At 33.5% G+C, this 61,088-nt stretch overlaps 10 protein-coding genes across 13 annotated transcripts in view; 9 read left to right on the top strand and 1 right to left on the bottom strand.

The window, feature by feature from the left end:
* Positions 1–8,153: 8,153 nt before the first annotated feature.
* On the top strand, positions 8,154–8,871 carry LOC115709206 (histone H2A.1-like). Its single transcript, XM_030637265.2, has one exon. The coding sequence runs from the start codon at positions 8,272–8,274 to the stop codon at positions 8,722–8,724; it is 453 nt and encodes a 150-aa protein (XP_030493125.1). The 5' UTR covers positions 8,154–8,271; the 3' UTR covers positions 8,725–8,871.
* Positions 8,872–10,284: 1,413 nt separating this feature from the next.
* Positions 10,285–11,036, top strand: LOC115709207 (histone H2A.1). Its single transcript, XM_030637266.2, has one exon. The coding sequence runs from the start codon at positions 10,386–10,388 to the stop codon at positions 10,836–10,838; it is 453 nt and encodes a 150-aa protein (XP_030493126.2). The 5' UTR covers positions 10,285–10,385; the 3' UTR covers positions 10,839–11,036.
* Positions 11,037–11,619: 583 nt separating this feature from the next.
* LOC133036077 (putative F-box/FBD/LRR-repeat protein At3g49040) lies at positions 11,620–12,948 on the top strand. The gene is made up of 3 exons (XM_061112546.1): positions 11,620–11,912; positions 12,443–12,806; positions 12,925–12,948. The coding sequence occupies exons 1-3, from the start codon at positions 11,716–11,718 to the stop codon at positions 12,946–12,948; spliced, it is 585 nt and encodes a 194-aa protein (XP_060968529.1). The 5' UTR covers positions 11,620–11,715.
* Positions 12,949–20,252: 7,304 nt separating this feature from the next.
* LOC115709193 (FBD-associated F-box protein At3g52670) lies at positions 20,253–22,379 on the top strand. The gene is made up of 3 exons (XM_030637246.2): positions 20,253–20,488; positions 20,577–21,857; positions 21,947–22,379. Exons 2-3 carry the CDS (start codon positions 20,607–20,609, stop codon positions 22,118–22,120), a joined length of 1,425 nt encoding a protein of 474 aa, XP_030493106.2. The 5' UTR covers positions 20,253–20,488; positions 20,577–20,606; the 3' UTR covers positions 22,121–22,379.
* Positions 22,380–26,890: 4,511 nt separating this feature from the next.
* On the top strand, positions 26,891–29,071 carry LOC115709587 (putative F-box/LRR-repeat protein At4g15060). The gene is made up of 3 exons (XM_061111109.1): positions 26,891–27,093; positions 27,244–28,551; positions 28,654–29,071. Exons 2-3 carry the CDS (start codon positions 27,262–27,264, stop codon positions 28,849–28,851), a joined length of 1,488 nt encoding a protein of 495 aa, XP_060967092.1. The 5' UTR covers positions 26,891–27,093; positions 27,244–27,261; the 3' UTR covers positions 28,852–29,071.
* A 3,330-nt stretch (positions 29,072–32,401) lies between these two features.
* On the top strand, positions 32,402–34,624 carry LOC115709588 (F-box/LRR-repeat protein At1g55660-like). Of its 2 annotated transcripts, XM_061111110.1 has the most exons (3): positions 32,402–32,673; positions 32,809–34,126; positions 34,221–34,624. In XM_061111110.1, exons 2-3 carry the CDS (start codon positions 32,840–32,842, stop codon positions 34,407–34,409), a joined length of 1,476 nt encoding a protein of 491 aa, XP_060967093.1. In that variant the 5' UTR covers positions 32,402–32,673; positions 32,809–32,839; the 3' UTR covers positions 34,410–34,624. The 2 variants fall into 2 exon arrangements, with proteins under 2 accessions (XP_060967093.1, XP_030493580.2); XM_030637720.2 differs by having other exon boundaries at positions 32,457–34,126.
* A 2,124-nt stretch (positions 34,625–36,748) lies between these two features.
* Positions 36,749–38,699, top strand: LOC115709186 (F-box/LRR-repeat protein At3g26922). Of its 3 annotated transcripts, none has more exons than XM_030637233.2 (3): positions 36,749–36,858; positions 36,936–38,253; positions 38,355–38,699. In XM_030637233.2, exons 2-3 carry the CDS (start codon positions 36,946–36,948, stop codon positions 38,550–38,552), a joined length of 1,506 nt encoding a protein of 501 aa, XP_030493093.2. In that variant the 5' UTR covers positions 36,749–36,858; positions 36,936–36,945; the 3' UTR covers positions 38,553–38,699. The 3 variants fall into 3 exon arrangements, with proteins under 3 accessions (XP_030493093.2, XP_060967091.1, XP_030493094.2); XM_030637234.2 differs by having other exon boundaries at positions 36,794–36,858; positions 36,975–38,253; XM_061111108.1 differs by having other exon boundaries at positions 36,778–38,253; positions 38,403–38,699.
* Positions 38,700–39,859: 1,160 nt separating this feature from the next.
* LOC133036078 (putative F-box/LRR-repeat protein At4g15060) lies at positions 39,860–40,297 on the top strand. The gene has a single exon (XM_061112547.1). The coding sequence runs from the start codon at positions 39,860–39,862 to the stop codon at positions 40,295–40,297; it is 438 nt and encodes a 145-aa protein (XP_060968530.1).
* A 16,068-nt stretch (positions 40,298–56,365) lies between these two features.
* LOC115709198 (probable FBD-associated F-box protein At1g32375) lies at positions 56,366–58,515 on the top strand. The gene is made up of 3 exons (XM_030637256.2): positions 56,366–56,482; positions 56,907–58,131; positions 58,216–58,515. The coding sequence occupies exons 2-3, from the start codon at positions 56,914–56,916 to the stop codon at positions 58,402–58,404; spliced, it is 1,407 nt and encodes a 468-aa protein (XP_030493116.2). The 5' UTR covers positions 56,366–56,482; positions 56,907–56,913; the 3' UTR covers positions 58,405–58,515.
* Positions 58,516–60,258: 1,743 nt separating this feature from the next.
* Positions 60,259–61,088, bottom strand: part of LOC115709187 (F-box/FBD/LRR-repeat protein At1g78750-like) — a 2,231-nt gene continuing 1,401 nt past the window's right edge. The window contains exons 2-3 of the mRNA XM_030637235.2: positions 61,025–61,088; positions 60,259–60,910 (exon numbers count right to left, since the gene is read on the bottom strand). The exon at positions 61,025–61,088 is cut by the window's right edge and continues 1,214 nt beyond it. Coding sequence (XP_030493095.2) covers positions 60,713–60,910; positions 61,025–61,088 — 262 coding nt within the window. The 3' untranslated portion in view covers positions 60,259–60,712. The remainder of the gene's footprint in view (positions 60,911–61,024) is intronic.

The raw sequence follows: 61,088 nt of genomic DNA on the forward strand, positions 1-61,088 counted from the left end.
TTCTTTCTGGAGCTTAATTTAAATTTTTCATTAAATATTCCTATTTAAGTTGATATTTAGTTATCTACAACTAACCAACTTAAATCTGAATATCTTTTGAATTTCAAATTTCAAAATTAAGTTGAGGAATTTTAGGCATTGGTTATTAAGATTCTTTAGATATTTTTTTAAGTTAATATCTTTTTAAATATTAACTTAAAATGGAATATTTTCAAATTAAGTGGTTATAACTTAATTTTGATATTTAATTAAATTTAAATTTGAAAAATATTTAAATTCTAGATTTTTTCTAATACAACTTAAATTAGATATTTTTTCAAATTTTGTGGAAAAGATACTTAGTCAAATAAGATATTTTCTAGATAGTTATTTCTAGACTACTTATTATTTCTAATATTAAATGGGAAAATACTATACATTGTGAAATTAATTATTTTAAATAATTAATTTTGGTACAATTTATTTTTTCCCAGTATTAAACTAGAGATTAATAATTAAGCCTTCTCTACACTTAATTATTTATTTCTTGAATTTAATACATTTAATTAATTTGAAAATTAAATATCTAAGTTGATTTTTATCATCATACTTAAATATTTCTTTTTCATGACATTTAATTAAATAGAAAATTATTTTTAGTTGAAATTTAATTTTTCAACTAAATTTAAATAATTTTCAAAATATATTTTTTCTTTATTTTATTAATCAATTTTCGAAATTGCATTTCTTAAATGCTAGAATTTCGAATTTTATCTTGAAAAATAGATTAAGTTGTAAATTAATTATTTTAATTAATTCTTGGATCAACTTAAATCAATGATTTTTTCATTTATTGATTAATTTGAAATAAATTGAATTAAAGTATATTATTAGAAATTGAATTAATTAGTCAAAGGAAAATCTAGATAGGTGATATTTTTGCTTGAAGTATTTTTTCTAGTGTATTTAATTAAATAGAAAATTAATATTTAAGTTGATTTTATCATCATACTTAAATATTTGAAATTTTTCTTATATATTTAATTAAATAGGAAAATTATATTTTTTGTTGTAAATTAATTTTATTAATTAATTTTGGGCCAACATTAAATTAGAATAATTTTTCCAGGATTTATTTTTTATTTTAATATGCATTTTTCGAAAATTGTATTCTTATATACTTTAATTTTTCGAAATGCAATATATATTTATAGAAAATAAATTTGAGTTGTAAATTAATTTAAATTAATTTTGTAACAACTTAAATTGAATATTTTTCTAAATATTTATTGGAAATTATTACTAAGATGGAAATAATTCATTTTATTTTCATATCCATCTAAGTAAAATTTATAAATATTAAATTAAAATTTATATTTAGAATTTTTCATTCTAAATTGGAAATTTTAAATAAATATATATTTAAAATAGTAAATTAAATAAAGAGAATCAAAGAAAATACAACTCACTTCAAATAATGAGCTTGATTATTATTAAGATATTCGATCTCCATTGTTGGTCTTACAAAAGTTAAATGTTTTCAATATAACCTCGAGACGCTAGACTTCGTCCCCCTATGGATGGTTATTCGTTGAACGCATTTAACACCGTAAGATTTCATTTGATAAGTGTTTTGTAAGTTTTCGTCTCTATTAGACTCTCCCCTACGGTGACTACTTAGAGATAAACTTATGAAACATGAAACAATGGTAGAGGCTCATGAAATGAGAATAACCTTGACTCTCGCCTACCGGGACAACGTTGGATTCTTATTTTGATCGAATAAAAGGTTGCTAGAATGGTTTCTATTTTAGATGGGCTGACAACTCTATTCAATAAATGATGCTTTGACTCTCGCCTACCGGGACAACCGTATCGCCTTTATTGAAAACCTTGGAAATTATTTAGGATTGTATGTTTTAGTATTTTCACTAGTCATTCCTACTTGCTATATGTTTATAATTTCTGAATTGTGTATGAATTTATATTGAACCATGTTAATTTCTGTTATTAAGTTGTAGTTTAATTTCGAATCTTCATTGTTGGTCTAACATGTTTGTTTTTCTAATGAGATAAATCCCTAGTGGATTTTCACCATTAGACATACATAATAGTGTAAGATCTCGAAAGATAAATTTGTATATGCGACATCTAGCTGTTCATCAATTGATGACACCTTAGACTAGTATTTTACGATATGAAACAAGAAGATTATATAAATAAGATTACTTTGACTTTCGCTAATCGAAGCATCGTTGGATTCTTATTTATAAACGAAATTATCCTAATTCCTCTTAGCTTATTCATTTCGAATTAGCTTCAAAACATATCATTGGATGAATGGTTTATAAATCATTTCATGTCATTGTATTTTCTCTTAAGAAATTAAATGATGTATATGATTATAATCCCGAAATTCTATTCCCAATTGATATAAATCCTCAATCCTAGAAATCTCCTACTTGTATGGGCAAATCTGACTTAGAGTTTGTATTAGTAGTGGTGGTCCAAGAAAGAATTACTCATTATATTTGGTTGAATTTAAGTCTTTGACTTTAATTTTAGAATCCAAACAGAAATTTTCTTATATTTCTAATTCCAGATACAATACGATTACACTTTCTCAAGTGTTTAATATCCATCTTTTATTAATGGATTCAAACTGTATGGAATATGAGTTAGGTATTCTGTGACCAGGATCCACTTGCACTATTCTAAGAACTCTTTGATGTAACTAAACCTATGTCATCAAAAGACACTACCACATTTTTTTTAATCTATGGCATTTGTATCTTGTTCATAGTGAATTTGACATGATCAATCTCTGCAAAGAGATAATATGCCTATATCCACTGAAAGTAGTTCATCTCATTCGCAGATGGATGTACATTCAGGGGTGGATATGAGTTTTTCGTTGTATTCTTAAGACGATAACTCTAGATTATACCTTTTAGCAAAGAAATTTGAAATGTTTGAAAAATTTCATTAATTTCTAGCAATGGTTAAAACCATTAAGGTAAGTGGTTAAAGATCTTGCGAACTGATAGGGGTGGAGAAATAGTTAGTAGATATGCAGTTCAAAGATCATTAAATTGATTTTTGAATTATATCCAAACTTACCTCCCGTAAATTTCGAGTTGCATATTGATGATTAGTTACTAGTCGTTGCCTAAATCCTTCTATGGTAATACAATTTCAGAATGATGTAATGGTTGTATACTTAATGTAAATCATTACTAGATTCATGGATGACCTAATCAAAATCTTAAGAAAAGCTAGAACTGTTAACCATGGTTTCTTAGCTATTCTAAGTGATTAGGGGTGGACCATCCCATTGTCAATAGATAAGAAAGTGTTTGTTCAAACAAATACTACTTTTCTAAGAAAATGACTAAGTCTGGAAAACAAGTAGCAAATAAAGGAGATATTTAATTCTTGATTCCAAAAGTGTTCTATCATCTTATATGACATATGATGATCCCACTGCCTCTGTTGTCTTGTCACAACCAAAGAGGTTAATACCATTTAGTTTTCTTCGACATAATTCGCGGTACCTTGTCGTAGTGGGAGAGTTTCTAGGAACTCACCTTCTTATGACTTGGGAGACACTAGTGATTAAAATCCATTGTGAGTTTAAACAAGTAATGGATTGTCAAGATAAGAAACTAAGAAGAAAGCCAATAGAACTATGGTTTAATCCATTCACATGGAATGACCTAAAGTTTTCTATTACAAGGACATAAAAGGAAATTTTCGTTAATAAGTCTATTCTATGGACTTAACAAAACTTCCTGTTCCTAGTATTATAGGTTTGAGTTTATCTAAACCTATGGCTTGTGGTATACCTGGTAATTACTTACTCTAATGCAAGCAACTTACTTTAGTAAGATGTCAAGCATTTTCTTTCTAATGGCAATCTATAGAAGCTTCACAACTTCTTAGGTATAGATTTTATTTATCTAAGGAAAAGTCTTAACTATTCCGGAAAAGATAAAGCCATGAAAGAATTTCTTATATCAACGGTGAGAGGTCTTAGATATGCTTTTGTATGCCTTAGACCAGACATCTGTTGTTGAGTGGGAGTAATGAGTAGGTATCAGATTAATCCAGGAGAAGAACATTGGAAGACAATCAAGTAAATCTTAAGATAAAGAAGAGGAACTATATGTTAGTCTATAAGGGTGTGTTTAAAACTCTTAGACTACACCATATCAGATTTCGAAATTTGCCTTTGTGCTAGTAAATCTTTCTGATAAGATGGTGGTTACTCTGGGGGTGGAATAGTGATTTTGGAGAAGTGTAAAAACCTATCTGAAGTCTCTAGGTCTACCAGAGAGAGACTGAATGTTAAAGGGCTTGCGGGAAAGTTACTTATTCGGTCTAAGGATAGTTGTATACATCTTTGGCACCATTCCAAATTGCCTTAAACTACTAGTGTTAATTTCTTGATTAACCAAAAGTAGTTGCCAAAGGTATAGAATCCAGTATCCCAAGAGAGTAGACATATAGAGAGGAATTTCACATTATCAATGATTTTGTGATTAAAGGAAGAGTAATAGTGGAGAAAAGGTTGTGGTTAATTCAACCTTTCAGATCCTATTACGAGGAGTTTACTACTACTACACTTGATTTGCATATCAAGGTGTTGAGATTATTTGAAACGCACTTTTTGTTTTATATTAGTGCAAGTGGGAGTTTGTTGGGTTTTATGCCCTAAATAAAACTCATTTCAATATAATCGATTTGTTTATTAATATAGATCGAAATAACATTTAATGTTGCATGGTTCACATGATTTATTTCATGATTATATGTACATAATGTATAAATTCATCCGAAACCCTTTTCACATACTTCGATCCTTTTTATTGTGCCGTCAACACATTGGAAAGTAAACATGACTATGTGAATAAAGTTTCCTAGATTTATCAGACACAGGGTTTTACTGATATGATAATCTACAACAAGAGTTTACTTGCATTTGGAGAAGTGCTATGTTCTTTCCAGAACATTGGTTAAAGTAAAGCTCAGGTTGGATGCATGGAGTATGCATCGGAAGGGACCGATATTGAACTTTGACTTAGATTTATTAAACTTACCGTAATATCTATTCAAGTCGATATCGCCTAGTTGATCCTAGATCAAATGATCTTAATCCTGATATGTTTAGGCTCAATCTCGAGAGGCTATTCGTGTTCTTTGATTTGTTAGTTAAGCCTACTTTTAGGTCAGGGTGATACGTACATTTTGGGAACACGGTAGTGCAATTGAGTGGGAGCGCTATCATAAACATGGAATCTATAGCTTCTATCTGGCGAATAGTAAGCAAAGGATGATCTCCTTCGAGCTTGACCAAACGAACATAAATGGTGGAGTACTCATTTCACATAAGCTGAAATATCATTTATACGGGGTCAAGTGTTTTAAGGAATAAATACATTGTAGGGTGTAACGGTAATTTAATCCCTTTACAGTGTAGATCATTCATATAGAGGATCATTGATCACATTAGGATTATAACAATGGATAACTAATGATGTGTCTATATGGTGGAACATATAGAGCATTCTATATACTGAGAGTGCAATTCTAAGTTCTATGCGTGGATTCAACGAAGAATTAATAAGTTAGTGAATTTTAGTGCTAAATTCTTGATCTACTTATTGGAAGCTCGGTTATATAGACCCATGGTCCCCCCACTAGTTGAGATAATATTGCTTGTAAGACTCATGTAATTGGTTTTGATTAATCAATTATAATTCTCAAATTAGACTATGTCTATTTGTGAATTTTTCACTAAGTAAGGGCAAAATTGTAAAGAAAGAGTTTTAGGGGCATATTTGTTAATTATGATACTTTGTATGGTTCAATTAATAAATATGAATAAATGACAATATTATTTAATAATTATTTATAGTTATTAAATAGTTAGAATTGGCATTTAAATGGTTGAATTAGAAAATTGGCGTTTTTGAGAAAATCAGATGCAAAAAAAGGTAAAACTGCAAAATTGCAAAAAGTGAGGCCCAAATCCACTAGTATAGGGCCTGCCACTTTTGTAGGAAATTTAAACTGATATTTTCATTATTTTAATGCCAAATAATTCAAACCTAACCCTAGTGGAATGCTATAAATAGATAGTGAAGGCTTCAGGAAAATTACACTAAAATTTCTACACTTTTTCTGACACTTTCTGAATCAGAAAAACCTGAGCCTCCACTCTCTTCTCTAGCCGCCACTCTCTCTCTCTTTTCTTCCTCAATATTTCGAACCTCTCTTAGTGATTAGAGTAGTGCCCACACACATCAAGTGATACCTCAATCATAGTGAGGAAGATCGTGAAGAAAGATCATCAGCAAAGGAGATTCAGCATCAAAGATTCAGAGAAAGAGATCCAGGTTCAGATATTGATAATGCTCTGCTACAGAAAGGAATCAAGGGCTAGATATCTGAACGGAAGGAGTCATATTATTCCGCTGCACCCAATGTAAGGTTTCTTAAACTTTATATGTGTTTATTTCATCGTTTTAGAAAGTTCATATTTAGGATGTTAATAAACATACTTGTGAGTAGATCTAAGATCCTGGTAAAAATAAATTTCCAACAGTTAAAATATTTGATCATTGGATCCATCCAAGTGGGTTCTTGATGGGTGACTTTAACCTATACGTGAGCAGTGATGTTAGGCTCGTGAAGGTAGTCGATTGAGACTACACCTAATTCTTATTTTCCTTTATCTGAGGCAACTAAACAATCTTCTTGGGCATTTTTCTCTCTTAGGACTTAGCTGATCTTATACTCCTTGGATCCCTAAAGTTGTTATTCAGATTGCAGAGATGTAAGATTCCATGTGTTCCCCTTGGTCTAATATTCTCATAAGACTTGGTTGACAACTAATTGTGAATCGTTGAATACCTCAATGTGGGATGCTCCCATTGCCATGGACAATCGAAGTTTGACAAGTAAAGCTTCATATTTTGCCTCATTGTTGGAGGCGTTGAACTTAAAACTTAGGGCACTTTGAAGTCTAATTCCTTCAGGAGACACCAATACGATAATAAAATCAAAGAATCCATCATTCTTTGAACATATATTTCCTTGCAAAGATAATGGGATTGGACCAAGCTCTTTTAAGCAAACATTTGAAACGATGGATGATTGAGAATAAGAAAAGGAAACTGATGAAGTCCAAGTAGAGTCAAGGCGAAGTAAAAGGGCAAGGATAGAAAATTCTTTTAGGCCAAATTTTTAATTTATATGATAGAGGCAAAACCCCAACATTTATATTAGGTTGGTTAAAATACACTATAATCCAATCAAACCGACTGATATACACTTATTAATAGCAATAACAATAGGAATGTTTTTCAGATATATTTACTTAAACGAAATGAGAATCAATAGTATGATATTGATTCATATACAATTATTTAATAAATTTTAGAAAAGAAAATGGTAGTATAGCCCACACAAATTAAGAATAAAATAAATTATTATTAAACCGATTTATTTCTCTGATTAATTATTCGGTAAATACTATTTTGGACCCGTGTTTTGCAAAAGTTACAGGTTAGACTATTTATTTTGTTAAATGGTAAAATAGACCATATATTTTCTAAAATAGTTAAAATAAGACCTGAGCTTAATTATTTTCGACAACTATTTTTTTTTTAAGATAACTAACTTGAAGATAATTCTTAACAATATAGAAAATATAAATAGTTTTCTCATAATACATTTATATCAAATTTTTATTAAATTTTATTTTGTTAGAAATTAATTTAGGGTTCTATTTATACTATTTTAGAAAATACAAAATTTATTTTATCATCTAACAAAATAAAAAGTTTAATTAATTTTTTTTATAAAACAGATAGTACAAAATAATAATTAGATTTGATTACCCTAACAGATAATAAATTATTTTTTTTTCTTTGATAATGGCAATACTCTTCATTAAACCCCACAATCACGTACCTTTAATCCCATTCGTCCAAATGAAACTTTGCAGATTGCCAGCGTGGCAGACCATTTTTTTAGCTAGAGTGTCTGAAAGTCACGTGCCATCCATTATTTCAATTACATACCCTTTCAATCCATAATCTCTCTCATCGGATTGGTCCAAAAGAAACCTCGCGGATTGCCAGCGTGGCAGTCCCTTTATCCCACCTATATAAACTCACACCCACCGTACCCACCAAAATCAACGCAGAACAAAATCATATTCCCTCCAACTCCGATCATTTTCAGAACCTAAATTTCAGAGAAAAGCTTCCAACTTTCGTTTCAGCAATGGACACCGCCAAAGCAACCAAGGGAGGAGCCAAGGGAGCCGGAGGAAGGAAAGGCGGAGACAGAAAGAAGTCGGTGACCAAGTCCGTCAAGGCTGGACTTCAATTCCCCGTGGGTCGTATCGCTCGATTCCTCAAGAAAGGAAGATACGCTCAACGTACTGGAACCGGTGCTCCCGTCTACCTAGCTGCCGTTCTTGAATACCTCGCCGCTGAGGTTTTGGAATTGGCCGGAAATGCTGCACGTGACAACAAGAAAACAAGAATTAACCCTAGACACGTTCAATTGGCTGTGAGGAACGATGAGGAATTGGGGAAATTGCTCCACGGTGTTACAATCGCCAGCGGTGGTGTTCTTCCCAACATTAACCCAGTTTTGCTGCCAAAGAAGACTAAGTCTGCTGAATCTGAGAAAACTGCAACTAAATCGCCCAAATCTCCTAAGAAGGCCTAAACGCGTTAATGGAAAATAATAGGAAAAACTAGGTCTGGTTATGTAATTAGGTCTTGTATTTCCCCTTTTCGTGTTGTTTTGGTTCTTGTAGAAATATGTAGTTCGATATATTTTTAATTTAATGGAAATTCACTCTTTTTCTGTTAATTTCTTGCATTTATGTTGCTTATTTTCGTATGAATTCTCCGTAAAATGATTGAAAAATAAGCTCAACACCGATTATCAATGTTTAATATACATTATTTGTTTTTAATAAGAAATAATAATTCTATTAATTAAACTGAACCAAATTCAACAATTTGGCAAAAGCCCCAACAAATCTTCTTACAAATTGGATCTATACATTTTTTCTCAAATATACTCAAATTTTGATTTCATATATGATACCCGCTAAAACAGCGTAAAAACATCAAATATAATGAGATTATTTTGGATTTAATTCTCTAGTACATTTACAACATTTTTGGTGCTTGCTAAGTTTGTAAAAAGTTTTGCTTTAAATCTGAATAAATTTTATGATGTGATTACTAAAGGGAATAGAGTATATTGGGATATAGTTACCAATACTCTCTATGCTTGTGTTGCTAAAATTATGCTTTTTTGGAGATGCCCTTAGTATTACATTTTTTCTAATTTTTCTTTTTATTCCTAAATGTTAGAGATTCCCAAATTATTAATGTGTGGAAATATTAGAATATATATAAGATCTATGGACTACTCTTTTTATTGCTAATACTAGATTACTGTTCTGAATTGTAATTAAATGTGCTGGTTTGTTAATTAGTTTGTGGATTTTGTGTTGTGTGATTTGATTAGTTTAGCTCAATTAATTGGAAATATGGTGAGAACTGAGGCATATAAGTCAGTGCTGGTTTCAAGATGTGTTGTTGTGTTATTTTTCTTGTTCTAAAAATTCAGGTTGGTTAAAAGTTAGAGGATATAATTCGACCGACCTGAATACAGTCTTATTTTTAATTATTTGCTTGTGAATTATTGGATAGGTTACTGTATTGATTTATTTATTTACTCTTCTATGTTCTGTTATGTACTCTTCTACGTTCAATAGCAAAAATGAAGTAAAGTTGTACTGATATCTCATTTCATCAATTTGAAGAAGTAATTTCCCTTTTGCTTCTATCCATTATATCCTAAACAAGGTATATATTTGCATGTGTGATTAGATTACATATAAGGCCTGTTTTACTGTAAATTGATGCTTATTTTCCATTTATTTTATATATTTTTCAGTCATTTTTTACATCTTTAATCTGTATAAACAGGAATTAATCTCTCAAATTAAGTATGAGATATTCAAAGACTTGGCAAACTTAACTCTTCAATAATTCACGTGCGAGACACGTGCCATTACGATTGTCTAAAACCCCACAATCACATAACTTTAATCCCATTCGTCAAAATTAAACCTTGCGGATTGCCAGCGTGGCCCTAAATATTAGATTTTACAAATTACCAACTTTATGTTTAGATTGGTGCAAATGAAACCTTGCGGATTGCCAGCGTGGCATACCCTTCCACACTATATAAACGTACCTAACATGAATTTCATTACAATCAAAAGAGAATTAACTGTTTTCCCTCCATTTCTAATTTTTTCAAGAACTCAAATCTCTTCAGAGAAAATCTTCTAAGAAGTTTCAGCAATGGAAACTACAAAAGCAACCAAGGGAGGAGCCAAAGGAGCCGGAGGAAGGAAAGGCGGAGACAGGAAGAAGTCGGTGACCAAGTCCGTCAAGGCTGGACTTCAGTTCCCCGTGGGTCGTATCGCTCGATTCCTCAAGAAGGGAAGGTACGCTCAACGTACTGGTACCGGTGCTCCCGTCTACCTTGCTGCTGTTCTTGAATACCTCGCCGCCGAGGTTTTGGAGTTGGCCGGAAATGCTGCTCGTGACAACAAGAAGAACAGAATCAACCCTAGACATGTTCAACTGGCTGTGAGGAACGATGAGGAATTAGGGAAATTGCTTCACGGTGTTACAATCGCAAGCGGTGGTGTTCTTCCCAACATTAACCCAGTTTTGCTACCGAAGAAGACTAAGTCTGCTGAATCTGAAAAAACTGCATCCAAATCACCCAAATCTCCCAAAAAGGCCTAAATACATTAATGGAAAAGCTAGTTGATATGTAATTGAAATTAGGTCTTGATTTGGTTCTTGTAGAGGTTACTGCTTTTCGTTTGTTTTCTTTGCAATCGCTTTAAAGATTGCATTTTTAGTATTAGGTTGTACCCTTTGCAAATCTTTTTGGTTTGGTTCTTGGCGAAATATGCAATGGAAATTTACCTTTATTTATCATTACAATGACCCATTATTAATTTTTGGGTCGTATCCATTGAAAATGTGTTCAGAACTGAGTTGCATACAGTATAGATTTGTCTTTTTGAATAAAATTTCAAGTTTCATTAACCATGGACCCCAAAATTGGAGAGCTTATTTAGATACTGTGTATTTGTTTTTCAAATTTAATGCAAATTAACCTCTTGTATATGATATGATCAAAAATCAACAATAACCGAAATCGAAGACAGCAACTCAAAACAAGAATTAAATGATTTTCATCATCAGAACCGCTATAACAATGTTTGATGTTTTATTACTCAAATGGGATTACAGAGTTTAGAAGATTACGAAAAATTCGAGCCCCTAGACTAGCCTAAACTATATTACATACAGATCAAACCTCTCATGAATGAAGTCACCTCTAGGATGAACAATCCCCTTAAGTGACAACCCTCTGTTAATATTGTTAATTCGGTTAGTTAATTAGGTGAGGTATCAAAGTCTTGAAGTGACTTTAATTATAGCAGTGTGAATATTAAAATTTAATGCATTGTTAAATTTGTATAGGATTGTAGTTCAAAACCATCATCTCCTCTGATCATAATCGTCTCCTTTCAAATAAGTTAGGGTTTATGATTATTAGGGTTTGTTTTCTTTGCTGTTAAAGTCCACATTCAAATTTTTATGGCTAAAAATGGCGTCGAAGAAAAGAGTCCGTCCGGTGCAGAAGAAAAGGCTGAAAACGACATCATCATCATCATCATCATCATCATCTGCTGAGGACAGAATTTCGAGAATACCTGATGCACTCATTCTACACATACTCTCGTTTCTTCCCACTGTGGATGCCGTTTCCACAAGCTTTCTTTCAAATCGTTGGAAACGCATGTGGTATTTAGTCCCCAACCTCTCTTTCTCCATTACTGCTTCTCGTTATAAATCATCACAGGACCAGGAAAAGTTGTGCAATTATGTAGATAGTTGTTTGGAACACCGAAAGAAAGCTATGTTTTATAATTGCAATTCAGTCTTAACTAGTTTTAACTTTTAAGCTTCATATGGATTGCTATGAAAGAAGCAAGGATCACCACTTAGATAAATGGTTAGCTTTTGCGGTTGAGAAAAATGTTAAGGAGTTAAATCTTTGCTTGAGGGTAGAGAAACAGGAAGGTGTGTACTTTGACTTGATGATTCTCTACTCCTTACCTAAAACCTTAGCAGTCAACGCAAGATATTTGACTATTTTTGAGTTGAATAGGGTGGAGTTGAACTCTGATTACTCATATAGTTTTCCATCATTAAAAACATTGTCATTGACTTATGTCAACTTTGTAAGTACATCTGTGGTAGATATGATCTTGTTGGGTTCTCCTTTCCTTTAAAAATTACTGATAAATTATTGTTTTTTTTTATACTATTAGTTCAAATCTGCTCCAAATACGTAGTTCAAGCCTGAAGTTCTTGGAAATTAGACTCGTTGAAATTCATTGGATTTTAAAGCAAATTGAAGCCATAAATCTTGAGTCATTGGAACTAAATGGTGTTTGCTTTGGCTCATTAAATCTCTCTGTAGGCAAGGCAATTACAAATCTCTCATTGAGTTGTGATTGGCGTATGAAAGAGTCTTCTTCATTGTTGGAGTATTTCATTTCAAACCTTCCTCTGCTTGAGAATTTGACTTTGGGAAATAGTGGAATAGGGAGCTTAAAGCACATAAAACTCTCGAATCAACACTTGAAAAGTTTCAATGTGAATAATCCTTATGATGATGAAATGACTGTTATTGTAAGAGTTGAAGCAGAGAGAGAGAGAAAGAAACAGAGAAAGAAAAATGAGAGGAAAAGCTCAATCTCTGATGTGAGCTGATATTGTATTTATAGATGTACTGTTACATTGGTTACAGAGGGCAAAAGAAACATGTGACTGAAATGTGTAACTAACTAACTGTAACAGAAGGAATAACAAGTAACTAAACCATAACTAACTCTAACACCCCCCCTCAAGTTATACTCGGCTCTTTGAGAGTTAACTTGTCTCTGAACTTGGCAAAGGGAAGTTGAGGAAGTGGTTTAGTCAATATATCAGCTGTTTGGTGATCAGCTGAGATGTGCCGAATGTCAAGTGTGTGATCAAGGACTTTGTCTCTGATAAAGTGAAGGTCCACTTCTATGTGCTTGGTTCGTTGATGAAAAACAGGATTGGAGGCAAGAGAGGTGGCACCTAAGTTGTCACACCAAAGGACGGGGCAGGAGTGAAGTTGAATTCGGAGTTCACTGAAAAGAGACTGAATCCATACAAGTTCGGTAGTGGCAAGTGCAATGGCGCGGTACTCCGATTCAGTACTTGAGCGTGCTACCACTGTTTGTTTTCGTGAACTCCACATGATAAGGTTGCCACCGAGGTAAACACAATAGCCAGAGGTGGATCGCCGGTCGTCTATAGAACTTGCCCAATCAGCGTCTGTATAGGCAGTGAGTTGAAGGGTGGCAGCTGGTCTGAAGTGAAGGCCATAGTCTATGGTGCCTACCAAATATCGAAGAAGCCGTTTCGAAGCAAGCCAGTGATCGTTTGTGGGATTCTTGAGATATTGGGACAATTTATTAACGGCAAAGGAGATATCTGGCCGTGTGAGAGTCAGATATTGAAGGGCACCAATAACACTTCGATAAAGGGTTGGGTTGTCCATTGGAGTGCCTTGGGTGGCACTTAGCTTTGTGTTTGGACACATGGGAGTAGGGGTTGGGGCTGCTGCATCCATGTTGGTGCGAGCAAGTAAGTCAGATGCATATTTAGCTTGAGTGAGATAGATGCCAGACTGATTTCTTGTGACTTCAAAACCCAAAAAATACCTCACTGGACCGAGATTCTTTAAGGCAAATTGCTGATGTAATTGAGAAATAAGTTGATTAATGAACTGAACATCTTCTCCTGTTAATAAGATATCATCAACATAGATTAAGAGGAGAGTAAATTTGCCATTCTTTCGTAGAAAAAAGAGAGAATTATCGGCCTTTGAATTATAGAATCCCCATTGTTGAAGTGAGTGTTTGAGCTTGTCAAACCAAGCTCGGGGGGCCTGTTTTAAGCCATAGATGGCTTTGTGGAGTTTGCAAACATGAGTGGGATGATTTGGATCTTTGAATCCGGCCGGTTGAGCCATATAAACACACTCTTGAAGATTCCCATTTAAGAAAGCATTGTTAATATCGATGTGTTGGATGGGCCAGTTGTGAGTGGCTGCTAGAGAGAAGATTATTCGTATAGTACATGGCTTGATGACGGGACTAAAGGTCTCAAAGTAATCAAGACCAGGGGTTTGTTGGAATCCTTTGGCAACTAGCCTAGATTTGTATCTGTTGATGGTGTTGTCCGGGTTATATTTAATCCGATGAACCCACTTGTTGTCAAGAACTGTCATCCCATCTTGAAAAGGAACAAGTGTCCAAGTCTTGTTCTTGACAAGAGCAAATATTTCAGATTGCATAGCACCAAACCATAAAGGGTCTTGAAGGGCAGCTTTGAGTGTCTTCGGTTCAAGACTGATATTGGAGGATGCTGTAAAAGTTTTGGGCTTGTGTATACCGGCTTTGGCTCTTGTGACCATGGGGTGGTTATTGACAGGTTGAGAGATAATAGAGGGCTGAGTGTGTAGGGTGTTACTTGCTTGAATGATTGGTTCGGGTTCATGGTCATTTGGTGATGGTGATATTGGGACAGAAACAGGTGCAAGGGGTAATAGGGGTAATAGGGTGTTATTCGTAGGCATGGGAGTGTGAGATTGAGTATTTGCATTTGATGTTGGGGTAATAGGAGTTGGTACAGGGGCTGGTGGTATAGGTAAATGGAAGGCATGAGACTGATTTTGTGATGGTATTAAAGGAGCAGCAGGTGGTTTAGGAAAGAGGGTATGATAAGGGAAGGTGTGCTCATCAAACTTGACCGTTCTAGCTATGTAGACACGGCCCGAGGGATGCATACACTTGTATCCTTTGTGGCTTGGACTATAACCAAGAAATAAGCAATGAGCAGTGCGAAAAGCAAGTTTGTGTTGCTGGTATGGCCGAAGAAGAGGGTAACAAGAGCATCCAAAGGTTTTGAGAAAGGCATAGTCGGGTTTCTGTTTAAACAACACCTCAAATGGAGTTCGAAATTGTAAAACCGGAGTGGGGAGTCGATTTATTGTGTAAGCAGCTGTAGTGAAAGCATCCCACCAATGTGTTAAGGGCATTTGAGCTTGAGCCAAGTAGGAGAGGCCCATATCGACAACATGTCGATGTTTCCTTTCAGCCCGTCCTTGCTGCTGGTGCGTATGAGGACACGGGTGTCTAAATGTGATGCCCAAGGGCGCAAGTATAGATTGCAAAGGCCTGTATTCACCACCCCAATCCGACTGTATAGCTTTGATGTGTGTAGTAAATTGCAACTCAACATAAGACTTAAATTGCCGAAAAATCAGTGGTACTTCAGATTTATTTCTCATTGGATAAATCCAAGTAAATTTGGAAAAGTCATCAATAAAGCTAACATAATATCGAAATCCTTCCATTGAACTGTAAAAAGATGGTCCCCATACATCGGTATGCACAAGTTGAAAACAGGCTGTAGTTTTTGGAATGGAACTACTGAAATGCATACTATGTAATTTGCCATATTGACATGCTTGACAAAATGGGAGAGAGTTACATTTAGTGGATGAATGTAGACTGTTGAGAACATTTTTAACTATTCTTGAGGAGGCATGACCCAGCCGATGATGCCACACTTGAGCTTCTGTAAAAGTTGCAGAGGTATTTTCTTGAGTGCAACTGTATGCAGCAGGAAGAGGAAGAAGTCCTTTGCTGAATTTTGTAGATGTAGCACTCGACTGAGAAAGATCAAGATGATAAAGGCCATGTTTAAGATGGCCCCGCAGAAGTGCTTGGCCCGAAATCTTGTCCTTGATAATACATGCATTAGAATCAAAGAGAAAGATTATATTATTATCTGTGGTGAGTTTGGAAATACTTAATAAATTCTTTGTGATATTGGGGGCAAGCAACACATCATTGAGTAGTAATTTTTTGGTATGAGAAAGAGTGGAAAATTCAGTTTTTCCTATTTGAGAAATTGAGAGTTTAGAGCCATTACCAACAGTGATTTTGGCTTTGCCTTTGTAATCCTGTGTGGTATTGAGAGTTTGAGCATCGGGAGTCATGTGGTGGGTGGCTCCACTATCCACATACCAGCCATTGTCTTCAGCTGGACAATTTGAGTCTGAAATAAGAGCTTGTGGGTTGTGACCTTGAGATTGAGATGAAGGAGTACTGGTCTGTGGTTCATTGTCGTAACGATGATAGCATTTGTAGGCAAGATGACCAATCTTGCCACAAATTTGACAAACAGGGCGTGAACCACGGCCACGGCCATTCGAAGCACCACGATTGTTGGAGTTTGAGCCTCTACTGGGCATATTACTTCGTCCCTGTGATTGACCCCTGCCAGGATTGTTGCTGCGATTGAGTCCAGGGGTATTTTTGTTAGATTGGGCATAATTTGCTTGCACAGTATCAAGATTCGTCGAATGGAGTTGTTCAATGCGCATTTCTTGGTTCTGCAGCATGTATTGAACTTCTTGTAAGGTAAGAGCATCGGCCCTAGCAGTCATTAACACCACCACAGTTTCATACTCGGGACCAACTCCTCCAAGAATATACATAGCCAATTCTTGATCCGAGAGTTTGTGACCAGCTGCAGCAAGAGAATCAGCAAGATTCTTCATTTTCAAAATGTACTCATCGATGCTCATGGATCCTTTCTTTGTGGTCTGTATAGAGAGACGAAGTTGCAGTTGTCTTGCTTTGGATTGAGTGGCAAAAAGACTCTCGAAAACATTCCAAATCTCAGCAGCGGATTCACAATGAAGAACATGCCCCAACATCGCCTCAGAAAGGGAATTCATTAGCCAACTCATTAGAAGGGCATCACAACGAATCCAATGATCAAGAACAGGGTTGATTGTGTTTGTACCTGGAATTTGGGGTTCTGGTCGAGGGGTTGTGCCACGAAGAATGCCTTCAAGGCCATGAGCACGAACAGATGGAATGATGAGCGATCTCCAGTAGGAGTAGTTGTGTCGATCCAATCGGATATTCAACGGTAGCAGGGTATTTGGGACTTGAAATTGCAGAGCGGCAGCCTGAGCTTCGATCGGAGCTTGCGGTGGACGAGGGGGAGCGATATTGCGTGGATCGTCAGGATCAGCCATAGGTATGATACCATGTAAGAGTTGAAGCAGAGAGAGAGAGAAAGAAACAGAGAAAGAAAAATGAGAGGAAAAGCTCAATCTCTGATGTGAGCTGATATTGTATTTATAGATGTACTGTTACATTGGTTACAGAGGGCAAAAGAAACATGTGACTGAAATGTGTAACTAACTAACTGTAACAGAAGGAATAACAAGTAACTAAACCATAACTAACTCTAACAGTTATGATTGAACATGCTCCACAATTAGCATCATTTTGTTATACAGGTAATATCAATTTTAGTATTTCAATGGACTCATCCAATTCTTTGAATGGAACATTTGTAATTCTTGGGTGTTGAGGTTTGAACACTTAAAATCTGTGTTACTGTCAGTTTTGACAGTTGGTAAAACTGTCCAACTAACTTAACTGTTTTACAGTTAAGTTAGTTAGTTAACACCTATATATATAATGCTGGGAGTTCTCTATGAGGGATGATGAGTTGAAGACAGAAAATTCAGAGGGTTGAGAGAAAACAGAAAGAGAGAGTTGTGAGTTTTGTATCTCGATTGTGAATCTGTAAGGAGCAAGACTCCATTGTTGCTTCAGGGTTTTTGATCCCTGTTTTGTACCTCTGTTCAGAGTAATAAAATTCATCATCTCAGCCATGTTTAAGGCTTCTTTCTCCCGTGGATTAAGCTCATGATCACCTTGATTATGTAGCCCAACCACGTAAGTTCTTTGTGTTCATTTAGTGTTTTCTGCAAGTTGTTTACTGGTTTAATTCCTGGTTTATGTTGCTGGTTTAGTGTTGTTTGTATTCCTGATCTTTGTATGTTTAATTTGGTGTTGTGTTGGTTCTTGTTGGGAGTTAAAGCCTCCACATTGGGCAGCATGAGAACTATGATGGAGACTGGTTTATCAACATGATGAATTTTCTTATGAATCTCAATTGTTCCTGGAATATGGTAACACTACAAGTTGACACAGCTGAGGTACGTTTACTAGTATTGTTTTGATTTGTGGTGTTATTTCAATTTATTGTGTATCTTATATCTTATTCGATTTCCTTTACTCTGTACATGAATGAAGGCTCTCATCTTTCCGAAAAACTTGAAGAGAATGTTTGGAAACTTGAAGATTGTTTCTCCTTTTCCGTTGGTTAATTGGGATCATCTTAGAGTTTTTACTAAATGTAAACCAGAGAAAGAATCAGAATTGAGAGATGTTTTGCTGTGGATTTTCCCATCTTTGAAGACATTATCTATAGCAAAAGGTCTTCTTAAACAATGATTTTGGGTAGGGATAACTCTATTCTATGGCTGCTGAGATTACTGTAATGATTTCTATCATTTGAAATATTTTGGTTGCTGGCTAAGTTTGCAATATGTTTAAATCCAGTAAACTAGTGGTCACAGAAAACTCATTAGTATAATTATGATACATTTATGATGTGATTACTATAAAATATTTAGTTTGCCTTGTGTGAAGTGTGTATTGTCCTCCTTGCACTTCTGCTATTCAATTGAACTGAAAGTAAAACCAATAACAAAGAACAGTCATAATTTACTATAAAATGTTTTTGACTTTTGTAAGTTTCAGTTTGTTGCTAAAAAAAAAGAGTAAAAACAACAACAAACTAATCAAATTGTTAATCCAAACAATAAGTGGCTGTTCGGTTACAAAGTTCCAGTCTTCTAGATTATTACTAAAATTAAAATTTGTAGAAAAACAATTAATTAGGCTTCTGTGTGAATAATAAGGAAGGATTCTGTTGAGAGGCAAAATATTTTGGTGAAGTGTGATGGATTTTGTAGAATATGATTTCTCATTTGAGTAATTTTTTTTTTTTATTATAATAAGAAAAGAATGTCAACTATAGTAATTATGAAAGTAATTAAATTTTTGAATCAATGCTATTAAATAGGTAATTGACTAAGAGCATTTTAAGGAAACAAAGAAATTGTCTTGAATGTTAATGGAGTCTAAAAAAAGTAGTTAAATGAGTTGTCACACTTAGATTGATTTAATTTAATATATTATGGGATACTAATTTTTAACAATTGATCTTAATTCAATTTTTGTGACCAAGAAAATAAGTAAGGTGATTCAATTTAAGAATATTAATACATAAATTGATCATATTTATAATAAGACATATATGGACTCATCAATGATAGTGCTCTGGTGCTAATGATTTGCCTGTCTTAGGGTGGGGAATGGTTGTTGAAGCTGTTTTATAATGTTTGTTGTTTGTTTGATTTGGTTTTTTTAGTGTCGCGCATCTTATGTGTATAGGTTTTTTTTTTGGGAGTTTGTATCTTTTTATGCTCATGTGTGAGTCTTGAGTTTATTGCTCCTTTTGTATCAGTGTGATTGGTCGATAGTTATCATCTCTTAGTGAGATTACTGTCTTTTCATTAGACTTGTAGGACTCTTACCTTGAATTAATGGCACGTTTACTATACAGTAATCAGAATCAGAATAAATTAACGGAGAAATGTAACGGAATAAATGAAAAATAATCGGAATCAATATTTGTAATATGTTGTTTATTAAATTTTTTTAGAAATGGAATAGTTGTGATTTATCTTGTTTACTTTATTAGGAAACGTAATCGGAATGCTTAAATTGACTAAATTGCCCTTTTGAGTTAAACTATATTATATGGTAGTTATTTTACAAGACATATTTTAAAGGACAAAATTGTCATTATATATTTAATATTAAAAAATAAAATAAAAATAAAAAAATCCATTACCTTAATGGCATTCCTTACAAAATTGGTGGGAGAAGTTCTCCCTTTCTATTCTCCCTTATTTAATCAACTTCTCCCTTTCCTAATATTAATAATGCAAGTAACAAATGTAAATGAATAATTACCTTACTATTGATTCCCATTAATATCACTTGTGAAAAATTAGTGCCATATTACATGTTAAACCAATCCAAATGTGTCAACTCAACTAACTATTAACGTGTTATATTTACATTAGTTAAGATCTTTATTCAAAACGGCAACCACCCACACCACCTTAATGCCCATAACTTAAAATCTCAACCATCACCATTCACCACTAACCCCAAATCTTCTTACGAGTAAATAACCTGAGAGTTACAGTAAAAACCTAGCACCTGCTTACGAGGAGAAACTAAAGGAAATGAATTCTTCTTCTTCTTCTCTGCTCTGATTCTCAATCTCTCATCATAATCGTTTCTCTCCAAAGAAAACCAACAATACAAGTAAGCATAAATTAATTTCTCTACTCAATTTTCATTATTATTACATAAATCAATTGATTGTTAGGGTTTGTATTCATTGCTGTTACAGTCCTCAATCAATCCACAGTTTTCAACTCACATGGCTGAAAATGGCAACAGTCTTCTTCCGGCGGAGAAGAAGAGACTGAAAATGACATCATCATCATCACCATCTGCTGAGGACAGAATTTCTAAACTACCTGATGCTCTCATTCTACACATACTCTCGTTTCTTCCCACTGTGGATATTGTTTCCACAAGCCTTCTTTCAAATCGTTGGAAACTCATGTGGTATTTAGTCCCCAACCTCTCTTTCTCCATTACTCCTTCTGAGTATAAAACTTCAGTGGACAAGGTAAAGTTGTGCAATTTTATTGGCTGTTTCTTGGAACACCGTAAGAAAGCTATGTTTTATATCAGGGAATCTGTCGTAACTAGTTTTAACATTAAGATTACTAGCTATGATTCAACCATGGACCACCGCCTAGATAAATGGTTAGCTTTTGCAGCTGAGAAGAAAGTTAAGGAAGTAAATCTTTGGTTGGGAATAGAGAGCTCTTATTCCTTACCTATACCACTAGTCAACGCAACATATTTGACTGTTTTGGAGTTGAAGTCAGTTAGGTTGGATTGTCGTTACTCTTTTAGCTTTCCCTCATTAAAATCATTATCATTGACTAATTCTGTGTTTAAAGATAAATATGTGCTAGAACAGCTCTTGTTGGGTTCCCCTTCTCTTGAAAAATTGTGCATAAATGATTGTGGTTTTTACGGCCATTCTCGTCCGTATGTGGTGCGTAGTTCAACCCTGAAGTTCTTGGTGATTAAGTTCTATCGGACTTACTCGGGGGTAATGCAAATTGAAGCCATAAACCTTGAGTCATTGGAACTACATGGTGTTTCCTTTGACAAATTAGATTTCTCTGTATGCAAGGCAATTACAAATCTCTCATTTACTTGTGTTTGGAATATGAATGAGTCTTCTTCCTTAGAAAATCTCATTCCAAACCTTCCTCTCCTTGAGAATTTGACTTTGGGAAACATGAGAGGGGGAAATTTGAAGGACATTAAAATCTTGAGTCAGAACATGAAAAGTTTCAATGTGAATAATCGTTATGATGGCGAAATGACTGTTGTTATTGAATGGGCTCCAAAGTTGGCGTCATTTAGTTATACAGGTAATATCAACTTTTGTATAACAATGGAGTCATCCAATTTTTTGAATGGAACATTCGAAATTCTTAAGATTGAGAACAACTTTGAGGATGATTGGTTTATCAGCATGATAGAGTTTCTTTTGAATCTCAATTGTTCCTGGAATATGGTAACACTACATGTTGACAAAGCTGAGGTATGTTCATTACTTGTCTTATTTCATTATGTGGTGTTATTTCAATTTGATATTTTATTCATTTTCTTAACTCTTTACATTCATTGAAGCCTCTCATCGGTCTAATAAACTTGAAGATCATATCTCCTCTTCCTTTGGTTAATTGGGAGCATCTTAGAGTTCTTACTAAATGCAAATTAGAGAAAGAATCAGAATTAAGAGATGCTTTGCGGTGGATTTTTCCTTCTTTGAAGACAATATCTATAGCGAAAAGGACTTCTTAAACAATGATTATTGGGGGTAGGGAATCTGGATGCCTCTATTCTATGGCTGCTTAGATTACTGTACTTATTTCTTTTATGCATTTTATTTTATCTGAACATGGATCTCTCATCATGCCTAAAAACTTCAGATGGATATTTCGTTCCTTCACTGCGTAGGTTGAAGCTTTTCAAATCTCATGGTTTTGACAACTTGAGACATACATTGTTTTGGATTTCCCATTCTATCTATTATTAATATTTACTTTTTGTGCTTTTGCAATGTTTTGGATGCTTGCTAAGTTTGCAAAAACTAATGATCACACAAAACTCATTAAAACAATCAGGATAAATTTATGTTCTGATTATTATGGGGATTAGAGAATATCTTAACTTTTTCCTCCTAGATTTCAGTTCTGAAATGTAATTAAATGATCTGGTTTGTTAATTTGTTGGTAAAATTTGTGCTTTGTGATTTGAGTGGTTCAGCTCAATGAATTGGAAATATGGTGAGAACTGAGGCATATACCATATAAGATTGATTAGTACATCCCATTGTAATAAGTCACTGCTGGTTTCAAGGTGTGCTGTTGTGTACTCTTTCTTGTTCTAGAAATTCAGGTGGTAAGGTTAAATATCTCAAATCTTTCTTATCGATCTAGTTTGTGGATTGATAGCACTGTAGTACATTCTATAAGCTAATAGAGATGCAGAATCTAACTATCAATTACATCTTATTTCAGATATCAATTGTGCACATTCTTTTTATTATGCATTATTGATTTTTCTGAAGTAGAGATTAGAGAGAGCCAAGGAATTTGAGCTTGCATTAAAAGTGGCTAAACTTGGCAAAAAAAAAAAAAAAAAAAAAAAAAGGCTAACCAGCCATGAGAACAATACACTAAAAACACTTTTTATTTGATGATATAGCTTTCAAAACAATTGCAAGAAAATTCCACTGCTAATGAAAATGAAAATGCTAATGTTATTACATTAACTTCACAATTGTGAGTTGTTTATAAAATAGATAATATGTAACATATTCTCTTCTATAGTTATGATAGTTTGATGGAAATTTTTGCAAGGAGTAAAATTATTTTTTTTTTAAAAAAAGTCAATTATATTTTATTATTTTTAATTTTCTTTTACAGCATTGCCATATTAAATGATTAAACCTTTTGTCATAAAATAATAAAGGTATTTCAATAATAACACCTCACTCCTAAAATCATTGTACTAATAATATAACACCTAATTGTTTCGGTATTTATAAAAAAAATTAGTTTAAATTTTTTATAATCATGTACGTTATATTTATTTAAAATATTTTATAAAATTTTGATAAATTTAAAAAAATTTATAATATAAAAATTAATATTTTAAAAATTGCTCGTGCAACATACTTTTGTACCCTGTTTTCGACGTGTTAAATTTTTCTATCTAAATTTCACTAAAATCAACATGATAAATTTTCTTTTGAATCTCAATTGTTCCTGGAGTATGGTCAGCCTACACGTTGACACAGCTGAGGTATGCTTATCACTTGTCTTATTTCATTATGTGGTGTTTTTTTCAATTTTATATTACTAGTCTAATTACTGATATGTTATTCATTTCCTTAACACTTTACATGAAGGCTCTCATCTTTCCGAAAAACTTGAAGAGGATGTTCGAAAACTTGAAGAGTGCATCTCGTTTTCCATTGGTTAACTGGGAGCATGTTATTAGAGTTGTTACTGAATGTAGTTTAGAGAAAGAATCAGAATTGAGAGTTGCTTTGTTGTGGATTTTTCATTCTTTGAAGACATTATCTATAGCGAAAAGGACTTCTTAAATTATGGCTGCTTAGATTACTGTACTGATCTCTCATTGTCTATATTTAATATTTATCATTACAATGACCACTGTTTGTTCAACTTTAACAACTTATAATTGTTTGCCCCCTATATTTCCAGTTCTGTATTGTAATTAAATGAGCTGGTTTCTTAATATGTTTGTGAAATTTGTGTTGTGTGATTTGAGTGGTTCAGCTTAATCAATTGGAAATGTGGTAAGAACTAAGGCATATACAATAATAATGCACTGCTGGTTTCAAGCTGTGTTGTTCTGTAATGTGTACTCTTTCTTGTTATAGCAATGTATAACTGAACTGTATATTATGGTTTTAAAGTTAAAAAAAAAAACAACTACCAGTTCAGGTGAGATTTATTGCCTGAGAAATTCAGCTCCTGGTGGAGAGTCAGAGACCCTTTTAGAGTGAAAGACTTGATGGGAGCCTTTTTCTTCTTGGCTGCCTTGTTGAGACTCATAAATTTGACTCAAAGAACAATCTTATAACTCTACTGCATATATGGTAAGGACCCCATTGGATTTTGCTATGCTTAATATTTAGTTATAGTTTTCAGAAAGTAAACAAGTAAGAATTAGAATTAAAAGGAGAACAAACTAATCAACAAGTGGCTGCTCTGTACAAAGTTGCAGTCTTTTTCTCTCTTCACACATGCTAGATTTAGATTATTATTGACATGAAAATTGGTAAAGAACAATCAGTTAGGTTTTTATTGACAGGCAAAATATGTTGGTGAGGTGTAATGGATTATGTAGAATGTGATTTCTCTTTCTCATGTATGTATGTGAGGTAATGGTTTCCATGAAATACTCCTTGGAGTGTCCCCATTTGCCACCCCTCAGGTTGACAGAGATGAATTGATGAGCTTTGCAGCTAGCTGGCCTGTGCGAGACCATCTGGTTTTCCAGGAATAAATGCATTTTTGAATCAAAAAAAGTTGATCTGAACGCGATCACCAGGCACCAATGCCGTTGAGCTTGCAAGAGAATGGTCCAATGCTGTTTGAATGTTTTCTCTGACTCTCTTCAGGCTCTCATCAATGACATGGAAACTGAGAGCAATGGCGATCCGAAATGCTTGCTTTTCGCAACAAGGAAGGGTCAGAAGAGAGTTCTTGTGTTCTCTGACTGTAAAGCGATTGTGGACTATCTTCAAGGTCTCAATCCTTTACCTCATTGGAACATTTCAGGCATTTATATTATTAGTCTATTTATTATGCATTTGATATTTTATTCTTTTTCTTAACTCTATACATGAAAAGCTCTCTCATCATTCCAAAAAACTTGAAGAGGATATCTGAAAACTTGAAGATTGTATGCCATTTTCCGCATTTTGGAGTTTTTACTGAAAGTAAATTAGAGCAAGAATTAGACTTGAGAGATGCTATGCTGTTGATTTCTCCTTCTTTGAAGACATTATCTATAGCAAAAAGGTCATCTTTTCAAAACTTGTCAACAAGCGACTTATAAAAATTTTCAACTTCTTAAAAAGTTATTATGGGTAGGGATGACTCTTTTGTTGTGTTTTCTTACTTTGCTAATTGCTACATTAGTTATCTTGAGATTGTATTTACTTTATGGATAGGAACTGTTAAAAAGGTTTGTAGTTCACTTCAGCATGTAATGGAGTCACTTAATTTTTTTGTACGCCTAAAATTTCAGAAAAGTATTTCATTCTTTACTGCTTCTCAAATCTAAGGTTTTGAAAACGTGAGAGATATCTTGTGTCGGATTTCCAAGTCTCTCTATAATTAGGCTATTTATTTATTCGTTTTTACAATATTCTGGGTGCTTGCTAAGTTCGCAAAAACTGTCAATCGGAACTCTAAAAAGTTCAAATATAATGAATTAATAAATTTATGGACTCTCATGATTCTCAACTGTATCATTATCCAAATGTAGCTCCTCTCCACTCCATTGATGCAGCCTTTCCCTTGGATTTGCAGCAATACTCTCTTACCATAATTTCTAATGGGTTTGTACTGAAATAGAATGCCAACTCACAACCCTTTCTCATTGGATTAATTTTAGTGAGCATGGAGGACATGACAAAGGCTATAAGCAATATTCTTCTTAGCTGAGCTAATCCAAAATCAGATCACAATTCCACTCAAATCCAGTACACTTAGTAGCTACACTAATGGTCTAAATTTATACACAAAAGATCTGTCATTAGAGTAATCTCAATTAAGCCAAAACAATTTATTGTTGAATCAAAACTAAATTACTCCTCCCTCACTCTCCTCTCCATAATGAATGAATTGCATAAATGTCAAAACTCTTCTGAATCTATGAATACATATCAAGTACATCTACACATAGCATTTTCATCCATCTTTATTATAGCAAAACAACAAGGCTAAGCAAAATTTAGAGAAAAAGAAACAAGATAATGTCACTCTTTAAGCAAAAATCACAAAGGAACCTTAGTATCAATATGAATAACAGTGTCCTAAGGATATTTCTAGATCCCCTATATCTCCTGTTACTTTAAACAATTTTTCCATGTGAAGAAAATGTAAAGAAAGAACTTAAACTACCTATACAGATCCCAAACAAACTGACTTGACATTAAAACCAAGATTCATAGAAGAACTATTTAAAAAATTCTTCAATTCATTATTACTAATAAATGAGTAAACAACCAGACCACAAGTTTATTTCATGATCTAATAAACTATCAACTTGAGAAGACCCAAATTTCACTTTGCACAATTAGTTTAAAAAAATTGAGCAAACTTGATTGATGCACACTTAGGGTTCTATTAAACCGTATTGTATTGTATTATATTACGGTGTAATACAGCGTACCAAATGAATTCTCATAAGAAGTTGATTGGTGAATTAAGAAGAAGGGCTTACGGCTCAAATCTTGACTCAAAAAAGTCCATTTATATTTTATTATTTTTAACTTTCTTTTAAGACATTCTTCTCTCCATATTAAATGATTAAACCTTTTGTCAAAAATTAAAATAAATAAAACTAGCACGTGCAAGGTGCGACACACGTGCCTGCCCTCCCCTCCTAACTGTATAACTGTAACTGTCATCTTCTTGTTCTTGTTGAGCTTCAAACTCAAAACCATTCTCTGCTCTGCTCTGAATCTCTGATCATAATCGTTTCTTTCCAAAGAAACACCAACAATCCAAGTAAGCAACGATGAACCAATCCATTCTTTCTTTTCTTTTATGCCTTACAAATTGTTTTCTTCAATCCATTTCATTTTTTTTTTCCAAATTTTAACATCATTATCATTACATTAATGGATTATTATGGTTTGTTTTTCTTTGCTGTTACAGTCCTCATTCAGAACTTCCATGGCTGAAAATGACAGCAGCCTCCGTCTGGCGGAGAAGATACAGAAAATGACATTATCATCATCATCATCATCATCATCATCTGATGAGGAGGATCATGAGGACAGAATATCTAAATTACCTGATGATCTCCTTGTACACATTCTCTCGTTTCTTCCAACTGTGGATGCCGTTTCAACAAGCTTTCTTTCAAATCGTTGGATACTCATTTGGTATTTAGTCCCCAACCTCTCTTTCTCCATTACTACTGCTAATTACAAATCTTCAAAAGACCAGCAAAAATTCTGCAATTATATCACCCGTTGTTTGGAACAACGCGAGAGAGGTATGTTTTTTATCGGCGATTCACTCGTAAATAGTTTAAAGCTTCAAATGGATTGCTATGAAAGAAGCAAGGATGGTCACCTAGATGAATGGGTAGCTTTCGCGTTTGAGAATAAAGTGAAGGAATTAAACCTTTGCTTGAGCGAAGAAGAAGTGGGAGATGACATTTACCTCTACTGCATACCTATGATAGAGACAATACATTTGACTATTTTGGAGTTGAGTATGGTGTTGTTGGATTCTGGTTTTTCATATAGTTTTCCATCATTAAAATCCTTGTCATTGACTAATGTTGACTTTATAGATACATCTGTGGTAGATGAGGTCTTGTTGGGTTCCCCTCTCCTTGAAAAATTGTCGTTAATTGATTGTGATATTTATATTCAAGACGATCGTCCATATCAGCTTGACATTCGTAGTTCAAGCCTAAAGTTCTTGGAAATAAGATTCGAAAAGTTTCATGTTTTGGAGGTTAAGCAAATTAAAGCCATAAATCTTGAGTCATTGGAACTAGTTGGTGTTTCCTTTGACAATTTAAATCTCTCTGTATGCAAGGCAATTAAAAATCTCTCATTAATTTGTGATTGGAATATTGAAGAGCCTTCATCGTTAGAATATCTCATTTCGAGCCTTCCTCTCCTTGAGAATTTGACTTTGGGCAACTGGGGAAAGAAGAACTTGGACCACATTAAAATCTCGAGTCAACACTTGAAAAGTTTTAATGTGAATAATTATGCTGATGCAATGACTGTTATTATTGAATGGGCTCCACAATTAGCATCATTTTATTATACAGGTGATCTCCATTTTCGTATGTCAATGGTGTCATCAAATTCTTTGAATGGAACATTTGAAATTGCAAAGTATGAGGACTACAATGGAGATTGGTTTATCAACATGATGAATTTTCTCACGAGTCTCAATTGTTCTTGGAATATGGTAACACTACACGTTGACAGAGCCAAGGTATGTTTATTACTTTTCTTATTTCGTTATGTGGTGTTATTTCCTTAACTCTTTACCTTGTATTCGATTATTTTATTCAATTCCTAAACTCTTTACATGAAGGCTCTCATCTTTCCAAAAAACTTGAAGAGGATGTTTGAAAACTGGAAGTGTACGTGTCGTTTTCCTATGGTTAATTGGGAGCATCTTAGAGTATTTACTGAATGTAAAGGAGAGGAAGAATCAGAATTGAGAGATGCTTTGATGTGGATTTTTCCTTCTTTGAAGACATTATCTATAGGAGAAAGGAGATCTTGTTAAAACCTTGCCACAGGCGACCTATAAGTATGTTTCAACTATGTATGACTCTAGCTAATTGCTACCTTAGTTATCTTGAGATTGTATATACTTTATGGTTAGTTTAAGAATATGACTTTGCATGCCTACTTTGCTTAAAAATGGGGCTTTGTTTTTCTTATTTTTGGTTGTAAATTAGTAGATATGATATGCTCTATTATAGCAGATTTTTTTTTTCCTGGTTTGATGCAATTTTTCACAAATCTACAAACTTTACTTCATACTGATAGAACTGTTACAAAGGTTTGTAGTTTACTTCCACATGTAATGGAGTCACCTAATTTGTTCTTAGGCTTCTGTATTGATTTTCCTGTAAGCCTAAAACTTGGCAGAAGTATTTTCATTCCTTACTGCTTAAATTGAAACTTCTCAAATCTTAAGGTTTTGAAAACTTGAGAGATACCTTGTGTAGTGTTGGATTTACAATATTCTTGGTGCTTGCTAAGTTTGCAAAAAGTGTTGATTGGAATTTTAAAAAGTTCAAATCTAATGAATTACATTTATGATAAGAATGTTTTAATTTAATGGGATATGATTGCTTTGGAGTGGTGAATACTGAATAGTAGCGACTCAAAAATTAATATTTGGACTCACTCAAGACAAAAAAATATAAAAAAAAATTGTATTTTTAAAATTTTCCATTTAAAAATTTGGTAAATGTAAAAGTTATCGATCATATTATCACTTTTGTTAAATAGACCCTTATAATACACTGAGTTTAATTTTATATTAAAATTAAACTTAATAATAACTTTACATTAGAAATATTTATAACCAAACTGATTATATTTTTTTTATCTATTCGTACTAAAAATTAGCTTTAGTTTAGTTATATTAGAAAAAAAAAAAAACACAAAGTTGAAGAAAAGTGTTCTCTAAGATATTATTTTATACCAATTTAAAATGTTAGGATCTAATTTACCATTTATTAAAACAGATAATCTAATTAGTAATATTTGCAAAACAAAATATCTAAAATTATATTTAACCCCCCAAAAAAGTTGTCCCTACAAAAAAAAAAGACACTAATAATCTTTAGCAGGCATCCTCTCTTATGTATTAATATTGCTATTAGTCTAATTAATTATTAGATTTTAATATAATAGTTTTTGGGTATGTTGGTTGCCAATAGCAATTCTCCCTCCATCTATATTTTATTATTGTGAAAATTACATGAAATATGGGATTTCATAACAAAGTTAGAAAACTATGGCATTTTTAGGTTTGCCACTCTTCTATGGCATTTTTTCACATTTAAGATTTTTTATGGTATTTGATATGCCATATTTTTATAAACTTATTATTCAATCCCATATTTTATGTTTTTGTTTTTAGCTTAATTAGTTTTATTTATTTTTTAATTTATTTTACACTTACATTTTAGGGTTTCTTTTTATTTGAAAAATTTACACCAAATACTACATTTTTTTTTCAAACATTACATTTTTAATTTGACAAGAACATTTTACTTTTATACTTTTATTAATTTTTTTTTCTTTTTTACTTATTGAAACTTCAAAAAGTTTTTTTTTTTGTCTTTTTTATATATTTTTTAGTCAATATTGGCTCTCTTTTTTCTTTTCAACTTTTAAGTCAGTTGCTACTTTTTTTTTTCTTTCTTTCGCTTATCTCTCTCTATTTTTTTTTCTAATTTCTCTTTGTGTCTCTCTTTTTTTTTTTAATTTTTTTTCTCAACCTAATTTTTTTCTCTTAATATATATAATAAGTGTACATTTTTATATTTCGTTTTTTTTTACAAAAATTAAACTTGTTTTTTATTTAAACTACTATTTGTTTTTTTTTTTTGTTAAAAACTAATTATTCCATTAAAAACAGCAGAAAAAAAAAAACCAGTTTCATCAACATCATCCTGAAAAAAAAACAACATAAAAAATCATAATCTAAAAAGAATCCAAACTTTAAAAACTAGTTTCATCAACATTGAAAGAAACTAATAATTTCATTTAAAGAATACAAAAAATAGTTTCATCAACAAGATAATGAAAAAAATTACAATCTAAAGACGATACTAACTTTAAAAACCAGTTTCATCAATATTAAAAGAAACAAATTATTTCATTAGAAGAGGCAAAAAAAAAAAAATAGTTTCATCAATAACATAATAAAAAATACACAATGCCTAATAACTAAACTTTTACAAATTAACGATACTAAATTTAAAAACCAGTTTCGAACATATAAATTTTATATCAATACCTAATAATCAAACTTCTAACTTCATTCTTTATTTTGGCATTTAATTTTTTATTTGCTTGCTCAAAAATTAGAGTTAATTTAAACATACAATATGCAACAAATATAACAAAGAGAATCATAAATTAAAATCAAAGAGAGAAAAAAGAAACAAAGAAAATTAAAGAGACAAAAGTGCAATAAAAACCATAGAAGAATAACAAAAAAAAAAAACAGTGGAATGTGAGAAACCAGTTAGTAAAACAACCAAAATAAAAACAAACAAATAAAAACCAGTTTCTTGAAATAAATTAATAAAAAATTGAATAAAACTCAATTATGAACAACAATAAAAAAAAAATAGTTATAAAAACTAGTTACTTAAAAAAACCAGTTATGAAAATAATAAAATAATATGTGTGTCAGAAACTGATTAATTAAAATAAAATAAAAATTATTGTTCAAATATCATACAATAATAAAACTGGTTTTATACAAACTAAAAAATGTATAATAATATCATAAAAATTGAGCAACCCCATTACAGAACAGTTAAAACCTATGAAACCAGTTTTGACGTTATAAAAAATCATAACAAAATACATATGTTAATAATAAAGTTAATTGAAACCAGTTTCATCAGACAATCAAATAAAAACACACACACACAAAAATACACAAAAAAAAAATACTAATCACAAATATAATCAAAACAACACATAATGCCTACAAATAATTTAATAACAAAATATAAGTGTAAGTTTCCAACCTAGAAACAAAATAACAAAAAAGTAACTTGAAAAAAAATTCTAATAACATAATGAAACTATTTTTTTTTATTCTTTTAATGAAATTAATAGTTTCTTTCAATGTTGATGAAACTGATTTTTAAAGTTATATATTATCTTTAGATTATAATTTTTTATATTGTTTTTTTTTTCAGGATGATGTTGATGAAACTGGTTTTTTTTTTTTTTTTTTTTTTTTTTTCCTGCTGCTTTTAATGAAATAATTAGTTTTTAATAAAAAAACAAAGAAAAAAAATAGTAGTTTAAATAAAAAAAAAAACAAGTTAAATTTCTGTAAAAAAAAATAATATCTATAGTTGAGATCATTTTTTATTTATTTTAGTATTTTATTTTTTTAAAAAAGAAAAAATAAATAAAAAGAAACACAAATTTAAAGTTTTTTATGGCATTCCTCAAGACTTTTTCCCATATTTGTAAGTTTTTTTAAAAAATACCATATTTAGTGTAATTAAGTTTTTATGCCATATATATCAAAACTTATCTTTATTTTCCCATATTTTTGTAAATAGCCCTTTATTATTTTTATATTTATTCTTCATTTCTTCTGTCCATATTAAATGATTTAGAGCTTTTGTCAAAAATTAAAATAAATAAAACTAGCACGTGCAAGGTGTGACACACGTGTCCGCCCTCCACTCCAAACTCCAACTAACTAACTACTGTGTAACTGTAATAATCTTCTTGTTCTTGTTCTTATTCTTGTTCAGCTTAAAACTCAAAACCCTCCTCTGCTCTGAGTCTCTGATCATAATCGTTTCTTTCCAAAGAAACACCAACAATCCAAGTAACCAATCCATTCTTTCTTTTCTTTTATGCCTTACAAATTGTTTTCTTCAATCCATTTCATATTTTTCAAATTTTAACATCACTATCATTACATTAATGGATTATTGGGGTTTGTTTTTCTTTGCTGTTACAGTCCTCATTTAGTCCACAGTTTAAGAACTTCCATGGCTGAAAATGGCAACAGTCTCCGTCTGGCGGAGAAGATACAGAAAATGACATTATCATCATCATCATCATCATCATCTGATGAGGAGGATCATGAGGACAGAATATCTAAATTACCTGATGATCTCATTGTACACATTCTCTCGTTTCTTCCAACTGTGGACGCCGTTTCAACAAGCTTTCTTTCAAATCGTTGGAAACTCATTTGGTATTCAGTCCCCAACCTCTCTTTCTCCATTACTACTGTTAATTACAAATCTTCAGAAGACCAGCGAAAATTCTGCAATTATATAGACAGTTGTTTGAAACAACGCAAGAGAGGTATGAATTTTATCGGCGATTCACTCTTAACTAGTTTTAAGCTTCAAATGGATTGCTATGAAAGAAGCAAGGATGATCACCTAGATGAATGGTTAGATTTCGCGGTTGAGAATAAAGTGAAGGAATTAAACCTTTGCTTGAGCCAAGAAGAAGTGGAAGATGAAATTTACCTCTACTGCATACCTATGATAGAGACAATACATTTGACTATTTTGGAGTTGAGTATGGTGTTGTTGGATTCTGGTTATTCATATAGTTTTCCATCATTAAAATCCTTGTCATTGACTAATGTTGACTTTATAGATACATCTGTGGTAGATAAGCTCTTGTTGGGTTCCCCTTTCCTTGAAAAATTGTGGTTAATTGATTGTGATATTTATATTCATGGGGATCATCCATATAAGCTTGACATTCGTAGTTCAAGCCTAAAATTCTTGGTAATAAGACTCGAAAAGTTTCATGTTTTGGAGGTTAAGCAAATTGAAACCATAAATCTTGAGTCATTGGAACTAGTTGGTGTTCCCATTGACAAATTAAATCTCTCTGTATGCAAGGCAATTACAAATCTCTCAATAACTTGTGATTGGAATATTGAAGAGTCTTCATCCTTAGAATATCTCATTTCAAGTCTTCCTCTCCTTGAGAATTTTACTTTGGGCAACTGCGAAAAGAACAACTTGGGGCACATTAAAATCTTGAGTCAACACATGAAAAGTTTCAATGTGAATAATCATAATGATGTAATGAATGTTATGAATAAGTCGCCTCCACAATTAGCATTATTTTCTTATACAGGTGATCTCCAATTTAGTATAACAATGGAGTCCTCCAATTCTTTGAATGGAACATTCAAAATTGCGACTTCTGAGGACTACAATGGAGATTGGTTTATATACATGATGAATTTTCTTACGAATCTCAATTGTTCTTGGAATATGGTAACACTACACGTTGACAAAGCCAAGGTATGTTTATTACTTGTCTTATTTCGTTATGTGGTGTTATTTCTTGGAATAGAAATATGGTTTATATTTTATTTCGTTATGTCTTTACATGAAGGCTCTCATCTTTCCAAAACACATGAAGGGGTTATTAGAAGACTGGAATTGTATTCCTATGGTTAATTGGGAGCATCTTAGAGTAATTACTGAATGTAATGAAGAGGAAGAATCAGAATTGAGAGATACTTTGATGTGGATTTTTCCTTCTTTGAAGAAATTATCTATAGAAAAAAGGACATCTTATTAAAACTTTGCCATAAGCGACTTATAAGTATGTTTCAACTTCTTAAACAGTCATTACGGGTTTGTTTACTTTGTTAATTGCTACCTTAGTTCTCTTGAGATTGTATTTATTTTATGGTTGGTTTAAGAATATGACTTTGCATGCCTACTCTGCTTAAGAATGGGGCTTTGTTTTTCTTATATTTGGTTGGGAATGAGTAGATATGATATGCTATTATACCAGATTTATTTCACAAATCTACAAACATTACTTCATACTGATAGAACTGTTACAAAGGTTTGTTGTTTACTTCACCATGTACTGGAGTCAACTAATTTCTTCTAGGTTTCTGTATTTATTTTCTTGTACGCCTAAAACTTCGGAAAAGTATTTCATTCTTTACTGCTTAGGTTGAAGCTTCTCAAATCTTAAGGTTTTGAAAACTTGAGAGATGCCTTGTGTAACTGTAATCTTAAGGTTTAATATTTGGACTCACTCAAGATAACCTCTGCTTCAATAAAAAGGTCTTGAATATTACTCAACTACTATTCCATAGTGGTATGTTGATGAATTAAGCTTTGGACAACTAAATTGGCTGCAATTTGTTGCAAAGGGCTCTGTTTTTGAGAGCTTTTGTCAACTTGGTATGCTATCTGGCCCAATTCTTAATCTTTATATTTTTATTTTTTTCTTTTTTATTTTTTCATTCACAGCCGATCCTTGCTCTTCTCTCTCCCTTTCGTCTTCTTCATTCTGTGCAAAAAGCTCCATAGCCACCATGGTCTGAAGCTTCGACCAGTTTTTACCCTTTTCACTCACCGTCCTATCTCTCTTGAACCTCAATCTCACCAGCCCCACACCATCACATCACCCCAAAATCCAAGTTTTTGTTCTCGGGTTTCCCCAACCTTTCCCTTCAACCCAGTGTCACCATCATCACCTCCATATGTGCTCCGATTCTCTCAAATCCATTCGAGCTACACTACCCCAAGATCAATTGTCGTCCCCATGCTTCCCTTTCATACTTTTTCCTTCTCACTGTCTAGAACTGAAATTTTTCGAGCAAAATAGGTTTCTAACAAGAGGTCTAAAAATGCCTCGTTGTCGAAGTCTTACCCTGCAATGGCTCTGATCTGGGAGTCCGACGAGCCAATCTCCAATTTTGAATTCTGAATCGATTGTGGTGAAAGGCAGAGAAGAGACGCTGCTGAACAAAGAGCTTGCAAAAAAACAAAGGTGGCGTGGCGGTTAAGCATATTAGGATGGGCAGTGAGGTTGTTCCTTAGCATCTCCATCAATGGAGTTTCCATGGCCATGGATGGGTCTATCCATGAAGAAGAAGAAGAAGAATAAGGAGATAGAAAACAAATAAAAAAGAAAAAAAAATAAAAAAAAATTATTGTTTTTCTTAAGAAAATATTAATGTTTTTATTTATTTATTTTTAGTAATTTTTATTATTTAAATTATTTTAACTAAATTTATTATTTGGACCAATAAATTTTTAACATGTGGCCTTTTTATCCGCACTTAACATCAGTTAACTTGGTGACTAATAGACTTACATGACCTTAAAGAATATTACTACCAATTTTGGAAGTTGGGACTAATTACATCAAGCCTAAATTTTTAGAGACTTTCTTTTACAATTCTGTATGCCTTAATTATGGTGGACATGATTTGAAAATCTCGTAATGACATTGTTCATAATAATTCGAATTGTAACATTAAGCATTGCATTGGTTCTATTTCTTTGTGTTACACAGATTATAGTTCTTGCATTTTTCCTTTACCGGTGACGGTTGAGCCTCCTATTTGGTCTTTTTCCCTAAAAGATTGGGTCAAAATCAACTATGACGTTAAAGTTGGTTGTGATTCAATGTGTGTAGTAGCGCTAGCTAGAGACTAAAAGGAGTCAATTTTGTGGTTACCTACCAGATTGCTCAACTTCTCTGATCCGCTCATTGGGGAAGCAACGACCTATCAGTTGGCTATGGAATCAGCAGTCTCCTGGAAGTATTCCTTTGTGTTGATCGAGAGTAACTCAGAGACGGTTATTAACGTGCTAAAGGAAACTTTGTTCGTTTGAGGTATTAGTAATTATGTTCTTCAATGCAAATAACTTTCTAATTTGTTTATGAGTTGTAATCTAATGGTGCAACTAGTATGGTGGATCGTTCTACTATACCATAACATTTTATGTAATGACCGGAAACTCTAACTTTTATTTGGTTAATATACCTACACTAATTTTTCAAAAGTCAAAAAAATAATAAAAATACCATATAATAATGTAGCACGTGTAAGGCAAGACACGTGCCTGGTCTCCTTTTACTAATACTTCACTAGGAAGTGCCATGGGAAGTGTTATTCTTCTTCTTCTTCTTCGTCTTGACTCTTGACCCTAAAACCCTGCTCTGCTCTCTGATCATAATCGTCTCTTACTTTACAAAGAAACAACTACAATACAACTAAGTAAGGACATTCTTTCTCCATTTATTTCCTTTTCATTCATATTAGGGTTTATTTTCTTTGCTCTAACAGTCCTCAAGTCAAATTTTTATGGCTGAAAATGGCGTGGAAGAAAACAGTCTTCGTCCCGCGGAGAAGAAAAGGCTAAAAACGACATCATCATCATCATCTGCTGAGGATGATGAGGACAGAATTTCGAAACTACCTGATGCACTCATTCTACACATCCTCTCGTTTCTTCCCACCGTGGATGCCGTTTCCACAAGCCTTCTTTCAAATCGTTGGAAACGCATGTGGTATTTAGTCCCCAACCTATCTTTCTTTATTATTGCTTCTAGTTATAAATCTTCACAGGACCGAGAAAAGTTGTGCAATTATGTAGACAGTTGTTTGGAACACCGAAAGAAAGCTATGTTTTATAATTGCAATTCAGTCTTAACTAGTTTTAAGCTTCAAATGGATTGCTATGAAAGAACCAAGAATCATTATCTAGATAAATGGTTAGCTTTTGCGGTTGAGAAAAAAGTTACTGAAGTAAATCTTTGCTTGAGCGAAGAGGTAGGCGGAGATGAAGACGGTTCCATTTATTACTTCTACTGCATACCTGAAACATTACTCGTAAAAGCAATATATTTGACTATTTTGGAGTTGAATACAGTGTTGTTGGATTCTGATTACTCATATAGTTTTCCATCATTAAAATCCCTGTCATTGACTAATGTTGACTTTTTAGATACATCTGTGGTAGATAAGCTCTTGTTGGGTTCCCCTTCCCTTGAAAAATTGTCGTTGACTGATTTTGATATTTATACTAATGACCGTCGTCCATATCAGCTTGACATACGTAGTTCAAGCCTTAAGTTCTTGGTAATTAGGTTCTTTATGATTGAATCACTGTGTACAGTGAGGCAAATTGAAGTCATAAATCTTGAGTCATTGGAACTAGTTGGTGTTCCCTTTGACAATTTAAATCTCTCTGTATGCAAGGCAATTAAAAATCTCTCATTAATTTGTGATTGGAATATTGAAGAGCCTTCATCGTTAGAATATCTCATTTCGAGCCTTCCTCTCCTTGAGAATTTGACTTTGGGCAACTGGGAAAAGAAGAACTTGGACCACATTAAAATCTCGAGTCAACACTTGAAAAGTTTTAATGTGAATAATTATGCTGATGCAATGACTGTTATTATTGAATGGGCTCCACAATTAGCATCATTTTATTATACAGGTGATCTCCTTTTTCGTATATCAATGGTGTCATCAAATTCTTTGAATGGAACATTCGAAATTGCGAAGTATGAGGACTACGATGGAGATTGGTTTATCAACATGATGAATTTTCTTATGAGTCTCAATTGTTCTTGGAATATGGTAACACTACACGTTGACAGAGCCAAGGTATGTTTATTACTTTTCTTATTTCATTATGTGGTGTTATTTCCTTAACTCTTTATCGTGCATTCGATATTTTATTCAATTCCTAAACTCTTTACATGAAGGCTCTCATCTTTCCAAAAAACTTGAAGAGGATGTTTGAAAACTGGCAGTGTACGTGTCGTTTTCCTATGGTTAATTGGGAGCATCTTAGAGTATTTACTGAATGTAAAGGAGAGGAAGAATCAGAATTGAGAGATGCTTTGATGTGGATTTTTCCTTCTTTGAAGACATTATCTATAGGAGAAAGGAGATCTTGTTAAAACCTTGCCACAGGCGACCTATAAGTATGTTTCAACTATGTATGACTAAATTGTGTTTGTTTACTTGCTACCTTAGTTATCTTGAGATTGTATATACTTTATGGTTAGTTTAAGAATATGACTTTGCATGCCAACTTTGCTTAAAAATGGGGTTTTGTTTTTCTTATATTTGGTTGTAAATTAGTAGATATGATATGCTCTATTATCAGGGGCGGACCCACATTGTAGCGAGGAGGGGCAATCGCCCCCCCTGAAAAAAAAAATCGGAAAAAAAATGTATATGTATTTTAATTAGTTACAACATATATTTGTATTAAAAGATGATATTTATAGACATAATAGTAACCTTGGTGTAGTGGTTAAGGTAGTTGGTAAATAGGTTAGAGGGTAAAGGTTCAAACCCCACTAACTACACTTTATATTTTCTTTTTAAATTTATTTACGCCCCCCTCACTTTAAATTCTGGGTCCGCCACTGTCTATTATAGCAGATTTATTTTTCTGGTTTGATGCAATTTTTCACAAATCTACAAACTTTACTTCATACTGATAGAACTGTTACAAAGGTTTGTAGGTTACTTCCGCATGTAATGGAGTCACCTAATTTGTTCTAGGTTTCTCTATTGATTATCTTGTATGCCTAGAACTTCGGAAAAGTACTTCATTCTTTACTGCTTTGGTTGAAACTTCTCAAATATTAAGGTTTTGAAAACTTGAGAGATACCTTGTGTTGGATTTATTTTTTCATTTACAATATTCTTGGTGCTTGCTAAGTTTGCAAAAAGTGTTGATTGGAATTTTAAAAAGTTCAAATCTAATGAATTAATACATTTATGATGTGAATGTTTTAATTTAATGGGATATGATTGCTTTGGAGTGGTGAATACTGAATATTAGCGACTCAAAAATTAATATTTGGACTCATTCAAGATAACCTCTGCTTCAATAAAAGGTCTTGAATATTACTCAACTACTATTGCGTAGTGGTATGTTGATGAATTAAGCTTTGGACTACTAAATTGGCTGCAATTTGTTGTAAAGGGCTCTGTTTTTGAGAGCTTTTTTCAACTTGGTATGCTAGCTGGCCCAATTCTTAATCTTTACATTAATGTGTTTACTTCATTTATATGTTGTAAATGGACTTAAGTAGTCAAGTGAACGAAAAGCTTATAAAAAATCAGTGACTTGGTGTGTTTAGCAGCTCCAATGGTGATTTCTACAGAAGACTTGAATTTTGTTGTATTTCTTCTTTTGCCGTGTTACTAAAGGAGAAGATTAATGGAAGATAAATTGTGTTGTCAAATTTTTATGGCTGAAAATGGCGTTGAAGAAAACGGTCTTCTTCCGGCGGAGAAGAAAAGACTGAAAACGACATCATCATCATCATCTGAGGATGTTGTGGACAGAATTTCGAAACTATCTGATGAGCTCATTCTACACATCCTCTTGGTTCTTCCCACTGTGGATGCCGTTTCCACAAGCTTTCTTTCAGATCGTTGGAAACGCATGTGGTATTTAGTCCCCAACCTCTCTTTCTCCATTACTGCTTCTCGTTATAATTCTTCACAGGACCAGGAAAAGTTCTGCAATTATATACACAATTGTTTGGAACACCGAAAGAAAGCTATGTTTTATAATCGCAGTTCAGTCATAACTAGTTTTAAGCTTCAAATGGATTGCTATGAAAGAACCAAGAATCATTACCTAGATAAATGGTTAACTTTTGCTGTTGAGAAAAAAGTTTAGGAATTAAACCTTTGCTTGAGCGAAGAGGAAGAGGAAGTGGAAGGTGAGGTCGGTTTCATTTACCTCTACTGCATACCTAAAATATTAGCACTAAACGCAATACATTTGACCATTTTGGAGTTGAGCATGGTGATGTTGCATTCTGGTTACTCATATAATTTTCCATCATTAAAATCCTTGTCATTGACTAATGTTGACTTTTTAGATACATCTGTGGTAGATAAGCTCTTGTTGGGTTCCCCCATGATTTGGAGTTCAAGAAAGCCATAAATCTTGAGTCATTGGAACTACATGGTGTTTCCTTTGATCTATTAAATCTCTGTGTATGCAAGGCAATTACAAATCTCTCATTAACTTGTGTTTGGAGTATGAATGAGTCTTCATCTTTGGAATATCTCATTTCAAACCTTCCTCTCCTTGAGAATTTGACTTTGGGCAACTATAAAGGGGTGAAGTTGAACCGCATTAAAATCTTGAGTCAGAACTTGAAAAGTTTCAATGTGAATAATCCTTGTGATGGGGAAATGACTGTGTTGAACGATAAAAAAAAAGGAATAAATAAATTTATTATTATTTCATTATTGGTTTTTAAAATAATAATAATAATAAAAAAATAAATATCAATCAAATAGAGAGAAAATAGGATCTCAACTCCCCACTCCCCTATTTTTACTCATCCTTTACGTTACAGGATAAAAAAAAAAATAATAATTTTATTGGAAAAAATAGGGTCTATAAATAAGAGAAGTTGAGAACAGAAAAAGTATCGACACTTTGGAAAAAAAAAAGTCTGAGAAAGAGAGAAAAGAAACACAGAAAAAAAATATAAACGATACTTTTTTTTGGCAACAATCAAGAAAGCTTCAAGGGTAAGTATTCATGGAATGAACTCATTCCTATTTCTTTTTTTCTTTTGATGTGTATTTTGCTCCTCTCTCATTCTTATTTTTCTCTATTCATTTATGGAATGCCCTCATTCCATGAATGAAAATGGATGCTCTCATCCATGGAATGCTCTCATTCCACAAAAAATATTGGATGCTCTCATCCATGGAATGCCCTCATTCCGCAAAAAAATTGGATGCTCTCATCCATGGAATGCCCTCATTCCGCCAATTAAAAAGGATGCCCTCATCCATGGAATGCCCTCATTCCGCCAATTAGAAAGAATGCTCTTATCCATAAAATGCCATCTTTCCATAAATTAAAAGAATACTCTTACTCCCTCAAATTTTCTTTTTTGCTATGATATTAATTTTGATAAAAAGAATACAACCAAAGAGAAAATTGGTTAATATTCTAGATGCAAACGTTAATTTGGAATTTATATGTGTATATATACTCGCATAATATATACATGCTACTTTATTCTTGAATTTCAGTAAAAAAGAATAAAAATAAAAATACCAAACATATATCATTATACTGGATTGAAAAAGAAAGCAGGGATATGTATTCTTTATTTGGATCACAAATCGAAAATTTTGGCCAACATAAAAGTATATGTATATATAATATATGAAGCGCAATCAAGTTGATATACACACCCATTGAATGTTGTGAGTGGTATAAACCAATACAAACACATACTGACTTATGTGTATGTTTATATATATATCATAATATATGCCAAAATAGATAAAAGAAAAAAAGCACTCACTGTGTGTATATAATCAGTTGCAAAATTTTTACTGTTATCCTAATATGCACGCAGACCGTACAAAATGCCTTTGAGAGTATAACCAAGTGATTGCTATGTATTGTACCAAAGATGTTTCTTGTGAAAATAAACACGCAGAGGTCATATATATCATAATTCAAATATGAATTGAATTATAAAGTAAATATCTTAGATATTATCTTAAATTTTAATAGACCATTTAAATTTAAATTTAAGATAGTATATGATAAAAGATAAATTGTTATTCCCTAAATTTTGGAATAAATAATTAAAATATCAGTCAAATTATCTTTTTATTTTAATAAAAAGATTGCAAAACTGAATTTCATCACAAAAAAAGTGGTAAAATTCTAAAGTTTATAAAAGATATTAAAAAGATCCCCAAACTCAAATTTATCACCAAAAAGTGGTAAATTTCTAAATCCATACAAAATGGCACAAAATTCCAAATGAGCTCACTAAGATTAATTTTGGAATATTAAAGAGGTCATTCACCTCACCAAATTTAAAGAGGTCTTAACCTCACAAAAATTTCAAAAATGGTAATTTTACCTAAAAATTAAAAAGTGCACTAAAATTCAAAGCCATAACAAATTAAATGGCATTCCAAAGAAAAAGAGGTCATTCACCTCATAAAAAAATTAAAGTTATGAACTACGTTCGATTTGATTCCTTTCAAAAGGATACGTAGGCAACCTAATTGCTAAGATTAGGTACAATCACAAATCCTCAAAATGCTAAATGAGGTCATTCACCTCAAAATGGCAAAGTGAATTAACTTTCACAAAGATTGTCGGAACTACGTTTGACTTGATTCCTATAAAAGGATACGTAGGCAACTTAGTTGCTAAGACTAAGTGCAGTCGCCAATACCGCAAAATGGTATAAAACACAAAAAGAATTCCTGAAAGCGATCATATACCGGAATTCTTTATTCAAATTCTAAAATACTGTATTCTGAACTACAAGTGGCTTGATCCTTCACAAAGAAGGTATGTAGGCAGCTCAGTTAATTAAATGGACTGAGTTCAGCTGCAATTCCAAATTTACCCCAAATTTCCCAAATTTATTTTAATTATTTAATGTCATTGTAATTGGAATCAAAGGGTATTTCCTTTAAATAAAAGGATTGTAATTAAGAGATTATTTTTATAATCTTGGATGGGTCGAACTTAAATTAATAAACTCTTATGCTATAATTTTGGCATAGGTGAAATTGTGTTTTGCATTTATTTTTTTATTATTCTAAATGAAAATTTTTGCTTAACATAATTTTTGGCACGCCCGGTGGGACACATTCTCCTTTTCATCTCCAAATATGATGACTATTATTCAACTTTAACTTTATGGTGCTAATCATGTTTACTGTTTTTAGGAAAAAATGGCACCACAAGTCACGGTTTACTTCCACAAGTTACCAACAACCTCTTCTGCCCAAGGAGGGAAAAAGAGCCGCTTTTTGGCAGCATTCTCTATTGATCGAGCACCCATTTCATGCAGGGTGCCCGAACCAATAAAGAATGTGAAGACACCTACACCAGCTAAAAAGGCTGGCAGAGGGAAAGGTGTGAAAAACATCACTAAGACTGCACAGGCCTTAAGAGGCAAGGCAACAAAGGGCTTTAAAAAGAGGCAAGCCCGGGCAGTGAAAAGGTCTGCAGCGAAGGTTGCCAAGACCGAAGGGAGGCCAACGAAGACTGGCTCCCCCGTAATGATCCAGGAATGGGAGCGTATCTTGATTGGTTCTGTTCCTATTTTCTTGCCCATTATCGCCTCAGTGATGGTTACCTCTGCGGAGGAAACTGAGGCAACACCGACTTCTCAACCTCGGAGAGGTAGGAAGACGACAAAAGGGAGGAGGGAGACAAACACTTCACCTTCACCAAACCCTCTTGAAATGAGGGAATTAGTAGGAGGCACCCCGATTAGGCCTCCGATCGTAATCTCTGTCAACCGCCAAGGTCAACAGGGGGCATCTGCTGAGATCAATGAATGCCCTTTATTAGATGAAGGGTGTAGGACGCCTTTCTCCTTCCCAAAGAAGGCTAGAAGCGATAGTGTAAGGGTTCCCAAAGCAAGCCCTAACTCATTCCGAAGAGAACATGGTGACTGGATGTTTCTCCAGGGCTACCGACCAACAAGGATCACCTCAACTGCTAAGCTGCCCTCCTATACGGGCCCTGTAACTCGATCGAGAGCTCGTGCCATGCAGGAATCAGTGAATCCCTCTTTTCAAAAAGTTCAGGAAGAAGGGTGTACATCTGAACACTCTTTAGAAGACACTCCCCTTATTGAACACAGTGAGGGGGTGTCTGCTGATCTCATTAATCAGTTCGAAGCACTAACCATTGGCAATGATAAAAATATGCCGGTGTTAGTAACTGGGACAATCAGTAATGAAGAAAAGATTCAAGAACTGCAAAGGTTATTAGCTGAGAGGGACGAAGAAGTAGCCCGACTCTCAACAGAATTATCTCATCAAGTTAATATGAGACAAAAGGAGAGTGAGATTGGGCAACAATCCTCGTCCTCAGTGCCGCCTGTAGGCAACACACAACCGCCACCACAAGGTGTGCAACCACCACTAGCTGGTGCCCAACCTCAGCAGGACCTGAAGGCTCTTATCATGGAGGGTATTCGGGAATATCAGGCTGCAACAATGCCTATTCTTGGATATCATAAGCCATACCCGGCTTACTATGATCAAATTCCATTTCCACCAAACTACATCAGACAAAAGTTTGAAAAGTTTGATGGAATTAATGGTTCTCCTCATGAGCATTTGGCCTATTTCACCTCTGCATGTGGTGAATCTGCCCAATCAGATGCACTATTAATCCGGCAATTTGTGCAATCTCTAAAAGAGGCAGCATTCACCTGGTATACTCAGTTACCCCCAGGATCGATAACTACTTGGGATGACATGCAAAAAGCTTTCCTGGCACAATTCGTGAGCTCAAAGAAGACCATAAGTCTCCATGACCTGGTGGAAACAAAGCAACGAATTAGTGAAAGCGCTAATGAGTTCATAACCAGGTGGAGAAACCTCAATCTCCAATGTCCAGAAAGGATATCGGAACAAGCGGCGGTTTCAATGTGCGCCAAAAACCTCAACCCTGAGGTGGCAACTTTTGTGGGCACAGCAGAACCCAAAACTTTTAATGAGCTCGTCTCGAAGGCTTGCAACGTTGAGATACAAATTTCTCGACAAAGGGGTGGCAAACCTTCACCGAGATTCGAAAATAAAAAGCCATTCAAGAAGGGAGAATCAATGGCAACTTTTGTCAATACCGGCAACAAAGATAAAGGGAAGGCACGGGAGCCGCAAAAGAAATTAACTCTCAAAGAAAGGAAAGAAGTTAAGTATTCATTCGACGATGATGATGTCGACCAAATTTTCGATGAGTTGTTAAAAGCTAAGGCAATACGACTCCCCGAGCCGAAACGACCCAACGAGGTTGGTATGACAAATGATCCAAATTATTGTCGGTACCACCAAATTGTGAGTCACCCATTGTCGGATTGCTACATCCTCAAAAACATTATCGAAGGCATGATCAAGAGAAAAGAGATTGAGATTGACTCTTCTCTTGGGAAAGCGACAACAAATACAACTTCCCTAACCGAGAATGACCAAAATACCAAATGATCCCACACAAAGGGACATAATTTCTGTGGCATTTGAAGTCGACAAGGAAGTTACAATAGTCCAAGCCCACTCAGACATGCCAAGGCCAGGAAACCCAAATATTCCTACATTATATGAGCTCATGACAGAGCCTAATTTAGAAATTTGGGAGGACTGGTATGATAGTGAAGAGGATTTAGAAAGTACATGGCAAACATGTACTCGAAAAAAACCGGCAAAAATTCCATCTCGGAAGCCATCTGGAAGCTCCGGAGTCAAATTTCGGAGTAGACCAGATATAAAGGATCAAAAGAGTAAGAAAAGGATCGGCAAGCAAAAGGCCGTTTCCAAAAGAAATGAACTCGAACAACCAAAACGAAATCTAGTAACTCTGGAGGAGTTTTTACCAAAAGAGTTACGGGGCAAGGCAGCTAGTTGTAATGACAGTGTGTCGGATTGCTGCATGACTTTAACAAAAGAAGATCCTGAATCTACCTCACCTGAAAGTGAAAAAGAGGTAGATGAAATTACCTTGCAAGATATGCGGCGGAAAATTTTTGCAAAGAAGGAAAAAGAGGTGAAAGAGCTTGAAAAAGCTAAACAAGACCTTCAAAAGCCCTCATCTTCGGCCAACCAAGAATCCACCAATGACAATCGAAGATGTAAAAACACTGGTGAAGATGAGATGACGCGAGCAAAATATGACATATTGGCTCATCTAAAACGCATCCCTGCTCTTTTAAGCGTTTACGATGCACTGCAAATGTCTCCTGAGCATAGAAATGCACTTGTTGTCGCATTGACAAGTCCTGAATTTTATACGGAGAAAATAGAGCCAATGAAACCTATATCACTTGAGACGCATACCTCTTGTATGGCATGCATAACTTTCGATGATAAAGATCGTCAGTTGGGAGCTGCCTTACATAATCGACCTCTGTACGTGACGGGTATGGTTGCTGATAATCGCGTGAGCCGCATCATGTTGGATTGTGGATCGGCTGTGAATGTACTCCCCTTAAAAACCTTGAGAGATGTCGGGTTACACCCACGTCAATTGTCTCCATCATCATTGACTATTCAAGGTTTTAACCAAGCTGGAGAAAAAGTAAGGGGAAGTATCACACTAAAAATTGAAATAGGCGAGTTAAATTCTGAAGCCTTATTTCATGTCATCGATTCAGATACATCCTACAATGTATTGTTAGGGCGACCATGGCTTCATGAATATGGAGTCATTCATTCAACACTCCACCAATGCTTTAAGTTTTGCAAGGAAGGGAAAGTCAAAAGTGTCAATGCAGACCCGAATCCCTTTTACGGGGAACAAGTGAATTATGCCGATGCAAAATTTTACAAGCCAGCTAATGTCACCATCTTAAAAGGGAAACCTGAGGAGAGCAAACATCACGAAAACTCAGTCGTACAAAACCTTCCACAAATTAAGCGACTATCCCTTGTGAAATCTCCCCAGTCCAAAGAGGAGAACTTGAAGGTATCTAACCAAAAACGAACCTTTAAGTATATCCCTAAAAGTCAACGAGGAGTAGGGCAAAAAGCGTTGACACCGATCGAAGATTCGATGACAGCCCTGATGACAAGCTTTACTTTACCACTAAGGAAAATTGATCAGTCACTACCCAAGGGTAAAATGCAAATTTCAGTTTCCTTTGGTAAAGATAGCAAGAAAAATAAAAGAGTCATTACTCTCAATAAAGCGTCCTCCACTTCTGTAACTCCGAAAACCTTCAAAACAACGAAGAAAAATGTTCATTTTAAGAAGCAAAAAGGAGTCACAATCCATCAAAATAGTGATTGTTTAAAAGCTTCTTTTGAACCAGATGAGTTAACAGAGGAGGAACAAAAAATGTTTCACAGCGACGATGTTCCTACACCTTCCCCGCGGGTCTCAGTATTTGATAGACTTGAACCAAGCACATCCACCCCACGAGTGTCAGCATTCGAAAGGCTTGTTTTCCCAAGTGCTCCACAGTCAAAGGGAACTAAAAAGCAAAAACAGTGGATGCCAAAACAGAAGAAATCTTTGAGAATTACTATTCGGGGGCATGAAACACAAGAAGATGGAGAAAATTTTGCTCAAGTCAATTACCTCTCTTTCGAAGAAAGCTTGACCGTAGAAGATGAAGGCTCAAGCTCAAACCCTTCGGAAGATTTTATAGACATCTTTCAACCAGCACCTCAGGAATTCGAAGATGGAGGACAAGCAACTGTGGATGACTTAGTAGAGATCAATCTCGGGACCGAGGATGATCCAAAGCCCGTGTTTGTCAGTGCTTTATTATCTGAAGAAGAGTTACCACAGTATATACAAGTCCTTCGCGAGAACAAAGATGTATTTGCTTGGTTATACCGTGACATGCCGGGGTTGAACCGAAAGGTTGCTGTGCACAGGTTGGCAGTATCAAAAGACGCTACCCCTGTTAAACAATCTCAAAGAAGGATTCGACCAGAATTACTTCCCAAAGTCGAGGCAGAAATTGACAAGTTAAGAGACTGCCGGTTTATTCGGGAAGTTCAGTATCCTACTTGGCTTGCAAACATCGTCATTGTGATGAAGAAAAATGGGCAACTCCGCATATGCGTGGATTACCGAGATCTTAATCGGGCTTGCCCAAAAGATGAATTCCCACTCCCCATCACTGAGTTATTGATAGACGCTACCACTGGTTTTGATGCCTTATCATTCATGGATGGATTTTCTGGGTACAACCAAATCAAAATGGCACACGAGGACGAAGAACTCACTGCTTTTCGGACACCAAAAGGCATATTTTGTTATACAGTTATGCCATTTGGCCTCAAGAATGCAGGGGCAACCTACCAAAGAGCAATGACCACAATTTTTGAAGACATGATGCACAATACTGTCGAATGTTATGTCGACGATCTAGTGGTCAAAACAAAAGAAAGGACAAATCATCTTGATGATTTAAAACGAGTCTTTGACAGGCTCAGGCAACACAATCTCAAGATGAATCCTTTAAAATGTGCATTTGGGGTAACATCTGGAAAGTTCCTCGGGTTTATCGTCAGACATCGAGGAATTGAAATCGACCCTGCAAAGATCAAAGCAATTTTGGAAATGCCTCCCCCGCGTAATTTACGTCAACTACGTGGACTACAGGGAAAACTTGCGTATATTCGAAGATTCATCTCAAACCTGTCTGGTAGATGTCAACCTTTTTCGAGATTGATGCAGAAAAATGTCCCATTCATTTGGGATGAGGCATGCCAGAATGCTTTTGAAAGCATTAAAAAGTACCTGTTGCACCCACCAGTGTTGAGAGCTCCAATCTTAGGAAAACCATTGATATTATATATCACTTCACTCGACCGCTCCTTGGGAGCAATGCTAGCGCAAAATAATGAGGAGGGAAAAGAAGTTGCTCTTTACTATTTAAGTAGAACTTTAGTAGGGGCAGAACAAAACTACCCTCCAATTGAGAAAGTGTGTTTGGCTTTAATCTTTGCTGTCACAAAACTACGACACTATTTGCTCTCACATCCTGTGACTTTAGTGTCAAAAGCTGACCCGCTAAGATATATCCTATCCAAGCCCGTGTTGTCTGGAAGACTTGCCAAATGGTCCATGATGTTGTCAGAATTTGAAATTAACTTTGTCCCGCAAAAAGCAATAAAAGGACAAGCTTTGGCTGATTTTCTGGCAGCACACCCAATTCCAGATGATATGGAGTTGCGAGAAGATCTTCCAGATGAAGAAGTCTTCGCAATTGATACTTCATCGTGGCAATTATATTTTGATGGGGCAGCAAGAAGTAGTGGGGCAGGTGCGGGAATTGTCTTTGTGACACCGTCAGGAGGCCTAATACCTTACTCTTTCCATATTCTAGCTATATGCACAAATAATGTAGCAGAATATGAAGCATTAGTTATCGGCCTCGAAGTTGCACTCGAAATGAAAATACAATCATTGGAGGTATTTGGTGATTCTCTTTTGGTTATTAAACAAATGAGTGGTGAATTTGCGGTCAAGCATGAGAATTTAGTCCCTTATCACGAAAAGGCTAAATATTTGCTTGGCCAATTTCAAGATATAACTCTAAATCACATCCCCAGATCAAAAAATGGTAAAGCTGATGCATTGGCTAATTTAGCTGCATCACTAACACTTCCTGAAGAAAGGGATCTTCAAATTACCATAGGGGAACACCATGTATTATCCCAATCTATGGAAAGAGTTGAAGAAGGAAATACAGTCAACTTGATAACTTTCCTGGATAGTGCAAATGAAAATGACTGGCGTCAGCCAATCAAAGACTACATCCAAAAAGGAGTCTTGCCAGAAGACTTGAAGAAAAGAGTGGATGTAAGAAGAAGAGCGCCTCGATTTGTGGTCTTTAATGACACATTGTACAAGCGTTCATTCGATGGAATATTATTGAGATGTCTCTCGATAGAAGAAGCGGCACATGCACTTCAAGAGACTCATGCCGGTGCATGTGGCGCCCATCAAGCTGGCCCAAAATTGTCAGCTCAATTAAAGCGGTTGGGTTACTATTGGCCTACTATGGTTCAAGATGCAATTAATTTTGCTAAATGTTGAACGATAAAAAAAAAGGAATAAATAAATTTATTATTATTTCATTATTGGTTTTTAAAATAATAATAATAATAAAAAAATAAATATCAGTCAAATAGAGAGAAAATAGGATCTCAACTCCCCACTCCCCTATTTTTACTCATCCTTTACGTTACAGGATTAAAAAAAAAATAATAATTTTATTGGAAAAAATAGGGTCTATACATAGGAGAAGTTGAGAACAGAAAAGGGGATCGACACTTTGAAAAAAAAGTCTGAGAAAGAGAGAAAAGAAACACAGAAAAAAAATATAAACGATACTTTTTTTGGCAACAATCAAGAAAGCTTCAAGGGTAAGTATTCATGGAATGAACTCATTCCTATTTCTTTTTTTCTTTTGATGTGTATTTTGCTCCTCTCTCATTCTTATTTTTCTCTATTCATTTATGGAATGCCCTCATTCCATGAATGAAAATGGATGCTCTCATCCATGGAATGCTCTCATTCCACAAAAAATATTGGATGCTCTCATCCATGGAATGCCCTCATTCCGCAAAAAAATTGGATGCTCTCATCCATGGAATGCCCTCATTCCGCCAATTAAAAAGGATGCCCTCATCCATGGAATGCCCTCATTCCGCCAATTAGAAAGAATGCTCTTATCCATAAAATGCCATCTTTCCACAAATTAAAAGAATACTCTTACTCCCTCAAATTTTCTTTTTTGCTATGATATTAATTTTGATAAAAAGAATACAACCAAAGAGAAAATTGGTTAATATTCTAGATGCAAACGTTAATTTGGAATTTATATGTGTATATATGCTCGCATAATATATACACGCTACTTTATTCTTGAATTTCAGTAAAAAAAGAATAAAAATAAAAATACCAAACATATATCATTATACTGGATTGAAAAAGAAAGCAGGGATATGTATTCTTTATTTGGATCACAAATCGAAAATTTTGGCCAACATAAAAGTATATGTATATATAATATATGAAGCGCAATCAAGTTGATATACACACCCATTGAATGTTGTGAGTGGTATAAACCAATACAAACACATACTGACTTATGTGTATGTTTATATATATATCATAATATATGCCAAAATAGATAAAAGAAAGAAAGCACTCACTGTGTGTATATAATCAGTTGCAAAATTTTTACTGTTATCCTAATATGCACGCAGACCGTACAAAATGCCTTTGAGAGTATAACCAAGTGATTGCTACATACTGTACCAAAGATGTTTCTTGTGAAAATAAACACGCAGAGGTCATATATATCATAATTCAAATATGAATTGAATTATAAAGTAAATATCTTAGATATTATCTTAAATTTTAATAGACCATTTAAATTTAAATTTAAGATAGTATTTAATAAAAGATAAATTGTTATTCCCTAAATTTTGGAATAAATAATTAAAATATCAGTCAAATTATCTTTTTATTTTAATAAAAAGATTGCAAAACTGAATTTCATCACAAAAAAAGTGGTAAAATTCTAAAGTTTATAAAAGATATTAAAAAGATCCCCAAACTCAAATTTATCACCAAAAAGTGGTAAATTTCTAAATCCATACAAAATGGCACAAAATTCCAAATGAGCTCACTAAGATTAATTTTGGAATATTAAAGAGGTCATTCACCTCACCAAATTTAAAGAGGTCTTAACCTCACAAAAATTTCAAAAATGGTAATTTTACCTAAAAATTAAAAAGTGCACTAAAATTCAAAGCCATAACAAATTAAATGGCATTCCAAAGAAAAAGAGGTCATTCACCTCATAAAAAAATTAAAGTTATGAACTACGTTCGATTTGATTCCTTTCAAAAGGATACGTAGGCAACCTAATTGCTAAGATTAGGTACAATCACAAATCCTCAAAATGCTAAATGAGGTCATTCACCTCAAAATGGCAAAGTGAATTAACTTTCACAAAGATTGTCGGAACTACGTTTGACTTGATTCCTATAAAAGGATACGTAGGCAACTTAGTTGCTAAGACTAAGTGCAGTCGCCAATACCGCAAAATGGTATAAAACACAAAAAGAATTCCTGAAAGCGATCATATACCGGAATTCTTTATTCAAATTCTAAAATACTGTATTCTGAACTACAAGTGGCTTGATCCTTCACAAAGAAGGTATGTAGGCAGCTCAGTTAATTAAATGGACTGAGTTCAGCTGCAATTCCAAATTTACCCCAAATTTCCCAAATTTATTTTAATTATTTAATGTCATTGTAATTGGAATCAAAGGGTATTTCCTTTAAATAAAAGGATTGTAATTAAGAGATTATTTTTATAATCTTGGATGGGTCGAACTTAAATTAATAAACTCTTATGCTATAATTTTGGCATAGGTGAAATTGTGTTTTGCATTTATTTTTTTATTATTCTAAATGAAAATTTTTGCTTAACAGACTGTTATTGTTGAGTCGGCTCCAAAATTAGAATCATTTTCTTATAGGGGTAATATCAAGTTCAGTATATCAATTGAGTCATCTAATTTGTTGAGTGGAACATTTATAATTCTTGGTCGGCCTGGAAATTATGATAGAGATTGGTTTATGGATATGTTGTATTTTCTTTTGCATCTGAATCATTCTTGGAATAGGATAAGGTTGGTTTTTGACTCAGTTAAGGTATGTTAATTATTACATGTTTTATTTACTTTTGTTTCAAGTTCATATGATTATTTTTTTTACTTACATTTAATATTTTTATACATTTTCTTGATTCCATACATGTAGGCTCTCATCGTCCCTGAGAATTTGAAGAGGATATGTCGTTCTCTTTTGGTTGATTGGGAGCATCTTAGGGTTTTCACAAAATGTAAACCAGAGAGTGAAGCAGACTTAAAAGATGCTCTTTTGTGGATTTTTCCTTCCATAAAGAAATTATCTATAATAGAAAGGAGGCCTTGTTTAAATATTTCTCAATGTGATGATTATGTAGAGATATATAGAGATGACACTGTAGTAGTTTAATCAATTATTTGATGAATTGAAACTTTGAACTTCATGACAAATTTTGAGACTTATTACTCTTGGATATTCTAAAGCTTTCTGCTTAGGTTATTTGCATCGAATTGTTGTTGTTTTTCACTGCTTAAGGCTTAAGCTTCTCAAATTGTTTCAAGGTTTTTTATGCATTGGTAGAGACTTTCTATGATTATGGTTCCACATAGTTCTAGTTAATAATACATTTCACTTAAATTTGTCATTCACTTCAGCAAATATTTTCCCCCATAGAATCTAGTTCTGCATTGTAATTGAATGAACTCTATTATGGTGAAATTTGTGGTGTGTTGTGTGATTTGATTGATTCAGTTCAATCAATTGGAAATGTGGTGAGAAGCTTATACAAGATTTTTTTAATGATTCATCATGATCATATTGGACCAACCTGAAGACATGCAACTCATAATTGCTAAAGCATTCCATCAATTTGAATCTTATACCAGAAAGAAGTAAGAAAAAAAAAACTAATGTAAGATCTCATTTCATCAATTTAAGTCTCACAGACATTAAATAGAACTTTTTCTAGGCTCAAAACAGGACCAGACCAACCTCAGTACATCCAACCCATAATTGACAAAAAAAAATGATGCATGCACTATCTTTAAGAAAACAAAAAATGAGTTATACCAAATCAGGTTTTTGTTTTGGAGTGATTAGTTATACCAAAAAATGCTTATCCATCTATGATTGAGTAAATTTTATGAGTACAAATCATTTCATATATTCTAATTAAAGCTATATATTCTTGATTTATTTGTCAAAAGAGAAAAAAGCAGATCAACATTGTAATATGTATAGATAAGGATTGATTTGAGTTAGGGTTCTTCTTTCTAATATTAAATTTTTATTGTATAGTTTTCTAGAGACTAAACAATACAATAAGGGCTCGTTTGGTAGGCCGTATAAGAGTCATATTATTAAGTAATATTATATTTGGATAACATTTTGTATTGTGTATTACTACCAGCGAGCAGTGAGCACCAAACTTAATCAAAGTTGAAAATTGTAAATTTAATTTTCTATTTCAATTATTCTTTTTCTTTTCGAAATGTGTTAAATGTAAAGTTCAAACTTCATAAGAATTTTTGAGAATTGCTCTTAGAACATCTTTTCTCGAAACAAGAAATTCTAGTTAGTTTTTTTTTCTTAAAAAAAAAAAGAAAAACTTTTCATTCAAAACAACCTTGAACAATACACTCGGCAAAGCAACAACCCACCAATTTAAAAATTAGAAATCAAAGCTAGTACTTTCTTCTAGTTAGCTTTGATGTATTATCACATGAAACTCTAGCTTGAACAGTTGTTTTAATTTGCCTACTTAAGGCAGTAACAAACCAACAAACGCCTTCAAAAACAAAATGATTTTTATTAAGCCAAACACAATACACAACAACAGCCATTACCATTACATAAATCGTTAGAACAATTCCCACTACAAGAATTTCTACTTTTATCGACGCATTTGGCCAAATATACCGACAAAAGTTGCTGGCAAAAAATGGGGGCAGCGAAACCCCAAATAATCCACCTAACCTTAATCCCATGAATTAAACCACGCTCCTCTTTTCTTAATAAGAGTCTCAACAAAACCTCTGAGCACATAATGAAGAGATGAGAGGACATCTAATCTCCCTATCTCAAACCACGAGTACGGTTAAATAATTTAGTGGGACCTCCATTTAGAAGAACTTCGAAGCTAACTGAACTGATGCAAACCATGATCAATTTCCTGAATTTATTATTGGATGACGCCTTATAATTGGTTAGTGATAAACTATTATCTTTACTAAAGTAAAATAAGTGGGACCCGATATTGAATTGCACTTCTCATGGGCCATGAATGCCCTTTAGCATTCCAAAGGGGTTTGAGGCACCATGGATACTCTTTAATTAGTAGATTTTTTTTATTACGTAACAATTATCAGTAAATAAAAAAAGTGGTTAATAATGTAGTTAAAAGTAATTAATAATTAATAAAGTAGGGTTCAAATTAGGGATGCACATTTTTTCTATGGGGATGGACCTCGCAGGGACCCCGTTTAAATGGGAAACAGGACGGGGACGAGGATCATTTTTTGTCCCCGAATATTAAACTGGGTGGGAACGGGGATGACACTCCCCGCCTCGATGGACTCCGTTTAATATTTTTGTTATCTTTCTAATAATTTTTTATATTTTATGTTTGTATATTATTTAGTATATTAGTATCTTTACTTTTTTCTATATATTTTTAAGTTGTAATTAGTATACTAAATAATAAATAATGTGTAATATTTTAATTTTTATATAATTTAATATTTTAATACATTTAAATTTTTAATAAACTTTATTTTTATATTAAGGGATTCTCCACTTCGTCCCCATCCCATTAGGGAATTTTCCACCCCATCTACGATGAAAAATATGCGGGGAATAAAATCTTTAGCGAAAATAGAATGAGGGAGCACTCCCCGCTAATTTTACGCTCCGTATACATCCATAGTTCAAATACATATTATTATATTAAGAAAAAGTAAAATTTAGAATTAGGTTGGTATACCAGTTACCAATCTTTTTGTTTTAAGAGGTGCAATAAAAAATGAGGCTTTTATACCATGAAATTTTTTACTTTTTTTCTTTTTTACTATGGGACGAATTTTTTTTCAAAAATATTGCGTATAAATTTTCATTATTATTCTACTGTTGTTATTTAGTTGTTCCACTCTTATTTTTAATTGTTCTCTTTTATTGTTTTACATTTGTTTTATAAAAAAAATAGTATTTTTGTAAAAAATTTCATGTGATAGTAAAATCATAAATTTTTATCTAAAATCCAATATTTTTGTAGAAACCCATGAAAATTTACAAGGGTTAATTTCACAAATGCACAAAAACAACCAAAAAAATAACAAAAATACGGTTTCACGGAATTTTAAACATTTTTATGGTTCTTTTGATTTTATTTACATAAAATACGGTCTTTTATGTTAAAATTTTGTTCATTTGTTGTTAATTTTTTGTTGTTATTTTTATGTTACTTTTATGTTATTTTCGTGTTATTTTTTGGAAAACTGTAAAAATATAAAAAAAAGACATTATTTGAACGTAAAAATTTAAATATTTTACAAAAAATAGTGCCTTATGTAATTATTTCAATTTAGAAGCACATTATTCACTATTAAAGACTCTAGTCCTCTCTTAGTAACAAGTCTCTTATTAAAGAAGAAAGAAACCCTCTTCTCTTCAGTCTTCACTATCCAACTTCTCACTCCTCTTCAGTCGGCTCTTCTAACCGCTACTGTAAGTATCAACGCTTCTTCTGTTTTTCTTATTTTATTCATTTCTATCTATATATATAAACAGAACAGCGCAATTCCTTGGAAAATTTCAACTCTAGTATTATATATTATCTGAATCAAAAGGAAATTAATTGATGATCTCTTTCTCTGGGTTTTTCTTTTCAATTCTCATTTGCTGTAACAGTCCATAATCCCTGCATTTGGTTGAACCAAGAATATATGTTATGAACGATTCTTGTTGAACTGACAGAAAGATGGGATTTTTGGTTGTTGTATTTGCAGCCACTGAAACCATTTCTGCTATCAATTCTAAAAATAACTTAAATCCTTGAAAATTTTAAAATCTAGCATTCTATGGATCAAAGGAAATTAATGATTACTTCTCTGTTTTTTGGTTTTGAATCCTTTTTTGTTACTTGTTACAGCTGAATTATGGATAATAAAAAACCTAGAACAACATCATCAATGGTGGACAGAATTTCAAAACTACCTGATTCAGTCATTCTACACATACTGTCGTTTCTTCCCATTGAGGATGTTGTTTCAACTTGTCTCATTTCGAAGCGTTGGAAACTCATGTGGTATAAAGTCCCCAAACTCTCTTTCTCTAATAAAACTACTCGTTTTAGATTGAGAGGGGGACAGAAAACGTTCTGCAATTATGTGGACAATTGTTTGGAACACCGCAAGAGAGTTATGCACTCTATCCCCAATTCAGTCATTACTCGTTTTGAGCTTCACATGGATTGCTATAAAAGAAGCAAGGCTGCCCACATTGATAAATGGTTAGCTTTTGTTGTTGAGAATAGTGTTGAGGAAATAAATCTTTTCTTGTCTAGAGCTAATGATGATGATGATGGTCAGCTTTACTACTATTGCTTACCTAAAACAGTAGTAGTCAATGCAAGTTGTTTGACTGTTTTAGAGTTGAGTATGGTCGAGTTGGATTCTCGTTACTCGTTTAGTTTTCCATCTTTGAAGTCTTTGTCATTGACCCTTGTTCGGTTTGCAGATAAGGATGTGGTAGATGGGTTGTTGTTGGGTTCCCCTTCCCTTGAGAAATTGTGGTTGATTTCATGTAGTTTGAGTAATGATCATCAGCTCCACATAAGTAGTTTAAGCCTCAAGTTCTTGAAAATTAGACTTGCTAATATAGTGGAGCAAATTGAAGCCATAAATCTTGAATCTTTGGATCTATACTGTGTTTCCTTTAGCAAAAATCTATCTGTAAGCAAGGCAATTAGAAATCTCTCTTTAACTTGCGACTGGCGAATGGAAAAGTCATCGATAGAATATCTCATCTCAAGCCTTCCTCTCCTTGAGAATTTGACTTTAAGCAACTGTCAATACTTGGGATTGAAGCAGATTAAAATCTCGAGTCAATCCTTGAAAAGTTTCAATTTGAATAACTCTTACGATGTGGAAATGAACGTTATAATTGAATCAGCTCCAAAATTAGCATCATTCTGTTATGTAGGTAATATCAAATTTAGTATATCAATGGAGTCACCCAATTTGGTAAATGGAACATTCATAATTATCGAGCGTCGCGAGAACTATAATGGAGATTGGTTTATTGATATGATAAATTTTCTTTTAAATCTCAATTGTTCTTGGAATAGTGTAAGCCTACATGTTGATTCAGCTAAGGTATGTTTATTACTTTTCTTATTTTATATTTTGCTGTTTTACATTATATTTGATATTTACATTTTCTTAATTTTATGCATGAAGGGTCTCATCTTACCAGAAAACTTGAAGAGGTTATCACATTCTCCTTTGGTTAATTGGGAACATCTTAGAGTTTTTACAGATTATGAACCAGAAAATAAATCAGATTTGAGAGATGCTCTGATGTGGATTTCTCCTTCTTTGAAGACATTGTCTATAGCAAAAAAGGGCATCTTCTTAAAAACCTTTTAACATTTTAAACTATGATTATGGGTATAGATCACTGTCTGTGTTTCTTTTGGAGATTGTATTTACTTTATAGGTATTTCAAGTGACAAGACTAATGAATCCTGCTTTGCTTAAGAATGGGATTTTATTCTTTCTTATTTTTGCTTGTGAATGAGTATGAGGAGTACACTTATTCACATATCGTTTAACAAAATTAACAGAAACGCATTGAAAATCAGCCAATAAAGTTTTACAATCAGAAATTATTGAGCCAAAAGAGGAAACCATATCAAGAGAGCTGAGGCAATTAGACCATTACTCTTGATTCAACTAAGCACTTCTTTCACTCGAGTCGCTTCAGCTTCAAGCGTACGAAAACCCAAGTTGCAGCATTTACATTAGCCTTGAGTTGATTCTCTTGGGGTTTAAGCCAATGCTCTTGGTTATTAATACTTGATGAAGTATCAGTAACCAAACTAAATCATCTGGTTCTTGAGCATTTTTTCATTGTTCAAGACTTCGTTTAGCAAATACCGCCACTTCCGAGACTGATTGAATGGCTCTGCTTCTAATATCGTTCATTCAACACTTTCCACACTACAACAGCAAGCTCCACAATCTCCCTACTGCTTTGTTCCAACAGTTTTTGGAACCATGCATCATGATTGTTAGAGCTGAATGTTCCTCTCTTCAGCTCCAACGAGCATGATTCACCGAGAAGCTAATTGGAATACTCGATATTAAAGCACGATCTCTTTCATTAAACAAATCAGCAAGGATCTCAGTATCTCAACTTTGTTGGTCACTTTGCAAATCTGCAGAACATGGCCTCACACTAGTAGAACTGTGAAGAAGCTATTTATTCTCTTTTCTTTTCGCAATGTGTTTAATGAAAACTTCAAACTTCATAACAACTTTTTGAAAATTTATCTTAAAGTAATGGTATTTTGAGTGAAATTTCATAGCTTTGTTTTGAGCGTAGAGATAGGAACCTTCTCGTTCATAGTTTAGCTAAGTATGGTTTGAACGTTTAAATATCAGCCATTTGCTGTTCGCCATCGTATTCTATTGTAGTTGTTTCTCTGGTTTAGTGAAATTCCTTTACAAAAATAAAAATAAATAAGCTTTAAAAACTTCAACAATTTTTAGTTTTCAATTCTTACTTCTCAATTAAAATTCCAAGACAAATTTGAGGGATCAAAGCATAGTCGCGGGAAATTCTTTAGTTAAGATTTTTCTAGTAAAAAAGAAAACAGTATTCCTGATTATTCAATATTTAATCGAATTACGTGGATTATTGGAATCTAATATTTTCTTCTATTCTCTATAAAAATTCTAATTTATGACTGAGTTTGAGCCAATATACTTAGCTGCCAACTTTTACCAATACTTGGTCAGTAAGCTTGTACACACATTGCTAATTGAAGCAATATATACTAACAATAATTACAAATACAACTTTAATAATTAATTAGCAATGTGTACTAACAGCAAAGTATACTGCAGAGTATACTAAGATTCTGTTTTGTACAGCAAAAAGAATTAAAGAGCTACAAATTAATTAAACTAACTGATTCTTATTGGGAACTTATATTAATTAAACTCAAATCTAGATCGATAAGCATTTTTAGTGTACCTTACAAGAAATTATGTATCTACTGCTAGAGCTTGGAAAAATACACAGCAGAACATCTTGAAACCACCATTAACTTGTAACTATGGGATATCCATATTAATCTTGATTGATTGTATTGTATGTTTCTGAACCAGTCAAATCACACAGCACAAACTTCACAAGGAACCAGAATCTAAGGGAAGAAAAAGTTGCTTTATTAAAACAAATAATGGTCAGAAACAAATTTGGGTGAAATGTATTATTCACTATTTTTGGTCTTAGCTTTGGAGGGTCAAACAGTGTACATGAATGAATTGGGGGTTATTTTTTCTGATATTAAAGTTTGATTGCCTAGCTTTCTTGGGGCAACTCTCTCTCATGTCAGCCGCAACTTTAATTTTGAGGTTCACAAATTAGCTAAGCATGCTTTTAGAATAGACAATGAACTTTTTTGAATAGAAATAACCCTCATCTCTTGTGTAACTTTTGTTACTTTTGTTATTTTAACCTTTATCGGTTAGCCAAAGCAAAAAGGGCCTCTAGCCTTCAAATTTGTAAATGATGATTAGATAACATTATAACAACATAAGCATAGAAGAGAAAATAAATCAATACAGAAACCTAAGCAGCCAGGTTTGTAATATCCAAGAGTAATTCATAAAATTTCTTGTGAAGTTTAAAGTTTCCACACAAAGTGAACTAATCTAGTACTCCAACCTATAATCTTGGATAACAATAGCATGCAAGAGATGAACGTTTTAGTATAGATAATGTTTTTAAAGAAGGTGACATCCACAACAAAGCATCTCTCAATTCTGATTCTTTCTCTACTCGTGTAGCAAAAACTGTAAGATGCTTCCAATTAAGCAAAGAAGAACGACATGCCCTCCTCAAATTTTTTGGAAAGATGAGAGCCTTCAAGTAGAGAATTCAAAAAAAATGAATTAAATATCAAATATAGGTACAAAGAATAATAACATGAACTTGAAATAAGACCACAAAATCAAATCAAATGAGAAATAAACATACCTTAAGTGTGTCAACATGCAGAGTTACCTTATTCCAACAACAATTGAGATTCAAAAGAAGATTC

Source organism: Cannabis sativa, chromosome 3 (assembly GCF_029168945.1).
Source record: "Cannabis sativa cultivar Pink pepper isolate KNU-18-1 chromosome 3, ASM2916894v1, whole genome shotgun sequence".
Lineage (NCBI taxonomy): Eukaryota > Viridiplantae > Streptophyta > Magnoliopsida > Rosales > Cannabaceae > Cannabis > Cannabis sativa.

Coding starts and splice junctions, on each gene's coding strand:
- LOC115709206 (XM_030637265.2), top strand. CDS start 8,272: ATGGACACCGCCAAAGCAACCAAGGGAGGAGCCAAGGGAGCCGGAGGA.
- LOC115709207 (XM_030637266.2), top strand. CDS start 10,386: ATGGAAACTACAAAAGCAACCAAGGGAGGAGCCAAAGGAGCCGGAGGA.
- LOC133036077 (XM_061112546.1), top strand. CDS start 11,716: ATGGCGTCGAAGAAAAGAGTCCGTCCGGTGCAGAAGAAAAGGCTGAAA. Junction 11,913..12,442: donor AATCGTTGGAAACGCATGTG/GTATTTAGTCCC, acceptor TTATACTATTAG/TTCAAATCTGCTCCAAATAC. Junction 12,807..12,924: donor ATGATGAAATGACTGTTATT/GTAAGAGTTGAA, acceptor CATTGGTTACAG/AGGGCAAAAGAAACATGTGA.
- LOC115709193 (XM_030637246.2), top strand. CDS start 20,607: ATGGCTGAAAATGGCAACAGTCTTCTTCCGGCGGAGAAGAAGAGACTG. Junction 21,858..21,946: donor TACATGTTGACAAAGCTGAG/GTATGTTCATTA, acceptor CATTCATTGAAG/CCTCTCATCGGTCTAATAAA.
- LOC115709587 (XM_061111109.1), top strand. CDS start 27,262: ATGGCTGAAAATGACAGCAGCCTCCGTCTGGCGGAGAAGATACAGAAA. Junction 28,552..28,653: donor TACACGTTGACAGAGCCAAG/GTATGTTTATTA, acceptor CTTTACATGAAG/GCTCTCATCTTTCCAAAAAA.
- LOC115709588 (XM_061111110.1), top strand. CDS start 32,840: ATGGCTGAAAATGGCAACAGTCTCCGTCTGGCGGAGAAGATACAGAAA. Junction 34,127..34,220: donor TACACGTTGACAAAGCCAAG/GTATGTTTATTA, acceptor CTTTACATGAAG/GCTCTCATCTTTCCAAAACA.
- LOC115709186 (XM_030637233.2), top strand. CDS start 36,946: ATGGCTGAAAATGGCGTGGAAGAAAACAGTCTTCGTCCCGCGGAGAAG. Junction 38,254..38,354: donor TACACGTTGACAGAGCCAAG/GTATGTTTATTA, acceptor CTTTACATGAAG/GCTCTCATCTTTCCAAAAAA.
- LOC133036078 (XM_061112547.1), top strand. CDS start 39,860: ATGGCTGAAAATGGCGTTGAAGAAAACGGTCTTCTTCCGGCGGAGAAG.
- LOC115709198 (XM_030637256.2), top strand. CDS start 56,914: ATGGATAATAAAAAACCTAGAACAACATCATCAATGGTGGACAGAATT. Junction 58,132..58,215: donor TACATGTTGATTCAGCTAAG/GTATGTTTATTA, acceptor TTATGCATGAAG/GGTCTCATCTTACCAGAAAA.